This window comes from Berghia stephanieae, chromosome 7 (assembly GCF_034508935.2).
Source record: "Berghia stephanieae isolate SIO BIC M18660-M18661 chromosome 7, UCSD_Bste_1.3, whole genome shotgun sequence".
Lineage (NCBI taxonomy): Eukaryota > Metazoa > Mollusca > Gastropoda > Nudibranchia > Aeolidiidae > Berghia > Berghia stephanieae.
In genome coordinates this window covers 23,216,991-23,289,079 of record NC_088366.1, presented here as the reverse complement: position 1 = coordinate 23,289,079, position 72,089 = coordinate 23,216,991, and the positions used below count along the sequence as shown (strand labels likewise).

The window sequence follows — 72,089 nt, the reverse complement described above, 5'->3', positions numbered from 1 at the left end:
CTCGGGTCTTTGTTATTGTTTTTTGCCATCCATGTTTATGAGTAATTCTCACTGAACTGTATTAAAACTACATAGACTATAGATAGTATGTGCTTGGCTTAGAAGTCCACAACATTGCCATCCGGAAGTATAACGGACCAATACACAAAACTGTGTGTAACCATGAATGTTTATAGGAGCTTAATACATAACATAACATATGGCATAGGGCGAAATAGGATAAAATCCCTTGAATGCCTTAATATTAATAGTAATGCTAGAAATCTATTGATTGAAAGATTACTATAATGAAACACGTGGTAAAGATAGTATATCAACTTAAATGTACGCATTTATGTGTGATGGACAAACATATATCTTTAACCGTGACATGCAAAGCACACACACACACGCACACACACACACACACACACACACACACACACATACATCCATACATATAGAAGATAACCATAATAAGGAAACAATGTATAATATTTACATACAAGATTGAAAGCCATGTCAACAGCAGTGCAAACAAGTATTATTCGTCAATATAAATCTCCCATCATATATGAAATAATCTATAGATTTTGCATTCTTTGTTTCAAATTTCAAATTGTTCCATTTCTTGACAATACAAATACCGAACCAGTTTTATCTTATGTTTTGCATCTAGAGACAAAAATCGTAAACTTGTCCCCTCTAGTAAAAGTAACATTATAAAAAAATCAGAAAAGTCTATCCTATCCAGACCATGTACCAATCTATAAACCTGAATTAAATCCCCACGAATTCTTCTATATTTCAAACTTGGTAAGTCAAGAAATTCTAACATTTCCTTATAAGATAAATACTGTATGGCATAAATCTTTTTGGTAGCTCTCCTCTGTACACTTTCAATACTAATAGATTGTCTTTTATATAATGGGCTCCAGATGCAATTTCCGTATTCTAGATTTGGTCGAACGAGTGATTTATACAAATACAAAAATATGGTTTTATCAAGACCTATAAAGGTTCTATATATTATTCCCATCATTCTGTTTGCACGGCCTACACAATTGGATTCAATAGTCTGATGTCATGTCGCCCAGCAACGGCGGCCATCATGGTTCTAAACAAAGAAAATCGGCACTTTTTATTCTTCATGCTGGCTAGAACTTTTCATATGTCTTGTGATCAGAATGTATAAAAGTCAAAACAAGATCATATTTATAATGGGGTTTTTTTCTCTGGATACACTTTTATGCTCGTCGGAGAAATATTTCATAAGGGCGTCCGCCATTGTTCCGATAGTTTAGAGCCCGTTACTAAGTTACCATGCGTCATTACGACTGTTGAAGCGTATTATCAATATGTACATCAAAATTCAAAAATGAATCAAAAGTAACTCCCACATCCTTTTCATAAAGCACAACGGAAAGTAGATTTGATATAGAAGCATCGGTAAAATAATTATGACATGGATTTTTTTTTTCCTATATGTGACACTTTACATTTCGAAACATTTACAGTTTAGTGAGAATTACTCATAAATGCGGATGGCAAAAAACAATAACAAAGACCTGTGTGACGTCATCTTCGAACTATCTATAGATAGTATGCGCTTGGCTAAGAAGCTCACAACATTGCCATCCGGAAGTATAACGGACCAACACACAAAACTATGCGTAATCATGACCTTTTATAGTCCTGATAATACAGTTTAGTGAGAATTACTCATAAACGCGGATGACAAACAGCAATAACAAAGACCAGAGTGACGTCATCCTCGTTCTATCTATATACTGATTTCATATTTACAGGTGATATTTTAACGGATTTGTTGTTGTTATTGTTGTTGTTGTTGTTGTTGATGTCATTGTTGTAATGCGCACATTAGCCCTCTGTACACCAGGAGACCATGGCGCAAATAGAAAAGGTCACAATTTTTGTTATTATTATTTTCATTATTATTATTGTCATTACTATAATTAATATTATCATCGCCATCATCATCATCATCATCATCATCATCACCCTCATCATTATCATTATTACTATCATACTACTTAATTTTTATTATTTTTTTCATCATCACTATCAGTATCATCATGATTTAACAAGTATCATCCTACTTCATTGAGTATTATTCAATGCTAGACAAAAGCAAAAATTACACCAATTCTAAGATATTAAAGTGGGCCTATAGATAGAACGAAGTTGACGTCACTCCGATCTTTGGTATAGTTTTTTTGCCATCCATGTTTATGAATAATTCTCACTTAACTGTATTATCCAAACTATAAAAGTTCATGGTTACACATAGTTTTGTGTGTTGGTGCGTTATACTTCCGGATGTCAATGTTGTGAGCATCTAAGCCAAGCGCATACTATCTATAGTTGTGTAGATCAATTGTCAAACTGGTTGATGTGAGCGGCACGTCTTTCTATTTTTTTTTTTCATTGTTTTGTCCGGCTTGATTTGGGGTTTGTTTGTTTTTTGTGGGGTTTCTTTGTTGGGTTTTTTTTGTTTTTTTTGGGTGGGGGGGGAGTTTTATGTCTTTCTGTTTTTGTTTATTTTTGTTTTGCTTTTGTTTTGTTTTTTATTGTTTTGTTTGTCTTTTTTTTTGGGGGGTGGGTTTCTTTTTAAGGGGGGAGAGTTTGTTGTTTGTGTTGTTTTTTTGTTTGTTTGTGTTTTGCGTTCTCCCCCTCCCCCCCCCCTTCCCTCTCTCTCCTCTCTCTCTCTCTCTCTCTCTCTCTTCTCTCTCTCTCTCCTCTCCCCCCCCCTCTCTCCACTATCTTCATCTCTCTGTCTCTCTCTCTCTCTCTCTCTCTCATTCACTCACACACACACACACACACACACACACTGATGTCGTTGGCATTCAGAATGGGATTGCCCGTTAATAATTGAATATCCTACACGACTAACTAGCCTGTCAGGGGAGAATTGCTGCCAAAACAAGGGGGATGAGCCCAAAGAAGTGGAGTCATATTTCGACATTACAGTATACCTACAACTCCCTCGTATGATATTGGTAAAAATAGTCATTCAGAGTCATTAGGCACAAGGAGGGCAGCATGGCTCAGCGATACGGTCTTTGCTTCGAACCCGAAAAGTACTGAGCTCGATCACCCGCCGCTCTGCTGTGTAGCCTTGAGCAAGCCACCTCGCCTTAGCTCAAATTGCGGCGCTGCACTGCGGCTGACACCTGGGTTATTCCAATCTTCCCTTGGAATAGACCCTTGAGACAAATTTCCCCTATGGGATGAATAAAGGGAATTTTTTAAAATCCCGTGGTAGCGTTAGACGGACAATAAAAATTGCTTGCTACACTTTGGAAAGACGCTAGACTATCGTAAAGTACTTTCCGATAGATCGAACAGAACCAGCTGCACATTTAGCACTGCCTTGACAGCTGGAGGGGGGGGGGGTCAGAAAGTATATCGAGTGCATCCAGGATTGATCTCGGTCCATTCGCATGAGAAGGGAGTGCCCTACCAACTGACCTACCCGTTTACAGTTGAATATCCTACGCGACTTCTTCTTCTTTCAGCTTATCCCGCATTTTGCAGGGTTGTCATAATGAATGCCGCATCTCCATGCATCTCAGTTCACTTCCTCGAGGCCCAGTTCCTTCATATCGTCCTTTACGTTATCCAACCATCTAGTCTTTGGGCGTCCCTTTTTCCTCTTCCCCACTAATTGTGTCCAATACTTTCCTTCCCACGTACTCCCTCTCTCTCTCTCGTCTCTGTACATATCCGAACCATTTCAATCTATCTTCTCTCGTCTTTATTCATACATTCTTCACTTCTGTAAACCTTCGAATTCGTTCATTTTTCACTTTATAATATTATCCTACGTGACTAACTCGTCCTTATGGAGACCAATTGATGCCAAAACAAGGGGATGAGCCCAAAGAAGTGACGTCAAATCTCGACATTACAACAAACGTAAAACCCCTGTATGAGTTTGGTAAAAGTAGTCATTCAGAGCCACTAGGCCCATAGAGCCGAAGTTTATCCCGTGCTATTTCTTGCTACACTTTGGAAAGGACACTAGGCTATCGCAAAGCATTTTCCGTAAGATTTGACAAAAGACTCAGCTATAGATAGTATGCGCTTGGCTAAGAATCTCACAACATTGCCATCCGGAAGTATAACGGACCAACACACAAAACTCTGTAATCTTGAATATTTATAGTCTGGTTAATACAGTCTCGTGAGAATTACTCATAAACGCGGATGGCAAAAAAAAAACAATAACAGAGACCTGAGTGACGTCAATTTCAAACCATCTATACAATTGCTTCTTTGTGACAAGGATAGGGTCAGAAAAATAAATTTTGACTTTACCCTAGATCGAACTTGGTCCCTATACGTCAGGTGCGAGTGCTCTACCAGCTGAACTATCCGGACCGTCAATTAATAATTGAATATCCAACAAGACTTACTAGCCAGTAAGGGAAAATTGCTGCCAAAACAAGGGGGATGAGCCCAAAGAAGTGGCGTCAGAATTCGACATTACATCATAGCTAAAATTCCCATGTATGGTTTTGCTAATCAAATGGATTGTTCTAGGGAGCCAGTGAGAGAATGAGTGAGTGACTGAAGTGAGCGCGCTCGGGTGGGAGATGGGTGATGGAGGTGGAAAGGGAAGGAGGGCAGGGGGAGGGAAAGGGGATGGGGAGGGGAAGGTCATTGTGTTTCGTTAAGGTATTGATTTGTTATGTAATCATGGAGTAATTTGGTAAATTGGTGGTGGATGTGAGGAAAGTGGGGCTGGGGAGGGGGGGGTTGGGGGGGGGGTAGAGGTTGATGGGTAGATGGGTGATCTTTGACAATGGGAACTGGGGGAGATGGAGATGAAGATAATATTATGGATTGTGTGAGAGAAAGAAAAGCGAGAGAGAGAGAGAGAGAGAGAGAGAGAGAGAGAGAGAGAGAGAGAGAGAGAGAGAGTTATTTTGTTTTGTTTCGTTTTTCCTGATGTTGATGTTGATTAATGTTTGCGTTCTTTTGCTTTTTTTTTTTTTTTTTTTTTTTTTTGCTTTTTATTTTAATTATAATTTTGTTGGTTTTGTGGGGTGGTTGTTGTTGTTGTGTCTTTTTTTTTTGGTTGGGTTTTTTTTTTTTTTTTTTGGTAAAATGATTATATATGTGTCTATATTACAGCGATATTAATATTTTATAAGGCAGGATAACTTTTTTGTAATGAATCACCAATAGGACATCTTGTCAGTTGATGATTTGAATCTGCATATTCCATAGCACCAGGGACGCCACCGATTTGATGTTTTTCAATCAATGGCTTCTGTGTCCCCGTCCCATCAATGTCCATAGCACCACAAACGTTCAATAAATCATCACCAATTGATCGACTTGTGAGTTAATGTTAGTCTTCATAGACTGCACATTCCATAGCACCAGGAAAGCTCATGGATCCATCACTAAACGGGACGTCTTATTAGTTAATGTTAGTTTTTATAGACTGCACATTCCATAGCATCAGGAAAGCTCATGGATCCATCACTAAACGGGACGTCTTATTAGTTAATGTTAGTTTTTATAGACTGCACATTCCATAGCATCAGGAAAGCTCATGGATGTAACATCACTAAGCTGGACGTCTTGTTAGTTAATGTCAGCTTTTATAGACTGCACATTCCATAGCATCAGGAAAGCTCATGGATGTGACATCACTAAGCTGGACGTCTTGTTAGTTAATGGTGTTGTCCAGAGACTACTCGTTCCACTGCACCATAAAAATGGTCATTGATGTAACACCTGTAACAAGACCATCACCAATTGGACGCCATTTCAGTTAATGGCTGGTTTCCAGAGCCTACACACTCCATAACACCGATTACATCACCAATAGGAAGTCGTGTCATCATCTAATGGTTGCTGTCCACAGACTACATATTCCACTGCATCAGAAACATGGTCATTGATGTACCATCACCAATAGGACGTCGTGTCATCTAATGGTTGTTGTCCACAGACTACATATTCCACTGCATCAGAAAAATGGTCATTGATATACCATCACCAATAGGACGTCGTGTCATCTAATGGTTGATGTCCACAGACTACATGTTCCACTGCATTAGGAAAATTGTCATTGATGTACCGTCACCAATTGGACGTCTTATCATTGAATGGTTGGTACCCAAAGACTGTACATTCCAAATCCATAGTCCCAAGAACGGTCATTGATGTAATTAAACGTCTTGTTAGTTAATGGTTGGTGTCCACAAACTACGTATTCTACTGCATCAGAAAAATGGTCATCACGAATTGGACGTTCTATTATTGTTATTATTATTGTTATTATTAATATTATTATTATTATTATCATTATTATCATTATTATTATATTATTCTTATTATTATTATTATTATTATTATTATTAATATTATTATTATTTTTATTATTATTATTATTATTATTATTTATTATTATTATTATTATTATTATTATTATTATATATTATTATTATTATTATATTATTATTATTATTATTATTATTATTATTATTATTATCATTATTATTATATTATCATTATTATTATATTATTATTATTATATTATTATTATTATTATTATTATTATTATTATTATTATTATCATTATTATTATTATTATCATTATTATTATTATTATTATCATTATTTTTTATTATTATTATTATTATTATTATTATTATTATTATTATCATTATTATTATTATTAATATTATTATTATTATTATTATTATTATCATTATTATTATTATTATTATTATTATTATTATTATTATTATTATTATTATTATTATTATTATTATTATTATTATCGACATCATCATTGGCGTTGTTGATATAATTTGTTCAGAAAATAATGATGGTTATAGGCAAGGAAAGTTCTAAATGGAATCTTGAACCATGAACCTATTAGTTAATGGTTGTTGTCAACAGCAGCAAACATTATATATCACCAAGGACGATCATTGATGTAGCATCATCAATTAAACAACTGGTCAGCTCTGGGTTGGTGTCCACAACATTCATAATATCCCACCGGTACCAGATACCAAGGCCGGTCATTGATGTAACCTTACCAATTGGACCCAATATTATGTTTATACTGAGATTGCGGAGTCGTATGGCCTGCTGTTGTTGGTTTCTAATGTCGCTGGAGGGCACCGACTCGTTATCGATCGGTATTTTTTTTTGTTTTAGTTCTTGTGTAAATATTCGATACTTTATTGGGAAAACGGTACAAGTATGTGACGAATTGATTTTTGTAACTCGATTCACACCGAAGGGTGCATTAGAATTGCCGCCTATCACTACGCTATTTCACTGGTACAATATTAACCAGTTTACTGTCGTACTCTGTTAAAACCACGTATGTAAAATTTGGCCATAAAACCCGTCCTTCAAATATCGATCGATTTAAATGACCCTTATCTTGGCAAAAACTCTCAAACCCGGAACTTCGCAAGTCCTAGATTTCAGAGTCTTTGCCGAGATGAGGATCTTTTAAATCGATCGATATTTGAAGGGCGAGTTTTCGGTGTGTCTTTTTTACGAAACCCGCCGAAACCCGCCGAAACCCTGCGAAACCCGCCGAAACCCGACGAAACCCGACGAATCCCGACAAAGTTATGGGAAGTAGGTGGCTGTGGGGAGTGAACCTAGAACTCAGGGAAGTGTACACCATTGGGGAGTGAACCTGGGACTGGGTTTCGGCGGGTTTCGTAAAAAAGAACCAGTGCTTTTTTACGAAACCCGCCGAAACCCGCCGAAACCCGGCGAAACCCGACAATATCCAGCAAAGTTATGGGAAGTAGACAACTGTGGGGAGTGAACCCGATACTCAGGGAAGTGTACACCAGTCGGGAGTGAACCTGAGACTAAGGTTATCGGCCGGTTTCGGCGGGTTTCGTAAAAAAGAATTAGTGCTTTATTACGAAACCCGCCGAAACCCGCCGAAACCCACCGAAACCCGACAATATCCGGCAAAGTTATGGGAGTTTGGCAACAGGGGGGGGTGATCCTGGGAGTCAGGGAATTGCACACCAGTGGGGAGTTAACCTGGGACTGTGTAAAAAGGATATCAGTGGGAAATAAACCTGGGACTAAAGGGAGATGGATACCATTGAAAGTTGAAGCCGGATATGGGAGTTGAGTACCAGAGGAGAATGAACCTGACACTATAGAAGGTGGGCGCCAGTGGGGAGTGAACCTGGACTCAGGGAATTTCACACCAGTCAGGAGTTAAACCTGGGACTCTGTAAAAAGGATATCAGTGGAAATAAACCTGGGACTAAAGGGAGATGGATACCATTGAAAGTTGAAGCCGGATATGAGAGTTTGGTACCAGAGGAGAATGAACCTGACACTATAGGAGGTGGGCGCCAGTGAGGAGTGAACCTGGGACTATGTAAACAGGATATCAGTGGGAAATAAACCTGGGATTAAAGGGAGGTGGATACCATTGGGAGTTGAAGCCGGATTGGGAGTTGGTACCAGAGGAGAGAGAACCTGACACTATAGGAGGTGGGCGCCAGTGGGGAGTGAACCTGGGACTATGTAAAAAGGATATCAGTGAGAAATAAACCTGGGACTAAAGGGAGATGAATACCATTGAAAGTTGAAGCCGGATATGAAGTTTGGTACCAGAGGAGAATGAACCTGACACTATAGGAGGTGGGCGCCAGTGGGGAGTGAACTGGACTATGTAAACAGGATATCAGTGGAAATAATCCTGGGACTAAAGGGAGATGGATACAATTGAAAGTTGAAGTCGGATATGATAGCTTGGTACCAGAGGAGAATGAACCTGAACTATAGGGGATGGCGCCAATGGGAGTGAACCTGGGACTATGTAAACAGGATATCAGTGGAAATAAACCTTGGACTAAAGGGACATGGATACCATTGAAAGTTGAAACCGGATATGAAAGTTTGGTACCAGGGAGAATGAACCTGACACAATAGGAGGTGGGCGCCAGTGGAGAGTGAACCTGGGACTCAGGAAATTGCACACCAGTGGGGAGTTAACTGGGATATTGTATAAAGGATATCATAGGAAATAAATCTGGGACTAAAGGGAGATGGATACCATTGGAGTTGAAGCCGGATTTATTTCCCACTGATATCCTTTTTTAGATATTTACAGGTTAACTCCCCACTGGTGTGCAATTCCCTGACTCCCAGGTTCACTCCCACTGGTGCCCACCTTTATAGTGTCAGGTTCATTCTCCTCTGGTACCAACTCCTTAGTTCGGCTCGATAACCACAGTTATCCATCTCCACAGTCCCAGGTTATACTTCCAAATTGTGTCATAGTCCAGGTTCACTCCCACTGGCGCCCACCTCCTATAGTGTCAGGTTCATTCTCCTCTGGTACTCAACTCCATATACTTCAACTTTCAATGGTTCATCTCCCTTTAGTCCAGGTTTATTTCCTATAGTTCAGGTTCTCTCCATCCTTGGTACTCACAACTCCCAAATCCGGCTTCAACTCCCAATGGTATCCACCTCCCTTTATCCCAGGTTATTTCCACTGATATCCTGTTACATAGTCCCAGGTTCACTCCTCACTGGCGCCCACCTCCTATAGTGTCAGGTTCATTCTCCTCTGGTACCAAACTCTCATATCCGGCTTCAACTTTCAATGGTATCCATCTCCCTTTAGTCCCAGGTTTATTTCCCACTGATATCCTGTTTACATAGTCCCAGGTTCACTCCCCACTGGCGCCACCTCCTATAGTGTCAGGTTCATTCTCCTCTGGTACCAAACTCTCATATCCGGCTTCAACTTTCAATGGTATTCATCTCCCTTTAGTCCCAGGTTTATTTCCCACTGATATCCTTTTTACATAGTCCCAGGTTCTCTCCCCACTGGCGCCCACCTCCTATAGTGTCAGGTTTCTCTCTCCTCTGGTACCCAACTCACAAATCCGGCTTCAACTCCCAATTGTATCCACCTCCCTTTAATCCCAGGTTATTTCCCACTGATATCCTGTTTACATAGTCCCAGGTTCACTCCTCACTGGCGCCCACCTCCTATAGTGTCAGGTTCATTCTCCTCTGGTACCAAACTCTCATATCCGGCTTCAACTTTCAATGGTATCCATCTCCCTTTAGTCCCAGGTTTATTTCCCACTGATATCCTGTTTACATAGTCCCAGGTTCACTCCCCACTGGCGCCCACCTCCTATAGTGTCAGGTTCATTCTCCTCTGGTACCAAACTCTCATATCCGGCTTCAACTTTCAATGGTATTCATCTCCCTTTAGTCCCAGGTTTATTTCCCACTGATATCCTTTTTACATAGTCCCAGGTTCTCTCCCCACTGGCGCCCACCTCCTATAGTGTCAGGTTTCTCTCTCCTCTGGTACCCAACTCCCAAATCCGGCTTCAACTCCCAATGGTATCCACCTCCCTTTAATCCCAGGTTATTTCCCACTGATATCCTGTTTACATAGTCCCAGGTTCACTCCTCACTGGCGCCCACCTCCTATAGTGTCAGGTTCATTCTCCTCTGGTACCAAACTCTCATATCCGGCTTCAACTTTCAATGGTATCCATCTCCCTTTAGTCCCAGGTTTATTTCCCACTGATATCCTTTTTACAGAGCCCCAGGTTAACTCCCGACTGGTGTGAAAGTCCCTGAGTCCCAGGTTCACTCCCCACTGGCGCCCACCTTCTATAGTGTCAGGTTCATTCTCCTCTGGTACCAAACTCTCATATCCGGCTTCAACTTTCAATGGTATCCATCTCCCTTTAGTCCCAGGTTTATTTCCCACTGATATCCTGTTTACATAGTCCCAGGTTCACTCCCCACTGGCGCCCACCTCCTATAGTGTCAGGTTCATTCTCCTCTGGTACCAAACTCTCATATCCGGCTTCAACTTTCAATGGTATTCATCTCCCTTTAGTCCCAGGTTTATTTCCCACTGATATCCTGTTTACATAGTCCCAGGTTCACTCCCCACTGGCGCCCACCTCCTATAGTGTCAGGTTTCTCTCTCCTCTGGTACCCAACTCCCAAATCCGGCTTCAACCCCCAATGGTATCCACCTCCCTTTAGTCCCAGGTTATTTCCCACTGATATCCTGTTTACATAGTCCAGGTTCACTCCTCACTGGCGCCCACCTCCTATAGTGTCAGGTTCATTCTCCTCTGGTACCAAACTCTCATATCCGGCTTCAACTTTCAATGGTATCCATCTCCCTTTAGTCCCAGGTTTATTTCCCACTGATATCCTTTTTACAGAGCCCCAGGTTAACTCCCGACTGGTGTGAAATTCCCTGAGTCCCAGGTTCACTCCCCACTGGCGCCCACCTTCTATAGTGTCAGGTTCATTCTCCTCTGGTACTCAACTCCCATATCCGGCTTCAACTTTCAATGGTATCCATCTCCCTTTAGTCCCAGGTTTATTTCCCACTGATATCCTTTTTACACAGTCCCAGGTTAACTCCCCACTGGTGTGCAATTCCCTGACTCCCAGGATCACCCCCCACTGTTGCCAAACTCCCATAACTTTGCCGGATATTGTCGGGTTTCGGCGGGTTTCGGCGGGTTTCGTAATAAAGCACTAATTCTTTTTTACGAAACCCGCCGAAACCGGCCGATAACCTTAGTCTCAGGTTCACTCCCGACTGGTGTACACTTCCCTGAGTATCGGGTTCACTCCCCACAGTTGTCTACTTCCCATAACTTTGCTGGATATTGTCGGGTTTCGCCGGGTTTCGGCGGGTTTCGGCGGGTTTCGTAAAAAAGCACTGGTTCTTTTTTACGAAACCCGCCGAAACCCAGTCCCAGGTTCACTCCCCAATGGTGTACACTTCCCTGAGTTCTAGGTTCACTCCCCACAGCCACCTACTTCCCATAACTTTGTCGGGATTCGTCGGGTATCGTCGGGTTTCGGCGGGTTTCGGCGGGTTTCGCAGGGTTTCGGCGGGTTTCGGCGGGTTTCGTAAAAAAGACACACCCCGAGTTTTCTGGCCAAATTTTTAAATACGCGGTTGTCCAAAGTACGGGATTTAACTGGTTAAACTAAGCGACCATCCTATGCTGTATAATGGCAAAATGTGACCCATCGCCTCAATCCGGTATTTTGTCGGGGTGAAATAAAATAAATGTTTAAGGGACTTTCAAGTCTATATTATGAAATGTATAAACAATTCATAGGCCATACTAAGAGGGGGGAGGGAGGAGTAGTTTCTCAAACTACGTAAGTCTGAAAATTGTGAAATTCTTACCAATTTTACTTTAAATTCAATTTTCGTAATTTGGCGCAGCCCGACATAGTACGGTTTGAGGCGGTTGGTCACAAAAACGTTTCTTTAAATTTGACAACAACAAAAAATTAAAACTAAAAAAAATAAAAAGATTTTTGATTCATATAACAAGAGGATGAAGGTGTCCCACCAAAAAGTTGTATTTTTTGTGGGGTTTTTTTTTGTTGTTTTTTTTTTAATTTTGGGGTTTTTGTTTTTGTTTTTTGTTTTTGTTTGTTTTGTTTTTGTTTTGTTTTGTTTTTGTTTTTTTGTTTTTTTTTGTTTTTTTTTTTGGGGGGGGGGTGTTGGTTTTTTTGCGGTGGTTGTTGTTATAAAATCTTTTTTTTTTCTTTTCTTTTTCTTTTGTTATGGTTTTTTTTTTTTTTTCTGGTTCTTTGTATTGTTTTCTTTTTCTTTGTTTTTTTTGTTGTTTTTTTTTTCGTGGAGGGGGAGAGGTATCTAACTAGGGACACCCTCGCCATCAACCAAGGACATTTCTCCTCCGTCCCATTATGTTTGGTGAATCAAACATGTGTTCCATCAAGCAATACATCATTTCTCACACCGATTGTAATGCTCGTTAATAATAAAACAACTGATTTCATTCCTTCATCGATTTTGCCATTTCCCGATCGATTCAACACTGAGTTGGTTAAATGGATGATAACAACAAAGAATGAAGTGAGGCAGAAGACAATAGAGAATTTAAAAAATTAAAAAACTTCGCGGCGATGGGGGGGGGGGGGGGGGGGGGGGCTCGAACCCACGACCTTACTGGTATGACAACTCCACCTGACTGGGGAGAGGGTAGAGCTACTGTCAGAGATACCCGCCACTCCAAAAACAAAAAAAAAGTGGTATCAAACTCTGTGTCTATCTTGAATCGCTCTCCCGACTTCTTGAGGTCATGGGTTCAACACACAAACCCCGCGAAGTTTGTAGCCACCGTTTAAGCTTAATAGCCATAATATTCTCAACACAAAATGGTTAAATGGAGCTTTGTCGTCTAGAGTGGTATGACACTTGCTCGACTTGTGACCTTCAAGTCCATGATTCGAGTCCCACTGTGGACCGCGGAAAGTTAAGTTCTTGGAAAAGGCTCATTGCTCAAATTTTCTCATTACACTCAGGTGTAAAACGAGTACCTCGCCGGAAAAAGCGTAGTCTCTGTCCAAAAAAAATTTTTTTAATAGCGGTTTCCAGCTGTTATGTTTCCTACATGTTAAGAGTTGCTGTTGGCTTGGGATTCTTTTGTAAATCAAATTGAGCACATTTCGTGGATAATGCACGATTTAAACGCTCAAGATTTTTCGTTTGTTCGATTGTTGTTGTTTTTTAACCAAAAGAAATATTGTGCATCGATTCTAATTTGGACACGTCTAAATCGAATGTCTAATCACGCATCTAATATTGATAGATCTCGTGCCCCACAATTGAAGCACACAAGAGTCTGGTAGAAGTGGTGGTCGCCATCAATAATCTCTCTCTCTCTCTCTCTCTCTCTCTCTCTCTCTCTCTCTCTCTCTCTCTCTCTCTCTCTCTCTCTCTCTTTATCTCTCTCTGTCTCTATATCTACCTCTCTCTCTCTCTCTCTCTCTCTCTCTCTCTATCTATCTATCTATCTATCTCTATCTCTCTCTCTCTCTCTCTTTCTCTTTATCTCTCTCTGTCTCTTTATCTCTATCCCTCTCTCTCTCTCTCTCTCTCTCTCTCTCTCTCTCTCTCTCTCTCTCTCTCTCTCTCTCTTTCTCCTTCATTTACATCAAACCGAAAATACATGCAGTGAGTGGTGATTGTTTTAAGTGTTGGGTGTCTATGGCGGCACCAGTCGTCTCATCCTCCTTCATTGCCACCTTCTTCTTCTCCTACCAACCTCTTACTACGGCTATTTCTAGTCTTACTCTTTCTCCTTTTATTTCTACTCAATCTCCTCTTTCTCGACAACCTAGATAATTGGATTTTAACAGCCTGCGTTGCCCATATAATTTTGAACTTACATACCGTTTGAATCCCTTTTTTCTTCCTGCTTTGTCTGACACTATCTTATATACACCTTTTTCATACTTCTTATCTTCTTACACCAGTGTCTGCTTTAAAACTTTTCTCTTTAAAAAAAAAAAGAAATTAAAATCTCATCTTACAAGAAGCTCACTAGATTAAATAAAACATCCTTTTAATAAGATATAAATTTGTTACATCAAAATTCTCATGACATAATATTGTAATCTCCCTTCATCCGCCATTATTGTTAAATGTCCTGATATGATTTTTATTTAATAATTCATGTTAATAGATATTTTTCGTCTCTGTATGCATATGCACGTTTTGGTGAATGTGTGTCTTTGTGAGGGTGTGTATGTGTGTATGTGTGTACGCGCGCTTGTATGAATGGATGTGTGTACAAAAAAAAATGTTTTTTAATGATGTTTTACAATTTTGTGCGCAAATAAACTTTATTATAAGGGACAGCGTGGCTCAACGGTACTGTCTTTGCTTCGTACCCGAAAGGTACCAAGTTCGATCACCCGCCGCTGTGTTGCGTGGCCTTGAGCAAGTCACCTCGCCCTAGCCCAATTTGCGGCGCTGTACTGCGGCTGGCTGACACCTGGGTTATTCCAGTCTTTCCTTGGAATAGACCCTAGAGACAAATTTCCCCTATGGGATTAATAAAGGGAATTTAATTTAATTCAATTTATTTTAAGATGTACATGGGATGTTTTTCTTTACTCAAACCTTCTTTTTGGTAATATAATTATTGACAAAAATGAATATGACAGTTTTGGTAATATGATTTTTGACAAAAATTAATATGACAGTTTTGGTAATATAATTATTGACAAAAATTAATATGACAGTTTTGGTAATATAATTATTGACAAAAATTAATATGACAGTTTTGGTAATATAATTATTGACAAAAATTAATATGACAGTTTTGGTAATATAATTATTGACAAAAATTAATATGACAGTTTTGGTAATATAATTATTGACAAAAATTAATATGACAGTTTTGGTAATATAATTATTGACAAAAATTAATTTGACAGTTTCAACAACAACAACAAAAATAAAGAACAAAATATTTGACACCGAAAATTTCTTCGGGCTCAAAACCCTTCTTCAGTCGTGTTTGGTAAGATTCATGTCATAAAGCAAATGCAAGAATGATGGTTTTATCGGGATGATCTTTCCTGTCTTTATTGTTATATTAAAATGCTTTGTTGTCCATTTTTTCCATTATTATTAAAACAGCCGTGCACTTATTTGCAGGTCTGATTGATATAGGCTCATTGTTGTAATGGAAATCTCCACACAAAAAAAAACAAAAAAACCACGCAAAATATTGTCCATTACAACAATGTTAAACTAGGCCCATAAGTGGGTTCAGATGTCAAATCTGAAGATAGGTATACGTCAATTAAAACCTATTGTTTTGAGGTTTTTAGAACACATGATTAATATTATTGATGAATGTCGTAAAACTGAGTGGTTGCTTGTTGTTTTAGGAGAAATATCCTTGATATCTGTAACTGTCTATTGACCTCAAACAAAACGGCGACCAGGTGGAAATGTGTGTCGTAGACCAAGAATTAAAAAAAAAAAAGGAAGAAAGAATAGGAGTCATTCAATCTTTCGATATTCAGCCCGTTCGTCATGGGCACGGCTGGGCGGTTTCTTTAATTCTGTTTCTGACATCTGTCTTCACGGAAACCACAACTTTAATTTATGAATCAATACAATCACAAAAATCGAACGAGTTTAACAAGATTTCTGAATGTTATTACTACGCCTGCGGCTTTTGACCGCGGATTTATGAACGTACCGCGTTGAACTCGTAAATGTTCTATTGATCTGGGTCAAAAAATCAATAAATCAATTCGCGGTCTTTGATTGGCCTTTCAGCTATCTAGTTGTTGATAAATAAGCTAAGAATACAGGAAAATGCCAGGGGTATTGTTTGATAATAGGATGTGGAAGTTATTAGAGGCCCTCTCTCTCTCACACACACACACTTTCTTCTATATGTGTGTATGTGTGTGTGTGTGTGTGTGTCTGTCTGTCTGTCTGTCTCTCTGTATAACTCTACAAGATCATTTTATATCTTCTTTCTCCCTCTGTGTGTGTGTGTGTATGTGTGTGTGTGTGTCTTTCATATATATATATATATATATATATATATATATATATATATATATATAGAGAGAGAGAGAGAGAGAGAGAGAGAGAGAGAGTGATACACATAATGTATGTTTGTTTCTTTCTCACTCTTCTCCGTTTCCCTCTTTTCTATATTTATCTCTCAAGCTCTATTGTATTGTTTTCTCTCTTTTTTCACTCCCTCATCATTTTTTTCCACTACTCCCCCCCCCCCCCCCCCTCCCCCTTCCTCTCTCTCTCTCTCTCTCTCTCTCTCTCTCTCTCTCTCTCTCTCTGTGTGTTTCTCTCTCTTTCTCTCTATCTATATACCAATCCGTTTCTCTTTCCCATTTGTCTCCCTCTCTCTCTCTCTCTCTTTCTCTCTCTCTCTCTCTCTCTCTCTCTCTCTCTCTCTCTCTCTCTTTTTTTTTCTTTGTTTCTTTCTTTCTATCTTATCTATCTATCTATCTATTTATCTATCTATCTATTATTGTTTCTACTTCTACTTCTCTCTCTCTTCCTCGCAAATCTATCTGTAAAACAAACTTTGAATGCAAGATAGGAGTAGGTTTACAAGGCACTTTGTCTACACAATGAGGGTATTAAATTGGAGACTGTATGAGAAGAAAGTCTATCAAATGTGTGATAGTCTCATAAAAAAATACACAATGAGGGTATTAAATTGGAGGATGTAAGAGAAGAAAGTCTATCAAATGTGTGATAGTCTCATAAAAAAGTACACAATGAGGGTATTAAATTGGAGGCTGTAAGAGAAGAAAGTCTATCAAATGTGTGATAGTCTCATAAAAAAGTACACAATGAGGGTATTAAATTGGAGGTGTAAGAGAAGAAAGTCTATCAAATGTGTGATAGTCTCATAAAAAGTACACAATCAGGGTATTAAATTGGAGACTGTCTATCAAATATGGATAGTCTCATAAAAAGTACACAATGAGGGTATCAAATTGGAGGCTGTAAGAGAAGAAAGTCTATCAAATGTGTGATAGTCTCATAAAAAATATCGAATGTCGCGCTGACTGTTTTCGAGATACGAGCAAAAAATTGTTAAAGATATTTTTTTCTCCTGTCTTCAACTAAAATGGATTGAAACACTTCATTATGTCCATAATTAATTAAGACATTTTGAAAAAATTAACTTTGCATTTTACTTAGAAAAATATTTATTCTGTACAGTACCAATAATAACCAGAGATTTTTTTCACATTGTGGCGCATGTTCTCAGGTCACTACACAAATACCAATAGACGGATGATATTGAGCTTGACTTGCTATCTATAGTTTCTATCTATATTGCAGAGGCTCCTCAGCCGGTTGGCTGAGAATCTCTCTTTTCTTAACCTTTCTCCTCTTTCGTTTTCTTTGTTTCTCTCTCTCTCTCTCTCTCTCTCTCTCTCTCTCTCTCTCTCTCTCTCTCTCTCTCTCTCTTTCTTTCTTTCTTTCTTTCTCTCTCTCTCTTTTTTCTCATTGTCTGTCTATCTATCTACCATCTATCTATCTATCTATCTATCTATCTATCTATCTATCTATCTATCTATCTATCTCCCCCTCCCCTCCCTATCTCTCTCTCTCTCTCTCTCTCTCTCTCTCTCTCTCTCTCTCTCTACATATATAATATATATATATATATATATATATATATATATATATATATATATGTGGTGGAAGTCGTTGCTGTTGCTATTGTGGCAATAGCAGCAGCAGTTGTAGTAATGATATGTGTAGTAGTAGTAGTAGTATTAGTAGTAGTAGTAGTAGTAGTAGTAGTAGTAGTAGTAGTAGTAGTAGTAGTAGTAGTAGTAGTAGTAGTAGTAGTAGTAGTAGTAGTATCATGAATCATGAATCATGTGATAGTGTGGATGAGCTGAATGACTGTGTGAGTGAGTATTTAAAATTCTGTGAACAGCTAGTGTCTTGTAAAAAAGAAATAAAATATTATCCTAACAACAAGCCTTGGATAACAAAAGATCTAAAACTTTTATTGAACCAAAAGAAAACTCTCTATACTAGTGGAAACAAAAAAGATCTGAAAACAAAACAAAAAGAGATAAAGAGGGTAATATCTAGTTGTAGAGATAAGTACAAAAATAAAATTGAAAAATGCTTTTCTTCTGGGGATATACGGGACACGTGGCGGGGGCTTAAAACTGCTGTGAACTATAATCCAAAGCCCACGATTATATCAGAAGATATCGAAATTGAAACTTTAAATAAATTTTATTCACGTTTCGACACAGCAAACACATTTGATATTGAAAATGAAAAACATAAATTAGACAGGGCTTTGGAAGATGAAATGACTATTGAGGTCAGTGAAGAGGAAACGAGATTCGTATTTTCGAAACTAAACGAGAGGAAGGCTGCTGGGCCGGATGGATTGAAAGGAAAACTATTAAAAGAATGTGCCTACCAGCTTTCCCCCATTTATACACATATTTTTAACTGGTCCCTCCAATGCGTTTCGATCCCTGAAATTTGGAAAACTTCAAAAATTATTCCTGTTCCAAAAAAAGAAAAACTTGAAACTATGAACGATCTCAGACCTGTTGCACTGACTTCAATAGTCATGAAATCTTTAGAAAAACTTGTTCTTGTTAAAATTAGGAATCAGTTTATACCATTGAGTGATAGTCATCAATTTGCTTACAAACCAGGACGTGGCGTAGAGGATGCCATTTTGCTGTTTACAAACAACATCTACAGGCATCTAGATCACGCTAGGAGCTATTGCAGATTGCTTTTTGCAGATTTTTCTTCAGCGTTCAATACAATGCAACCTCAGTTGGTTGTTCAAAAATTGACTAGTCTGAATTTAAACAAGTATATAATTGCTTGGGTGCTCGAATTTCTTACGGAGAGAGCACAATATGTTCAATTAGGACAAAACAAATCTTCCTGTATAACTACAAATACTGGTGCTCCTCAGGGTTGTGTATTGTCCCCTGTATTATTCACAATATACACGAATGACTGTAGAAGTCAAAACCTGAGTGTACCTTTAATAAAGTTTGCAGATGACACCGCTCTTCAAGGCCTCATAACAAATGGCAACGAAGTGGCTTATAGGCAAGAAATTGATAGATTTGTGTCTTGGTGTGATGCCCACCTAGAGCTTAACATAAGCAAGACAAAGGAGCTAGTGATTGACTTTAGGAGAGTGAAGGAACCGATAGAACCGTTAAAATTAAAGGACCAATTCGTCCAGCGAGTTCCTCACTACAAATACCTTGGTGTAACGATTGATGACAGGCTCAAGTGGGATGAACACTTGAAAATAATTAGGCATAAGATGTGCAGACGTACATATTTTTTATCAAAACTCTCTCAGTTTACAATAGATAAAACCCTCTGCACATTATTTTATAGAGCAGTAATCGAAAGTGTTTTGTCATTTTGTATAACAGCTTGGGGAGGCAATTGCTTAGCAGTGGAAAGGAACAAAATAAATTCAAATATTAAAAAATCCATTAAACGCTATATAAATGATGTTGACGATGTAGATCTTTTATACGAGAAATTTTGTATAAATAAAATAACTAAAATATTACATGACCAGTATCATCCACTAAGACCATCAATTATTATGTCAGAAAGAAGTGGTCGTCCTTTCTCTATTTCAACGAAAACAGAGAGACACCGAAAATCTTTTCTGCCGTCCAGTATTAGGCTTTATAACAACAAGCAATAATCATTTTATATAATTATTTCTCATTTTTACTTTTTAAAAATATAAATATTAATTTATTAATTTATTTGTTTTGCAATCTTTTCAATTTTCAATTTATAGTGACAGTTTTAACTATTTTACAGTGTTTGAAATTATTCATATTATAAAGCGCAGCTCTGGTTATAGAGCTGCTCCTTTTTTATATATATACATCCTATTTCCATTGTATTTTATCTTATGTGTAAATTATAACACGTCTGTACAAAAAATTTCCTTTTTGGGATGCAATAAAGTATTATTATTATTATTATTATTATTATTATTAGTAGCAGTAGTAGTAGTAGTAGTAGTAGTAGTAGTTGTAGTATTAGTTGTTGTTGTAGTAGTAGTGGTGGTGGTGGTGGTGGTAGTAGTAGTAGTAGTAGTAGTAGTAGTAGTAGTAGTAGTAGTAGTAGTAGTAGTAGTAGCAGTAGTAGTAGTTGTTGTTGTAGTAGTACTACTAGTAGTAGTAGTAGTAGTAGTAGTAGTAGTAGTAGTAGTAGTAGTAGTAGCAGTAGTAGTAGTAGTAGTAGTAGTAGTAGTAGTAGTAGTAGTAGTAGTAGTAGTAGTAGTAGTAGTAGTAGTAGTAGTAGTTAGTAGTAGTAGTAGTAGTAGTAGTAGTAGTAGTATGTAGTAGGAGTTAGTAGTAGTAGTAGTAGTAGTAGTAGTAGTAGTAGTAGTAGTAGTAGTAGTAGTAGTAGTAGTAGTAGTTAGTAGTAGTAGTAGTAGTAGTAGTAGTAGTAGTAGTGTAGTAGTAGTAGTAGTAGTGAGTAGTAGTAGTAGTAGTAGTAGTTAGTAGTAGTAGTAGTAGTAGTAGTAGTAGTAGTATGTTGTAGTAGTGTAATGGCCTCCTCGTTGGTCATAACATTTCGATGCTAGTCATGTGGCGTTCCATTCAGAAAACCAATTTCATTCCACTTCTCTCGTGTGCAAGATGAAAGATGAGTTGGGTGAGCAGAAGATCGATTATTGTGGCCATGAAAAAAAGGATAATATCGATTCCTTAAGTGGCTTCCATCTCTTTCATCCTTTGTCGCTTGGTTTGTTCCTTCATTCATGATAAATGAACGAGTACGATTCCATGACGATGAAGGATAGATCCGATCACATACAGGTTGATCTTTTTCATCCCCATTATTGTCCCGTGGTCTCAACAAAGACAAACTGGGGGCGGTAGCTCAGGGGAGGGGGTAAACAATAGATTTAGAACTAAAGATGTGCATGGCACTTGGGTTTTATTCTTTATAATTCTCTATTGTGACAATGCTATACGTTTCTTCTGTCCTTTTTTTATAAGATACATATTCCTTAATTTTATCGAATTAAGAGTTATCAAATTGTCTTACAAATACTAATGGCAAAGTACTTTTGATAAGCAAAAAATAAAAAATAAAAAATAAAAAGTTACCATCATAGTCAAGTTAGTGAGTTTCATGTTATCATGTAAACATAGTGATGATCGGAAATGTGGCTCTGGTCTGCGGTTTGTGGTCTAGTAGTTATGACATTTGGCTTCTGTGGTTCGAGTCCCGGTGTAGGCAGCGCAAAGTTGATTCCTCGTAAGAGGCTCTTTACTCACATTCTCATAATTCTGTGAACCTTCTACTCCTACACTGAGTACAAGACAAATGAGGACTCCAGGGAAGAGGCGGACTGTCATACTATAGATAGTGTGCGCTTGGCGAAAAAGCTCACAACATTGCCATCCGGAAGTATAACGGACCAACACACAAAACTAAGTGTAACCATGAACTTTTATACTCTGGTTCATACAGTTAAGTGAGGATATCCATAAACGTGGAAGGCAAAAAACAATAACAAAGACCTGAGTGACGTCATCTTCGTTCTATCTATAGAAAACACCTATGTTATTGGACTCAATTGAGAAGAATGGATGCAGTTCCTCAAACTACTGGAGTCTCATGTCAATTTTTAATTCAATTATTTAAAATATGGATCATATCAACATAATACTCAATTAAGACAGTAGGTTATTCACAGTTTGCTAGGAGCAGTCGCTTCACACGCAATGGGACCGAGATCGATCCAGGATGCAGGCGAATTTTTTTTTTTTCTGACCTCCCTGTCCAACCAGTTGTGATTGGGTGGCTGGATCTGATAGATCTGGCGGAAAGTACTTTGTGATAGACTATCATCCTATCAAAAGGATAGCAATCAATTGCTAATGTATGTTTAACGCTATAGAAAGCTGGGAAAATTCCGGCTCCTTAGGCTTAATGGCTCTGAAGGACTACTTACTCATAGTAGTGAATAATAATAATGAATGTGTCGATGGAAAAGGAAACCATCCGGCGGGAATCCCACGATGGATTTTGGTGACTCTTTTTTAATAAAAGAAATATTCTAAAAAATTAAAATGAGCTTTTATATAGCGCAATATCCACTAAATGTTCTCAAAGCGCTTTACTAGGGGTCCCTGGCCAACAGCAACATTTAACATTTAGGACGGGACATGACGCCTGTTAGGCGATGTTACAATTCGGACAGAGACAACGCTGTCAACGGCCAGATACTCGTTTTACACCCGAGTATGGTGAGAGAATGTGAGTAAAGAGCCTTCTCCAAGGACTCAAATATGCGCCGAGCGAGGCTCGAACCCAGGACCTTCCGATCCGAAAGCGAGTGTCATACCACTAGACCACATAGCCGCAGTAGTTGTCTCGAGCTCGACACTCAGTAGATTGCTGCTGCTGAACGGACCTCTTCGTTTTTTCTATTGAAATACGTACGACCATGTAATGATATAAACTAAAACTTGAGCTTTTATATAGCGCTATATCCACTTAATGTGCTCAAAACGCTTTACAAGGGGTCCCTGACCAACAGCAACACGTGATATGTAGGCGTTATTACATTTTTTTCCGAGAAACAATGCTGTTAACGGACTGGTACTGGTACTCATTTTACACCTGAGTCTTTTCCATGGACTCAACTATGCGCTGAGCGAGGCTCGAACCCAGGACCTTCCGATCCGAAAGTGAGTGTCATACCACAAGACCACATAGCCGCACAATGATATGGAGTAATAATTTCCCTGGGTGTTCTCGAGTGTATTTTCTAAAACACACAATGACTGAAATGGTCATAGTTATTGTATGTACTTTGTTTTGATTTCCAATGGAAATAACGGGTTCTACATAGACGTCTAATCTAAATAAAAGGGGGGGGGGGGGGGGGGGGGGGAAGGGAGCAGAAAAAAAGCATATACTATTAAACAGTGCTCTTGATAAGCAAGGGGAGCAATCCAATAAATTATATCAAGTTCGTACTGTTTTCAGGATTTAGAGAAGGGTTGTACCCCTTGAACTTGAATTCTCCTTTAACCGTCGAATTGCCATGGAGTAATATTGACAATCCGATTCAGTCCCAGTGACACGAGACCACTCATATACTCATATAGAAGGAACGATTTTGACGTCACTCATAACTTTGTTGTTTTTAGCCAGACATTTTAATGAGTAGTTGTCGCTAATTTGTATTAATCACTTTAAATTTAAACGTTGAAGGTTAGTTCAATTCAATTCAATTCAAAGATCTATTTATTGTCGGCATTTAAAAAATGTTTCATAGTTTAATGTAGTCAGGCTAATAGTAATAGAAGCCTTTTGTGTGTTGGGACGTTATATCCGGTTTGCGGATGTTATAAAACTAAACGCATAGCATCAACATGGCGTGTATCTGTTTTGTGGTTAATTGCTGAGTACGCGATGTGTGATCTACTTGAAGTTTTGTTCACTCGTTGAAATCACGAAGCCCTTTCAAAAATGTCCATGCGTTTTCCTCATACATGTTCATTGTGTTGGACAAAACCTATGCTTCCCATCCAGACAGACCCATTCATGTTTATAATTTTTTTTAAAATGAAAACAGTAATACATCACAAGAGAGAGAGAGAGAGAGAGAGAGAGAGAGAGAGAGAGAGAGAGAGAGAGAGAGAGAGAGAGAGAGAGAGAGAGAGAGAGAGAGAGAGAGAGAGAGAGAGAGAGAGAGATAGAAGAGTCCGTTTTTGTTTTTAAGGGTTTTAGGGCGCTTGCAACACATTAGGCAGGTCATATCAGCGCCAGTAAAAAGAGAGAAAATGGGAGAGTTAAAAGTTCAAGAATTACGATTAAAGGACCCAAGAAAAGGTAAGACAAAGGGGAATTGGTTTAATTAGGAAACAGATGTAGATTCCAAGAGCACACTATCAAAGTAGTTTGAGATCACCTAAGTCTCATCCAGACACAAGCACAGGTCCCAACTAAGAGGTATACACTCAAATGTCTACAAATCATATATGTAAATATAACTATAGTGCATGACAGAGAGATGATTTACAAGGGAAAAAAAATATCATCTCCCAACGACCAGGCCTGGACAAAACCAAGTAATCTCATTCCAAGACAAAGACAAAAAGCATGTTGGAAAACAGATATATGGGGATAGAAGACAAAGTGCCTCTACTATGGGAGGTAACGAAGGAAGGAAGGAGAGAGAGAGGGGGAGACAGAGAGAGAGAGAGAGAGAGAGAGAGAGAGAGAGAGAGAGAGAGATAAAGAGAGAGAGATAGAAAGATACAAAATAATTGATAACGTTGACGTTTTGGATCGCACAATTTCAGATCATAACCTGATTGCTTTAAATCTAAAAATCGAATGCAAAACAACCGTCAAGAAAACGATCACATACCGGAAAACAAAATCACTAAATAAAGAAACATTTCAAGAATCCATCAGGTCTTTGGATTTACTCGCCTCTGTTAAGAGTTGTGATAATGTTCACGATATGGTAAACACATATAATAATTCATTGAAAACTGTGTTCGATGAGCTGTGTCCATCGGTCACGAAAGAAATTATTCTTCGACCAAACCCCGAGTGGTATTGCAACGAGTTACAAACACTAAAACATCAACTCAGATCTGCCGAACGGATTTGGCGTCGATCCAAATTAGAAATTCATAATCAAATTTATTTAAGACTAAAACACAAACGGAACAAATTAATTCTATCATGTAAAAAAACATACATTCAAAATAAAATAACAAGTGCCAAACGAAACTCACGTGAACTGTTCGCCACCCTGAACAAACTGATGAAGGATCATCCTTCAAATAATTTCGAGGACCCTATTGCTACCGCAAATACTTTCTCTCTACATTTTAGAGATAAAATATCAGGTATTCGGAATAATTTGGACAAAGAAGAGACAATGAAAGCACAAATAAATGAAACTAATGCACTTCCAGCCGGAGCAGCATTCGACGAATTTGAACCCGCCACTGAAACAGAAGTACTGTCTGCGCTGAAACAATGCTCCAAAACAACCAGCCCAATAGATCCCATTCCTTCATGGCTTGTTCTTTCTTGTGCTAATATTTTGGTTCCCGTTCTTACTCATATTGTAAATGCTAGTTTGTTTATTGGTGAGGTATCTAATAATCTTAAACATGCTATTGTCACTCCCATATTAAAGAAATCTAGCCTTGACAAAGAAGACCCAAATAATTATCGACCAGTCTCGAATCTCACCCTCATGTCTAAACTAATTGAGAAAATTGTTGCTTTTAGGCTTAACACGTTTTTGAATGAACACAATTTGTTCTCTAAATTTCAGTCTGCTTATCGCCCCTTTCACAGCACTGAAACTGCTCTTATTAAAATCCATAATGATATCATAAATCATTTATGTCGGAAAAATGATGATGTTATTATCATACTACTCGACCTTAGTGCTGCTTTTGACACAATAGACCATACTCTTTTAATTGACAGACTTAAGACACTATACGGATTTGGGGGTACTGTCCTTGACTGGTTTTCTTCTTACCTCTCTGACAGAATTCAATCAGTGTCTGTAAATCGACATGACTTCTCTTCTCCTTGTCCCCTATCTTTTGGTGTACCACAGGGTTCAGTTCTGGGACCCTCTTTATTCACCCTCTATATCAGACCATTAGGTGACATCATCTCAAAATATTTTATTAAGTACCATTTTTACGCAGACGACACCCAATTACTGTTTCCCATTAATATCGACAATCATCTCAATGTTATAACGGACATAGAAAATTGTATCTCTGAGATTAGTGACTGGATGTGTTGCAACAAACTCAGGTTAAATGAAAATAAAACAGAGGTGTTGCAAATTACAAGACGGGGCCTCGTGGACCTTTCCACGCTTAACCTGAATCTTTCTGATTGTGTAATTCCCATCACTAAAGAACCTGTGAGAAACTTAGGAGTTTTATTAGATACCAAATTAAACATGTCTGCCCATGTCACTAATGTAACTAGATCCTGCAATCTTTACCTTAGATCTATTGGTGCTATTAGAAGGCTTCTTGATATTGATACTACTAAACTTCTTGTGGTCTCTTTGATTCTTACCCGCCTTGATTATTGCAATAGCTTGCTCTATGGTTGTGATAATAATGTCATTAATCGACTCCAAAAGATACAGAACAAAGCAGCTCGATTGGTAACGTTATCTAAAAAGCGCGAGCATATAACACCGATTTTGGAGGACCTACACTGGCTACCTGTAAAGTTTAGGATTGAATTTAAAATACTCACCCATGTTTTCAATTGCTTAAACAATTCCGCTCCTGTTTACCTTCAGGAACTTATCCACCTTTATGAACCCAGTCGAAATTTAAGATCTGCCAATTTAAATATCCTAAGGGAACCCCCAAAATCGTTAGTTTTTCATGAGAAATCCTTTGACCACCATGCCCCCCGACTGTGGAACTCCATCAATATTGAAACTAAAAATAGTGAAAATCCACTTATCTTTAGAAAACGGTTAAAAACTGAGCTTTTCTGTAGGGCATATAATTTGGACTCTTAGTATGTATTTTATTATAATATATTATGTTATCATCGAATTTGTGTGGTTTTAACATGCCAGTTCTATATTTGTATATCATACATGATGTGTTGATGTAAAGCGCCAGTGAGCAATTCCAAATTGGAACTAGGCGCTATATAAGTTCATTATATTATATTATATTATATTAAAGAGAGAGTTCACATTGAAAAAAAAAAAAAAAAAAACTATCCTCCGAAAACTAATACAAAACATTTGACTGTTTCCCATTCAAATCCCAGGACAATCCAAGTAAGCCCATTCCCAGCCAAAGACAGAAAGCAACAAGGGAAAAATATATAAATATATATAGGGAGATAGCACAACGAGAGCAGTGTTGCCAGGTGCCTTTGCAAAAATATACCCTACTTCACCTGCGATATTTGCCAAAAAACCGCCATTTGATTTAAAATACTTTCTTATGGTCAATATTAGTGTATTGTCTCAGAATAAAAAATGGCTCGATAAAAAATAACGTTACTAAACGCTACTCGTCTATTTACAACTGTTTCCTTTTTAAAGGCAAAAAGATTCAGAGTTTCGATTTTGTTTGAATTAGACTGTTGGATATTGTTTTCACCTTTGTTTAATCTGAACTAGGTTGTGTAATATAGATCTAGGCTACCGTACACTCACAATAGGTCCTCATAAATTTCACTTCAGGGGGCGGGGGAAGAGAAGGAATAATTAGACTTGATTGCTACACTTTAACTTTTTTTTAACAGGTATATAAATCATTAAAAATCCGTGTGATGTTAAAATTCCGCAAATTTGGCGGAAAATCCGCCAACCTGGCAACACTGAACGAGCGTGACCCATCTGCACACCAAGGGAGGTCTAAGTCAAAAGACCCAATCAAGGAATAAAAAGAAAAAAATAAAGAAAACTGGTGGAAAACATACCATAACATTAACATCTTGTTTATTTACAAAAAAATCAATCATTGAATACAAACTGGTCTTCAAAAGACCAAAAACATGACGACAACATAAAACATGACGACAGCATCATACATATGGATGGAATGATCTCTCAATTCATCGCAATTTATCACACATTATAATATACCATACTTAGCTAGTCCCCAATCGAAAAATATAATAATAAAAGGAAAGAAAAGAAATTTTAAAAAGAACCTACAATGAAATACCATGGTCAGTACAAGTCCCGTAACTTTAATAATAACAATATCGAGTATGACTGGCAGAATAATCATAGCAACGGAGACAAAGTGATTAAATGAATATTGGAATTCCACGACAAAACAGTACACAGGGTTGCCAATATTCAGGGGGCAAAAATTTACTGAACTTTTACGCAAACACATAAACCGACCCTTTTCAGGGTATTGAAATCCAGTTAAAAGACAATATGTTCTTACTTTTTTCCGTCTAGCAGGTGATTGTTGAGGGTTTGTAAAATACTGAATTCCGTAAACATACGGAAAATTGGCAACCTTGAGTACAGTACTCAATGGATTCTAGCACGCTGAATTCCAGCACACTCTGCAATACAGCATGCTGAAGCTGGGTGAACGTTGTTACCTCCCATGAGCAATGGCTTTCTGCCCGTTCAGATTCTAACGTACTTTTTGGCTTTTCACAAGAGTGTGCTTTTGGCTTTAATCCAAAGAGAACTGTTTCGAAAAATTTAACTTAGTAAAAATAAAACAAACAAACAAACAAACAAAAAATTCAAAGGGTTTCTTTTGACTATATGTTTTCCAGTTCTTCAAAATTTGATTTCATGATTAGTTCATGACGTGCTCTGCAATTTTTTCCTTCATCAACTTTTGACCCAATGCTATCCATACTGCCGTTATTTTTAAAAACACAGGAGATACAATGTTAACCAAATAGCACATACTGTGTTCTTTAATAAAACGGCAGAAAAGAAGATACACTATACCCAAATGTTTGATGTGAACCATTCAAGGCATCGAAGATCAAATTCAGTCACATATAAAGGATAATAAAACCTCACTATAACCATATAAGAATAATTAGGTAATTTGGTCTAATTTTGCACAGATCATCTTCCTAACCAGTGGGAAGCAAGAAATGGTTACTCTAAGTGAAACAGAAACTGGGATAAACACAACTCACTGTGTCAACTAATGGAAAATGTATTTGCAGCCACCACTACTTGTATCGAAAGATTATAAATTGATTAGCTTTACTTTGTTTTGTTTTTTTTTCCAAAATAATTAAAGTCAACAATATTTCAAGACCAAGGAACTTTAAGCCAGTAGACATTGCTTTGCTTTTGACCTATTTTTATGATCAAACCTTTAAAATGTATAAATCAAAACATCTAATTCATAATGGCATGGATTATAATCAGACCTGCCAACTCTTCACATTCTAAAAGTGGAATCATAACATCAGAAAATAGGAATTTAAGACCAAAATAAAAGGAATCTTATTAATGGATAATTATGTATCAAAGTGACCACCAACTTTGCCACCAAACACATAACAGTATTCTCTCAATTCAGATATGTTAGGTTATGGAAAGGGGAAGGGGTAAAGAGGTGCAATTAATTTTCCTACTCAGCTGTCCTTTGGCAATCATTTTTTAAAATATCACCTTTTTAACATATCCCCCCCCCCCTTTTTTTTTTCTTCTTCTTCTTACCATTATCATCATTTTTTAAAATCGTAATGTTAGAGACAATGGCAGAATAGCGGAAAGGAAGAGTGAAAATAGGAATGATTCCGCCAAAAGTGGAAGGGTTGGCAGGTATGTATAATGCATGACTCAATGTAAGGGAATCTTGGATACCGAAACTACAACTACGAGGTTGGAAGAACTTAACTGAGAATTATTTTCTTACAGTCAAGGATTTTTTTTTTTTTTATGCAAAGAGTCATTTTAATTCTATAATAATAGTGATGAGTAAAAATGATATCGTGGATTTTTATTTTTCCTCAATGATTTTAATAGCTAGTTTAACATGAGAGTCACAGCAATTGTAAGCATCTCATTCTTGCAGGCTGTTGTCAATCGACACTGGACTCGAGCAAGTCAAGACTTCATTATAATTTTGACTCAAGCGTGCAAATTTACTCAGACTGAATTTTTTGTAATACCATAAGATTTCAAATAGGACCTGCATGGTCCATTCGATTTCAATCATGTTAAAATTCCAGCCATAGTGCTGTTAAATTAACAACTGCCCATTCTCAAGACTGCCATTATTAAAAGTAACCCATTTCTTCACAAAGATCAATAGAACATGATTGTTTTCTTCCTCATTTTTAGTACATTTACGTTTTTTAAACTTGATTTTACTTTCCATAATAAACTTATAAGCATACTTCACTCTCCTATCAACAACTTTTCTGGAGTCCAGCTTCGACTTTATAGCCTATTCCACTATTCCAACATAAGTGCCTGCTCCACTCACTTTTCTGAATTAAAAATTCACCCCATACACCGGAGCATACTCAATGTTTCAATCGTTTCTATGTTATATGTTTGTGATGGGAATATTGGCTATTAAGCTTAACTGCTGGTCAAAATTGCTTCGCGATGGTGGTGAACGAATCGGCGATCTCAAGAAGTGGGTGAGAGAGGGATCTAGAAATGACTTTGGGTTTGAAACGAATATTTTTGTGTTCGTGGATAGCTCACACGGTAGAGCCACGCTCTCACCTGCCAGGCGGAGTGTCGTACCAATAAGGTCGCAGGTTCAAACCCCACCATCGCCGCGAAAAAAAATTTTTATTCTCTACTGTCTTCTGGCACTTTTCTACTCACTTCATATCTTGTTGTTGCCAACATAAGTGCCTGCTCCACTCACTTTTCTGAATTAAAAATTCACCCCATACACCGGAGCATACTCAATGTCTCAATCGTTTCTATGTTATATGTTTGTGATGGGAATATTGGCTATTAAGCTTAACTGCTGGTCAAAATTGCTTCGCGATGGTGGTGAACGAATCGGCGATCTCAAGAAGTGGGTGAGAGAGGGATCTAGAAATGACTTTGGGTTTGAAACGAATATTTTTGTGTTCGTGGATAGCTCACACGGTAGAGCCACGCTCTCACCTGCCAGGCGGAGTTGTCGTACCAATAAGGTCGCAGGTTCAAACCCCACCACCGCCGCGGAAAAAAAATTTTTATTCTCTATTGTCTTCTGGCACTTTTCTACTCACTTCATATCTTGTTGTTGCCAACATAAGTGCCTGCTCCACTCACTTTTCTGAATTAATAACTATATATATGCCACTCTGCAATAGGAGTTGATCCACAATTTTTTATTTTTTTTAATACAGTAAAATTCGAAAAAAACATGTTCTTGTTTCAGTTTTCTCGTTTTCAGCTTTATGGAATTTTCTTTCTTTACTTTACTATCTTCACATCAAACATTAATCAAATCAGTTCACACAGGAGATCAACATGGTTCTAACAAAAGAGAATGACTTATGACCTCGCTGCCATGTTATCCTTTAATCTCTAATTACGTGCATGATACAATTAGTTAGATAAATGCTGCAAAGCAATATGCTTATCTAAATAAGCAACTGTGTACTAGTACTAGTAAATTATTGTCACCTGAAAAACAGATAATTAGAATACAAGTGTAATCATGATTAGCACAAAATAGAACCTTCGGTTAGAACTTTGCTGAACTCTGTTTCGGCATACAGCAATAGCTTGCACAATGGATTGATTGCACATTGAACTTTTGGTTTGTAGACAAAACATATAAACCTTTATCTTCAAGTCCTGTTTGTGGAAACAGTGGATGAATGAAGATGGTTTAAAACAAAATACCGTGTAGCTCAGACACATTCATCGATACTGACCTGAAAAGATAGGGGGGGAAAAAAGAGAAAAAATTCCTAATATCGGTACCAAATGGTTCTTATGATGATGAAAAAAAATATATAAGTAAAAGAAATTCATTCCTTATAAGAATATGAAAGACAGATTGCGCAGAGAGTAGGCGGGGAGAGAGAGAGAGAGAGAGAGAGAGAGAGAGAGAGAGAGAGAGAGAGAGAGAGAGAGAGAGAGAGAGAGAGAGAGAGAGAGAGAGAAAGGAGGAAGAGAGAGGGAGTGTTTGTAAGCGTGTATGTGAAAGTTTCATCCTATATGCCAAATCACAAACGGAGGTCAAACGAATTGACATTTTTTTTCTTTCTGTAAAATACTTTTAACAAAATTTTATTTACAATTAAGAGAACAAAAAAAGGCGAATTTAAGAATTAATTCAAAAGTCTTGAAATTAAATGGTTAAGTCTACAGATTCTTAAATCATTTATTCATCTACATATATGGCTTAGTCAACCAGTACCACTTTTTGTCAAAACTTCAAACTTCTCATATGAGGCTGTGCCACACAGTCATTTTCCAAACATTCACCGCATATAGACATCAAAATTTATTCATCTTGAAAACATTTGGAAAAGCTTTCTTTATATCTGTTTCTCTAGGTTAAAGAATGACAAATAATCCAAAAACTGAGTCTAGCTACAAAATAATAGAAGTAATAGCTCCCAAAGGTTCAAAAAAAAAATTAGGATTTGACAATTTATAAAACTAATTCTGCTTTAATATTGATGACAATTCCTCGACTTTTTTTCATTATTTAATTTTAAAATCTTTACATATAATTTCAAAATAAATCTAAAATATTGCCTTTTTTTAAAAAGTCCAATGTTATGATAATGTCTCCATGGCACTAGTATTGATATGGAAATTCACAAAAACAGGGTATGCTTGACAATACTGAAAATTTTTAGGAAGGAAGGTTAGGAACTTTAAGCAATGAGCAAACGTGAGAGTACGCTTATGAAAATGCATAGAACTAAAATATTGCTCCCTTTCATTTTTTGCACCACAAAAGAGACAAAATCACCCAAAGGGTAAGAATTTTATCAGTCTCTCCAAGAAGGCCAAAGGCCAAAACGTTGTTTGTTTTGTGTTGTTTCCTTATATAGCAGTGACATTTACTCACTTTATCTTTCCAAATAATTTTCTTCATGATAATTTAATTCGGGACATTTTGATCCTTTTATAATAATAGTTTGTTTTTGTTTTCTAAACAATTTAAAACTTCATTTATATCTACTTTAAAACACATCAGAAATAGCGAGAACGCATGAGAACTGTCTGAAACCTGTGCTTCTTGATCACCTATTTGATCCACCATCATGTGTGCGTGAAATATTATTTGTTTTAGATTTAAGCATACACTAATGTCTATATAATCATTCATACCAACAACAGCAAATCACTTCAGCACTGCCACACCATTTTTTTTTTCAGTCTGTCCATTGATTGATATCATTTCCCTACATTCTTAAAATTGTTTATTTTTGGACATTTCCCATATATTCCTAGATCTAGATTGATAAACTGGAAATAAACAGATAAATTAAGTGAGAGAATATGGCTTTTATGTTAAATTTTTACAATACTAATACTAATACTTAATGTATAAATCCAATTAAAAATTTTATTCAATTTATTTATGAAGAACATTATGAAAATTGTAAAATACAATTAAATGACAAAGAGTGTATTATTACATTCCGAGTCTTTACATAAAGTTAAAGAGATTACTTTTTCTTACAGCTGGAGTTTTCATGTTAACCAAAAATCTACTGAGAAGTGGAGAAAAGAAAAAAAATGCAACAGTATGATTAAAAATTTCTCAAATTTGTCAATACAAGATGAAAAGATATATTTTTAAGATAGCACACATTTAAAAACATCAGCTAAATTTCAACATTTGGGGTAAGGGGTTATAACCTTATGTTGAGTTTCCAACCTTGTGGCTCGGTCTCGTCCACCTAAAAAAAAATACAATGATGATTAGACCAACATTTTTCAACGAGATGAGATATAACATTACACATTACAGGCAACAAAACACAATACATAATGGATAAATTTCAAAATACAAACCCCACCCAACACAAAATAATAATTTCGTGCCCGTGTAAGCTATGGAAACACATATGACTCTTTTCTGGTTAACTTGGTCAGGCATGCCAACGATTCATTCATTCATTCATTCATCACATCATACCTCCATTTAATTCTCTTAAAATTAAAATCTGCTTTATGTCACGTACCAAAACTTTCAGAATCTTATAGCCACAGAACAAAGTGTGTCAAACTGAAAACTATGCTCAGTTAACAAAGTCTCAATAAAAAAAACCCCAAGAACATTGCTGTCTTTTAACCAATCAAAATCATTATGTTGAAGACAAATCTTAATCCAATGTCTTTAATGTGACCTACTGTCTCCAAACGTATCATGTCGGCATGAACAAGATGAAGAAAAATGAATTTTAAGTTTCAATTATGAACTTTGTGTGATATTCAACTGACTGATTTTATTTTTAAATGAATGTCATTTTGTGAATTACAAAAGGCTAAAATCATGTGATTCTAATTTTGACGTTTTATTCATTTCCAAGCATATAGTCCATTCTGCCATAATACTGTTTTGAGATGGCAAGTCACAAATGTGTAGAAAAGGAGACATTTATCAAAAAAATATTTCACACAACAATTACTACATTTGGTCCATTTTACAATGTATAATCATAAGAGATTAAAGTTTTGATTAAAGAAATCATTCCTCGACAATAAAAATAAAAATGAAATGCATCAATTTTAAAATGTGAACCTGGTCATGTCGGTGTCATTTGATTTGATTATTACAGGTTATGTGGTTCAAGTTTTCATGCTACCCATCAGCATGTATCATCATCATCATCACCATCAACAACACTCAGGTTAAGCAACTACATCTTGATGTCCATGTTGGATGAGGCACTTCACTGATTGAGGAATAGAAACAAACAAAATTCATCCAGAACATGATTTATTTTTTAAAACAACATATTTTCAGAGAATAATCAAAAAGCAGAAAATTTAAACTATGAAATGTCACTTCTGATACACATGAAAATCATAAAATAATATATATAAAAAAATAAATAGTATAGCTCATAAGCACACTTTCCAATAATTCTTTTTTAAAAAGTACTCTCACAAATTCTGTTATTAATATTCGTGTTAATTAAGAGACTACAATGTACATTAAATAATTCAAAAGTAAGCTTTTTTTTTCACTTTTTTTTATCAATATTAATTAATAATGCGAGGAAATAATTGGAAAATTCTGCAGGTGAAATCCTGGCTATGGCAGTCAGACATGAAGTATCAAATCCTCTCTTCATTCAAAACAACTTAATTGACTATTACTGTTCATGATATCGCTAGGTCACGGGTTTGAGAGTTTTTGCTAAGATGAGGGTCATTTACATCAATCGATATTTGAATGACCAGTTTTCTAGTCAAATTTTTAACTACACGTTTTTTTTTGCTGAGTATGGCAGTTAGCTGGTTAAATTGAAAATCAAAATGCAATTTTTTTCATGATGCAACAATGATTTGAGAAAATATACTATTTCTTTAAAATCATAATAGGTAAATTTGATTATTTTCAGACAACTAATTTTTTCTTTTCTTTCTTTGCTTTCAAACATTCCATCCTCTTCGAAAACTTATTTCTATCACTGCATCAGGTTCAAACATATCTCACACTACATTCGTTAATGAGTCATGACATTCATAAATTGGAGGAGATGACAAAAACCATCTCAGAACCAAGTGTAACTTTAAATCTTCTCAGTAATGAATGGATGAGTGAGAGCCTGGTTGATGGGAATCCTCTTGGACGGGTCCAGGGCCAATAGCTTATCCAGCATGTCCTTCAACTGGGTCACCTTCCTCATTTGGTCTTCTGGCAGACGTTGGTAGGGAACCATCTCAGCTAGCATGTCTTTGGTTGCATTGATGGACGTTAGACATGTGATCTTTTCCTGTGTGAAAGGAAATAAATAAAATTATCTGTTTTGGACAGGATTTCTGATTTTTTTTAAAACAACAAATCTTACTTTATTTCAAACTATAACATTTCCGAATTTATCAATTAGGTTATAACTGCAGATCATATTATTTTAACCAGAAAACAGCAGTAAAAGAAATGAGATTTTGCCAATGAAGCTGCCACCTTTACAATTCTGGTATTCAAGATAAATGTAAGGTTTTAAGACACATTGACATTATTATGTTACAAATAGTTATTACAAATAGTCACGTATAATTTTTAATTCAGAGTGACTTCAATAATACCTTTATGGTTACATGCTGCTCAATTTCTTTTTATAAGTTTTTGACTTTTATTGATGAGATTTGTTTTTGATCATCAGCAAGCTACAGTTTCATAATCAATGTTTAGTCATATATTGCCTCTCAGAACTGCTTTTGTTCTAATCCATTTGTATGCAAATTTTATACATACATAACATGAATTTTAATCATGATAAATATAGTAAAAATTATTGTACATTTTGAAGAAGATTCTGTGTATTTTATGACGCCACTTTATCTTAAGAGAGGAAAAAGGACTGATGAAGTTCTTACCCTTTGGGTGATTTTATCTGTTTCGTGGTGCAAGAAATTAAAGGATCCGTCAAAATGCTGATCTCTGAACATGCCCTTACGTATCATCTTATTGGGGATGCGGCCTTTGAAATCCATGATGGTCTTCAGCATGTCATTGTTAGATGTGCCAGGGAACAGTATCTTGCCAGTGTACAACTCATACAATGTACAGCCCACTGACCAGGTGTCGATGTTGTGGTCATAACCCAGACCCAGAACTGGTGAGGAGAATACAAAGGACAAAAAAGAAGGGGGGGGGGGGGGGGGAATGTGGAAAAGAATGAGGTGGGGGAGTTGTAAGAATAAGATGGTGGATGGGGTAAGTAATAGAGAATTTTTAATGAGATAGAAAGATTTTGTCACAGCGCCAAATATGAATGGGGATATAGATAAATTAGGAAAGTGGATGGTAGAACAAGTAGAGGATGGGGGAGATAAAAAAAAAAAAAAGAAATGAATAATTGATAGTATTTATGATGATTGGAGCATAACTGTCATAACAAGATAAAATATTAAATTTTGAAAAAACATCTCCCATTATTCTAAACTTCATATGATTTATACATATAATATCCAAACTGGCTACAAACTGAAAAATCTGTATTTTCTTTGGAAAAAAAAATCTAAGCTGAAAGACTTCAAACCCTGTTAAAAAATCATAACTTTAAAAATAATCTATAAAATATTAAATTTTGAAAAAACATCTCCCATTATTCTAAACTTCATATGATTTATACATATAATATCCAAACTGGCTACAAACTGAAAAATCTGTATTTTCTTTGGAAAAAAAAATCTAAGCTGAAAGACTTCAAACCCTGTTAAAAAATCATAACTTTAAAAATAATCTAGAGAAATAATTATAATCTAGAAATATTCCTGATATATTAAACAATACATTTATAAAGCGCCACTTTCTACCCACGGTGTTCAATGGTGCTTTACAAGACACAATTTTACATTATTATTATTACATTACATTATTACACAAATTGCAATTGCTTTCAATATATGAATTGATTCGATAGTCATGAGACGAAATAGAGGAGTAAGGATCAAAGGGATTGAGATAAATGGTCTAAATGCAAAATTGAAACAGCAAGTGCCAAACAAAAACTGTTCCCTTCCTTCGCAAAGCAAACGACAGACAGAATCAGATAGTTATGATTGTGAATGTTTGAAACAAATCTAGCACTGCATCATGATGATGATGATGAAAGGAAATTACTGGCTAATTATGTGTAATAGCAACGAATCATATACATTTAGTTACAGGAGGGATGGAACCACACATTTGTATTTCTATGAACTTTTTCATAGTATTAGGCAAACCTCCATTACAAGTACAAGTATCTCAGAATTTGAAGTAAAATTATGAAGTTTGCCAAATTTAGCAGATAAAGAAATTTGGAAGAATAGATTTTAATTGTACAATAGATAGATCTGGTGTAAAACTTTCCTTCATAACAAAAAAAAAGCAGTGATCTCAAGAACAATACTTACTGATTTCAGGTGCCCTATAAAATCGACTCACAAGATAGGGGGTGATGTCATTCTCAGACACATGGGACGCTGACCCAAAATCACAAAGCTTTAGCACCATCTTAGACTCGTTGACCTGCAGATTGAGAAGGAGTAGAAATCTCAATAAATTACCAATATCTGAATCTAGAAGCTGTCGTAAATTCTGTAGCCTTGGATTACATTGACATAAATGGCAGACCAGAAACATTGTTAGGTTATGTTTTTTAAGAGTTTTATAACAATTGCAATTCTTTCATGCCTTTCAGCACCAAAAGGGATAGGATGAAGTAAAATCAAACCTGCCTTAGCAGCCACTTCTATAATGACTGCCTCTGTTGACACCTGTGAGTTTTTTCTCTCTTTATTTTACCTCTACATAGCGAACACCTGTCCAACACTACCACCACAACCACTAAAATCTGTGACTGTTTTAAACAATCACCTGCTGAGAAATTGACTAACATTCAATCATTTTCTGAATTCTTCAAAATTACTTAATGTCTTTTTCTTGTATGTCCAATGTCACCAAAAAATATATATATATATTTTTTTTAATGAGCCATTTGGTCACAAACTCAACAAAATCATTTTTAAAAAACCTTACCAAGATATTATCAGGCTTGATATCAGCATGTAAAATACTACATTTCCTGAGCAATTTGAGAGCCAATAGTAGTTGTTGACAGTAAGACCTTACAGCCTTAATGTGGAGACCAATGTCTTTTCCGTACTTCTTCAGGACTTCACGCAAGTTCATACTGTGAAAAGAAAATATTGATTACAAGTACTAAATCATGAAACGAAAATTAATGAGCCTGGGAAAATATGAGAAATATTCTGAAAGATGTAAGACATCAATGTGTCAAATATTTTCTCATCTTTATTTTGCTTTTGGTTCAAAAGACAATGATGATGATGATGATGATGATGATGATGGAGATAAGGACTATAAAGAAACATACCTAAGAGACTCAAAGACGAGACAAAGATGCTGTTTGTGGTAGAAGGACCTATATAGACGTAGGCAGTGAAACTTGTCATCAGGATCAGCATCATTTAATTTTCGTAGAAACTCCAATTCTTTCATTCCAGTCTTTAACCTGTAGATTTAATCACCAAATCAAGTAAGATTTAATGTTAAAACATTAAAAATTATTGCTGTCATTATTTGGGAGGCCTTACCTTTTAGGGGACAGTGACCGACTAGGTGAAGAAATTTGTACTATAAAGTAGAGCTGCATACCTGCCTACTTGAAAATTTCAAATTCAGTAAGAAATACAAAATTCATCAAAACATCAAAAACATCAGTAATTAATGGTCAAATTTCAGTAATACTAAAGCAAACAAAAATAATGATAGATACACCCTTTTATATATGTAAAATAAACTTACCATGTTATATAGGCCTACTACTTATGCGGGTCAAGCTTCAAAGTCCATTTTCCACAGCATGGCAAAATATTCATAAGAAATCAAGTCCAGTGAATAAGTAAAAACTACATCTGCTACAAATTCTACACATTATATATATTAACACCATTTACAGGTCTTCAAACAAAATATTTATAGACACTATATTAATAAATAAATTATTATTTTTTAATTTAACGTTGCGACCATTTGTATCAGTAATATTTCTTCTATTTCCGTAAGTTCGTAATTGTCCTTACACTTCCATAACAATTACGGACGTTCCGTAATGATATGCAGGTATGGAGCTGTGATGGGAATTGGTTTATAAAGATATTGTGAAAAAAGGAATATTTCTTATTGAGGACTTCAAATCCCAAACAGTTTGGTTCAGCCTTGATACAAAATAGACCATGTGTCTCATAATTTAATAGGCGTTTGTGTGTGCATGTGAGTTAGTACAGTAAACCAATTCAAAGACCACTTGCCAATCACAAAGAAAAGAAAAGAAAAAAGAAGGAAAGAAAATAGCAATATGGAGAGTAAAGTAAGTGAGATTAGATCTTATGTTAACCTAACATCAGATCTTACTTTTTTCATCTAAAGACAAGTAAAAGCAATGCGATTATATCTTAACTGAAGTCCCAAGTTGCATTACTATTACTGCTCTCTTGGTGGAAACAGTGTACTCTGCATTTAAAAACCATAGAAGTAAAGGGAAACTATTATCTGAGGAAAAAAAATCAGTCTCGCTGGTTACAATAGATGTACAAGATACACACCATATTGCAACCTCAGAGACAACAAAATCACAATTGTCTTCATATTATCTTTAATTTCCCCCGCACACATTCCCATATTCATGTGTCTCTATCATCAAGTCACCTAATTAAATTCTACTGTTCTTTTCAAACGAAGAAGACCTCAAGTAGCATATGAGTGCTATTAAATATAGTAAAATTAGAAATGAGATAATAAGTGGATGAATGATGCAAAGTGGTACACAGCATCCAGAACAGTGTCATAAACCATTTTTCCGTTCAGCATTACCCATTTTTAGGTTTAATTGTGGGGGTACTACAATTAATTTTAGGCAAACCAAACAATTTAAATGTTAACAATTTTCTAGACTTAATTTAATTGTTTACTATTGAGTAAGTATCAGTTCAATTCAATAATTGATGTATTGATATTAAAATTATGTGTCTCAAATATCAAACTGTTCCAGTGTCTCATTACAGCTCTAAGACATGGCTTCAAGCTCCACTTCCTCTTGAAGTATCTTTTTTATTTCTCCTTTTTCGCCATCATAATTCCAGACCAGACATGCTGGAAACATCTCTCCCCTCTATCTGGATTTAATGTAATGCATTAACGGTCTGTTTTTCATACCGACTGACCCCAAAACATTTTTTGTCTAGTATTTTGTTCTTTTTGAAGCTGTTATATTCATTTTTGTACATTACTCTTGAAAGCAACTGAATACTCACATCATTTCATTGTTCCTAATGACTTTGATGGCCACATCCGTGTTCCCCCTGGCAGCATCTCTAGCTCTGACCACATTACTGAACATACCCTGACCCATGTAGGCATAGACAGAGTATCTCTTGTCTAAAGCCTCTCCAATGCGGACACCTGCATAGAGAAGAAAAAAAAAGAACAAGTAAGTTTAATTCATGTGTATTAATGCGCTCAGAGAAATTTACAAGGAGTCCCAAACTTACAGGAACATTTATAAAGACTCCTTTGTTTTTAAATGTTTCACAATGCTGGCAACACTGACTTTTAGGTCAAATCAACACGCTTAAAGGTAAGATAAAGGGGACAAGTTCAAATTGGGAATAGAAGTAGATTCCAAGAGCAAACTATTAATTAATTAGTTTGAGATCACCTCAAAGACCCACCCAGGCACGAGCACAGGATCCCATTAAGAACAATACATTCCAATATTATATTAAAAACATTATCAGTACAAAACAAAGATGATTTACAAAGTAAAAAATGTCATCTCTCAAAACTAATAATATACCTTTATGACTATATCCCTCCCTGCCTAGCAGTTGGACCAGTACAAAAATAAAATCAAGTAATCTCATTCCAAGAAGATACCACAAGAATGACTTCCCTGCCCATGGATGTTCAAAAAACCCCACCCAGATATACTATTTTACACCAGAGTACAGCAAGAGATTGTACATTATGGGTACTTTCCGAGGACTCAACTATACACACTGCTCACACTGGGACTCGATTGTGGGACCTACAGATCATCACAAGCTAAGTGTCATACCACAAGACAACAAAGCTACACAATTTAGTTTTTAGTTCCAAAGTTAAATAAACCACCCTTGCATCACTCTTATTTTTGTTTGTTTGTTGCTTTAGGTCTCTTCCAACACAATTGAGGTTATATGAGAGACCGCTGAAACAAAAAAACAAGCAATCTAACAAAAATAGTACAAATGTAAATCAAAATCATAACCTAAAGATATCATAAGCTAAATTATAAATAACCAAGAACAAACAGGCAGAAGATTTACAGAAAAAAATATATCCCCTGTCAAAAATACAATCACAAACCAAAGAAGCAGGATAGGCTAGTAAAGAGAAGAAGAAACGACATCACCATCGGATCGTACACCCATGCGAACATCATAGGTATATGATTCAAGGGTGATGCTCCCATCCAACCACCCGCTTGCATCACTCTTAGATTACATAAGTAACTAACAAAAGGAAGATGGTACACATCTCATAAGGACAATTTGACAGATTTCAAGTTCAGTGTCAGTTACAATCTTGGGACGATTGTCAAAAAAATATGTAATCAACACATTACAACTTTTTAAATTCATAAGAGTCCATGTCAGAAATTCTATTAAACGTGAAACTTCTGATTCAATAGGCTCTCCTATTTAGAAAAGGCCAATAAATAAAAAAAGAGAGACAGCCAGAGCACCAAACTTACGATAATATCCTTCTGCATCGTCCCAATTATCTGTTAGGTTAGGGTTTTCTGCTACACCCATCAGGCCTTTCTGTAATCCAGGACTCTGGAGAGACAGAAATGGCAGGAAATAAAAGATGAATTAACTGTAATAATAAAATACATACCGATCTGGGAAAATACAAAAAATCTCGAGCAGAAGTGTGAAAATAAACAAATTCTTTTAAAATAGAACAAGAAATGAGTATAAATATTGTTAGTCTATAAGACCCATAAAGTCCACAGAGAGCTGTTTATCTCAGTTTCTGTATACTTAATCAAAATCTAGCAATTGCTTGCTATCTTCTGGGTATATTTCTATTCTTTCACAGATTATTATCCACTGAGTCTGACAGACCAATATCACTACTGGATGTAAAAGAGGATTTTTTAAAAAACTGTGACTGTGCCCAGAAATAATACCAGCCTGTTTTCTTATGAGGCAAGAGCTCTATTAACTGAGCTATAGAGACCAGTGCTGCCAACCCAACATGTAAATGTGTACAATGGAGAGCCAAGATGAGTAATATTTAGAAAAAATGTGTGTAGCCCTTAAAAACTATAATTAGCCCTAAATCTGATAATGGGTAATTGGACAGTACCGGCAATATCATGATCTAATAAATAAACTTTCTTTATGGACTATATAAAATAGAATCGACTAACAGAATCCAGGTATAAATCTCATATGACTCAGCCAGATAAAATTATATCTAACTCCCCGTATGAACTTCTGGGTCAACAAATAGATTAAATTGTTTAAGTACACTAAAAGAGTGCATGCTTGTTAAAATGCTTAAATAATAGAAATATAATATTGCTTACAATCCTCAGCAAAATACGTACAATGAACTAAAATGGGTAAGAATATGCATTTTTACGTAAGGCAGACCTGTAAATGGTTGGTGAAAAAATTGTCGGGAACTTTTTGAATATGCGAAAATAGACACAACAGGACAAAAATATGGATTAATTACACAACACAGATATGACACGTCAATTGACTAGTCAAATCATGTCACTTTCCCCAAATTATTTATAATGAGGTCCTTATTTTATGGTACCAACAAAAAAATCCCAATTATTTGAGGGCCCTGGTCTGAGTTAGTTGTAAAATGAAAGGAAGAGAACAATTCCTACCCTTTTGAAGGATGTGTGTATCTCGTGCTTGACACGGGAAGCTGCGTATCTTCGCTCCTGTTTGTTTGTGTTAAATGTTTACGTTGATTCTTTCGTTTATTTGGATTAATTCTTATAGAGGAAGAAGAAGAAGAAGAAGAAGAAGAAGAAGAAGAAGAAGAAGAAGAAGAAGAAGAAGAAGAAGAAGAAGAAGAAGAAGAAGAAGAAGAAGAAGAAGAAGAAGAAGAAGAAGAAGAGGAGGAGGTGGTGGTGCAGTCGTGTGAGAGCTTTCGAAGAAAAATAATTATTTCGCATTATTTTCTTTCCGTTTCACATCCGGACGGAAACAATAAATTATAGAGAAAACGATATGAGAACCGGAGAAATGCATGTGTGTCGGTAGTAAAATAGAGAGATATCTTCCGCTAGGTTTCGACTCACTTCTGTGAGTGCGTTATTTACTGACTAGGTGTGTGTTCGACGACTCGCACGAACTTCGCGACCGACCCTCTCTCACTGGCTGTGGCACAGTAGCCAGGCAGTGAATACATCCACGTCTAGCGGAGTGTGTAGGTGGCATGATAATATTATAGCTGAAAGACGTTTTGTTTTGTCTTTGATGCGACAAATAATTTTTTTTTTTTTTTTTTTTTTACGTCGGCATTTGAAACGGAATCAAATCTGATTTTTTCGAGGAGTGAAATAAAAGTCTTTTATTTTCTTTTTTATTGGTTCTGTTCTTTGACGTTACAAATTTTATTTTTACTATTAATTTTTTAAAAAATATTAGCACTTATAGAGCAAAATCGTACTGTCGGAAATCCGACAATAGACGGAAGATTTACAGGCCTGGTAAGGTTGGCACCAAAGAGAGACCATAACTGAGTACAAGCACAGGCCATTTAATTGGACAAATGCTGTTCAATTAACATCCCTCAAGTTAAATGGAACAAACTGTGTCTGCCTAACAAAACAAGGATAACGCATTTAAAAAGAGCGATTAAAAAGGGGGGAAAAAATTTTCCCCACAATTAAAAAGTTATTTAAGCTGTTCAAACTGCAGATTCAGCAAAAGCCCATTGACCCACACCAAACAGGAGTTTTAAATGATGCGGCCAAAAACAAAACAAAAAACAAGATTGTATTTATATAGCACTTATCCATGGTAAACGTCAAATTCCAAGCACTTAAATTAATTTTTTAAACTCCTGATGGTGGATAAGCCATGCAGCCTGATAAGTACTAGTAAATCTTAAGACATCCAAATATTTCAATTGGACAAGGCAAATGTGTGCAAAATGCTTTACTAAGGACATACTATGGCAGTGTAGTGTCTAATCCTCAATTCAAAACCCTCTGACCAAATCTATGTTGTGTCGTGAGTCTAGAATCGAACCAATACAACACAGTAATACCAAAGGTGATATAAAAATACAGAGGAGAAAAGAAGCATCCTTTTTTAAAATCTGCAATCTCCCACTGTGCCATACACAACATTCAAAATGATTCTCTTGCAACAGTGTGCGCTATCCTATTAATTGTATCTCTGTCAATCTACTACCCACTACCCAAATAGCATAGTTATAAGTACACTTTACATCACCACTTACACTGTAGTTCTCACTAAACATATCCTCTGTGTCAGCAAACATGTCCACTCCTCCCCTCCTTGAGCCTTGCTTGGAAGAATCTATAAAAAAATAAAAGCATTTTTTATTTGAAAATCCCTTGCAAACACTTTAAGGTAGTTTTAGCACCACCGGGGAAAAAAGAGAGCAAATAATGCAGGAGTCAAAAAATTTTAAAGTTTATCTGCACTAAAAAGTGTCCAAGAAGAAGCAAAAGCTTCTTTGAACTTGTCTGCAAAATTCCATCCATTTCCTGGAAAGATAAAACGATGTAAAATATATCTGCCTTTAGCTGAATCCATTTCCAAGTTTCAAAGGAGACGACACCCAAAGCTTAGACTGTAGGAAGCATCTTAAATGCTTTAGCATTACTTTTGACTGAGATAATATTCATGTTCACAAAATAAAAAAAGAGAACAAGAAAATAAATAACAATGTAGAGATGATTTACATGCATTCTGCTTATAAAGACCCCAGATAGAGCCAAATGCTCAGATTTTAAAACTAGGATACTAATTTACATGGAGAATACAAATAGTATAGTATATACATAGCAAGGTTGTCAACCATTGTAAAGCCCACAAGCCCAGAAAGATCAATGTTCCCTCACTGTAAGGCAAATTCCATTCACCATCATGTCATCTGAGTTCATTCTTTGCATGATTTAGAATTTAAAAGTCTAATAGACTCATTAAATGTATTATAAGTAGTATGAGGACAAAGCAAACAAACAAACCTTCTTCTGTCTTATCAACTCCATCTCCAGAGTGTTGTTCTTGATCTTCCTTCTTCCTGTCTTCCCTGTCAGACTTGGCACTCTCATCACCGCTGGAGCTACATGGGGGGAAAAACAATTGCATTTAATACAAAAATCTTCAATCTTGCTTCAAAGATCACCTAAATTTATCTTCGAGCAACTATAAGTCTATTTTTATAAAAATCTTAATTTTCATGACATGACTAAACCAACCCTTGGAGATTACTTTGATTTTGCAAACTTAAAACTAACAAAATAAAAGAAAATCGTCAATTTTAATGGAATAGCCAAAATCTGAATTACAAGAGAACTTAACTCAATGTTATTTCATAACGATGTGCAAGGTTTTCTCTGCTTGCTCAACAAATCACAAAATGAGACGACCTTATCTTTACCTGCTACTGCCACTTGAGCTGCTGCTTGCACTATCACTACGACCTCTTCTCCTACGATGGTCCCTTTCCCCATCCTGACTTCTACTTCGCTTCCTGTCCCGACTGCTGTCACTTGACACGGACCTATCTCTTGAATTTCTGTCCCGACTCCTTGACCTTCTTTGATTGTCATTCCTTCTCCCTACACTGGAACTACTGGCACGACTTAAGCTGCGACGACTGCGAGAATCAGGACTTGCACTCTTGTCCCTGAAAATTTTAAAAAGTAAAAATGTCAATTCAAAATAAAATCTTATTCACTTTGAAAATGCAAGAGGGACGTTTAAAACTTGCCAAATATTCAAGGTCATTAGATATCATGACTATTTGATCTCAAAATCATCATAAGGATTTTTTTTAACAACTAAAACTGTCACTTCTCTTGTTAATCCCTCATAAAAAAAATTTATAATTAAAAAAACAAAACAAAAACAATGTGCTGTATGTCAAACAGAACCGAAATAAAGGACTTAAGAAAGAAGACCCAATCCTGGCTTGACAGCATGAAAAAAGGTGTGTGATGAAATAATTCACTACTTGAAAAAAATAAAAAAATCAAGTTCAAACTTGATAAAAAAAAAAAAGTAACATCACTTCAATAAAAAGAAGTCAGCTGGTTCACTTGGATGGGGTGGATTGATCCATTTCCATGACAAGAATTTTTCTATAAGACACCCGTATTCGATTCATCATGAATTTATAATTTACAACAACAACAAAAATAAAAATAATAATCATTAAATACCTGTTATATTCTTTGCCATTGATGACTGCACCACGGCTATCATAGTCTTCCCCATACAAATCAATCATTTCCTCACGTTGCCTCTTCAAGACCTCGGCCTTCTCTGGATCCATCTCCTCAGCTACATCTTCTACCTGTTGATGTGCCGGCTGTTGATCTTGGCTTTCCTCCCCTTGGACTCCAGGAGAAGGCATTGCTATTGATTGGAGCTCTGTCATTTTTTCTACTTCTGTTGGATTAGTCTGTTGTAAATTCTGACAACATAAAAAAGAATTATTGTTTCTATCAATTTTTAAAGAAAAAAAGATGAGATAAAAATCTGGAAAGCTTGCATAATACACATAATCAAGGGGGAAAAAAAAAAAGGAGAAAAATGCAGGAAAAAATTATGCACCCTGTTAATGTCAGAGTTGTATTTTGCATCAGCGCCTGCTCCCTGCTTATATTTTGTCACTCAACCCAAAACAATGGCATAAGGTCAGTAGTACCTTACAAACCGAGTTAAACATAAAATGATAGAAAATTGCAGTTTAATATTTGATACAAAGTAAGCCTATTGTTAAGACTCGCCTTCCTATATATTATTTCATGAAAATTGGGAAGCTATCAAGTCTCACACAAACATCAGGATGAAATCTATATTGAAAAAGGAGACACTCGCTAGGAAAAGAGATTTACATGAAAAAGCCACATTAAAATAGGCTACCTGCAATAACAATTGTCTTTCTTTTCGTCTTCTTTCAATGATTGCATCAGCATCTTCATCATCTGACATTTCCAGATCCAACCTGAAGAGGAATAGAAAAAAAATTTCTATTCAAAGACAAGTGGTTAGCTACAAATAAAAAAGGAGACAGAATTGGAAGAAAGAAACATATCGGACAAATATGACCTGAAATTTCAACTTTGTCAACATATCTTAGAATTTTGTCATCCTCAATTATTTTTTTAAAAGTAATGGTGATAAACTATTATAACCAAATTAAAATTCTGTAAAAGTAAAGAGTAACAAACCCACAACAGCGGATGTGTATGCCAGATTTTGACCATAACAAAACTAGAGATATTGATTCACATTTTTAACTTGTCATAAAACTGAACGCTGTATAAATAAAATGACAACCCATTGTTTACCATCAGACTAGAGGATTCACCTCTTTCATTCAAAATCATCCCTCTAATGCTACAAATATAGATCAGCTACTGACACCGAGCCTGAGGGCAACAGCGCCAATTTTACACAAATTTTGACGTCAAATTAGAGAACGATAAATGAAATAACGATACTGCAATGGCATAAATTTAAATTATCTAATGTAATAAACTAAGTCACATTTATGTATTGAAAATAAATAAATATTTACAAATTACACAGACTGCTTGTGCAGTTTAGTTGGACACTGAAATAAGAACAATTACTTACTCTTCATCATCAGACTCTTCAGCATTCAAAGCCAGACCCTCCGACAGACTACCCTTAAATTTGTCCTCAGGTTCCTTGGACTCATCCTCCTTGCCTCTCCTATCTCTGTCTGATGACCTGTCTCTGCGACCTCTATCTCTGTCGAATTCTCTTTGTCTATTAAATTAATGGATAGAATTTCAAAAACTTTTTTTTTAATCCAAAAGAGGTAAATTATCAGTCTGGAACTAGTAACCTGACAAAAACACTATGACATGGATAATGGCATAAAATCGTATATTCCAAAACACATAAACAACATATTTTTCTGTTTTTAAAAACGCACTGAAAGATAATTTAATTTATTTTTATTAAATACTTGCTGACTATCTGAAAACAATTCATAAATCTTATTTTCAAAATTATGACAAAAAAGTTTACATATCTTTAATCACGAGAAAACAGTGATGGGTAAGTTTAGAGAGAGAGAAAGAGATAGAGAGAGAAAGAGAGAGAGAACGAGAGAGAGAGAGAGAGAGAGAGAGAGAAAGAGAGAGAGAGAGAGAGAGAGAGAGAGAGAGAGAGAGAGAGACTAAACCCAATTACTTATTCTAAAAACTTCTTTAGCATTTACCTTCTTGCAACAAAAGGACTAGGTGTTCTTCTCCTCCCTCCTCTAGGATCCTCCCGCATGCCTCCTCCTCTCCTGTTGTCCTCCCTTCCTCTTTCAGCTGGTCTTCCATCATCCCTGTCCATCCTCCTCACGTCTTCCCTTCCCCTTCCTCTATCAACAGGCCGACCCTCTTCCCTTCTACCTCTCTCCAAAGATCTCCATTCCCTTTCCCTTTCAATATCTCTAATCCGTTCATCCCTGCGATTTCGCCTCGCCTCTTCTTCTCTCTTTTCATCTTCTCGTCTCCTCATCTCATCTTCTCTCCTTCTGTCTTCAACACTTGGGACACGCCTCCTATCATCTTCGTTATTTCGTATGCTTTCTGACCGATAACTCTCACTGTCCCGCTTCTTTCTCCCATCATCGCGAGTGATATATAAATCCTTCTCCTTACTTGGTGTCCTTTTAGACCTGGCAGAATTGATAAATGAGCAACCAATCAATAAAATGCAAAGATTAATTATGACAGTAAAAAATCAAGAAACATGAGTGATGCATAAAAAAAAAAATATATAGTTTGACTGATAATTTAATCATAAAAACATCACCCTATGCCATATAAAGTAACATGTAGCAAATATCTGGAAACGAAATCTGCTTGTTTGAACCCTTCATATAGAAAAATTAATCCTTGTATACTTTCACCATATTAAGATCCAGCATCCCAGTCACTGATAGTAGGAAAGGGGGGAGGGGTCACGGAAAAAAAAAAATATATCATGTTTCTCTATTATCATAATTAATTTATCTCAACGGTTTATCCCTTCACCAAATGATAATTTGCCAATGAAATGTGAAAAAAATTTAAAAATTATGAAAGAGATGTAAGGATTAGTATTGATAATGTCCAAAACTTAAGATAAACTAATTGTGTGCACAATTATAGTAACTTGCCATTATAAAATCAGAACTTCTTTGTCTTTGAAGAATCCTCTTCATTAGAGAATACAAACTAAAGTTCACAATTTCATAAATAAACCCACACACTCCGAACTGAGAAAATAAGTGTTGAAAACTTATCCAAATTCAATTTTTTTCTGTAATGGTTTTGACCATAGTATCCCATCTTATGCAGTGCTGCGAACCCTAGCCCATATAAATGTGTGCAACGGAGAGTCAAAATGAGTACGATTTTGAAAAAATGCGTTTAAAAAAATTCTGCAAAAACGATAATCAGCACTAAATCTGAAAATGGGCAATTAGACCATACTTACAATAATATAAATGATATTTAAATTAATGAATAAGCTTATACTTTATAGATGATAAATGGTATCAACTTCCAGATCCATGTATAAATCAGACGGATCAAGAAACGGATATAGTGTTTAAGGACACAAAAAAAAGTGTATGAATGCTAAAAATGTTTAAATAATAGAAATTTAAGTATGCGTACAATCCTCAGCAAAATGTGCACAATGAATGAAAATGCGAAATAAATGTGGTTTTTTTACGTAAGGTTGGCACCACTGCTGATGAAATCATTGCTAAGGAAGAAAATGAATCAGATTTAAAGACAAAGAAGAATTTAGAATATTTATGTCCAATGAATGACACATTTTTGGGGTTCAACTTCTGGCACAGAGTGAAATGTGGATTTCAAAATTTCAAATAAAAATATGAATGCCTTTTTCATTTCTCTTTCCCATAAATATTACAATAACCATCCTCACCTTTTCTTGTCTTTCACTCTAGACTTCTTGTCAAGAGATGGAAGACCGTGTGATTTCTCTTCCACTATCGTGACATCTGGATCCTCCCGTTTTCTCCTTGAAGAGGACTTTGACTGTTTTTCTTTACTCCTCCGATGCAAAGAAGAATTCATCTTGTCATAAACATCGTCATCATCTATGCTAATGACTTCCACATCTGGTGCTGGTATTACCTGACCATCTTCTTGATCACTGTCTATAATTTCAAACACTCGATTTTCTTTATTATTTTCATTACTTCTTCTCTTTTCCTGACTACTACTACCAACACCACCACTAGACTTAACCATATCGTATTCTAACTTGTCTGCTCTCCTCCTCCTTTCTTCCATCAGTCTGACATCTTTATCATCCCCCCGTTTTCTCTCGTCCATATATTTCACACTACTCGATTCAGCCACACTATTCACCCTCAGCCTGTCCCTCTCTTTCGATACAGTTCTTCTTTTATTGCCATCCACCTCTGGGCCGAGTCGAGCAGCTAAAGATGGGGTTAATTTTGCTGTTGTTGATGTGTGAACATCAACTTTGTCTAAAAGTTCTAAGCCTTCATCTAAGATATCCTGACTTCCTGTGGCTTCTCGACGTTGCACGATGCCCACCTCATGACCATGTATTCTTTCACGACCCATTCCATTTTGATGTATCTCTTTAGCATAAAGTTTCTTTTCATGAGCAGCTCTCACCCTAAGATTTTCATGTTCTACCTCGCCTTCTTCTTCTGAATCACTGATATAACCCTGTGAAGCAAAAAAAATTTTTAAAAGGATTAAAATCAAAGGGAAGAAACTCAATGTATGCCACAAAGTTTCAAATAACTTACAAGGTTGAAAATCCAAAAAGTCTGCAGATTTCAGACTAAAACTTGTGCCCTCAGTCAAACCTAAACATTATCAAATGGAATGTTTGCAACACCTCATTGCTTCAATTATCCCTAATGCAGGTCATATGGAACTTATGTTATTCTCCTAGTTTTCTACTCGCCCTCTCAAAATATCTGTTTCTGTCTTAAGAAGCATATAAACTGATTAAAGTGGGGTATTATACGTAATATAACATAATCCAGGGACAGGAAGTATGATCTCTTACACATTTTATTAATGCAGCTCAATATATAGCAATAGGAGACTCGGCACCATCCAGTCAGTATACTACTAACAATAACCTGAAAAGGAAATATGATGTACATAAAAAAAAAAAAAAAATTTTAAGTACCATACAACCAACAGACAAAGCACTTTTTTTTTCCTTTTGGCCACACATTTACACTTCAAATATCAATTACCTTGTTGTCACATAACAATGATTCACCTTTATTTTATTAAAGTTTTATTTTAGTAATACAAATATTAGAACAGAGTTCATCTCACCCCAGTTATAATAATAATAATAATAATATATAATAATAATAATAATAATAATAATAATAATAATAATAATAATAATAATAATAATAATAATAATAATAATAATAATATATACTTTATTCATCCAAAAAAATGGAAATTCGTTTACAGACGTGGCATGCATAAAAGTGATTCAAAAATGACCTTATATATTAATTCAATAAGAGGTAGGTTTAGAAAAACGTTACTAATATTAGATAATCTTTCCTTTCATAGGCTTTTCTTTGAATTTATTTCAAATTAGTGACGACTTTTAGTTCAACCTTTTGTCAAGTAGCCACTTATTATAAAAGCTGATTGATTTAATCTTCATTACTCATTTCTCTCAAAAACTTATGTCTGATGGCCACACTATTTTTCTTCTCTTATTATCTTTATTTTCAAGATTTATATCTTACTCTTGGCACTTTGTCGATCACTTCACTAATTTTGATTTCCGCTGTCAAGATGCCGGAGCTTCCTTTATCACCTTTGACAGTTGAAGTACTGTCAAGAATTCATCGAGCCCGGGTCGTGATGGAAAAGCATTGCAAGTGGTCTCAGACTGGAAGTGGAAACCCACAAGTCTGTATGCAATATCTAATATTATCATCATCTCAGCAAGATCGCATAAGTTACATAATATTATCATATTCTCATTTGTAACTGTGATCATATCAGCTAGAACAACTCGTCATTTGTTCTTTTTTAAAGTAACTAGTAAATTCTAGGGGCCTTATTTACCACATCTATATTTTATCAATGTAGTCGAGTTAGCTCATGAGCGCTCATCAGACCATGACATTTGGAGGGGATACCCTTATGGAGTTCCACTTCCAGTCTGAAAGTACTTGCATTGCTTTTCCGTCACGACCAGGGCTTGATGAATTATTGACAGTACTTCAACTGACAAAGGTGATAAAGGAAGCTCTGGCATCTTGATGTCGGAAATCAAAATTAGTGAAGTTATAAAGTGCCAAGAGTAAAATATAAATCTCGAAAATAAAGATAATGTGAGAAGTGGAATAGTGTGGCCATCAGGCATAAGTTCTTGAGAGAAGTGAGTAAAGAAGATTATATCAAAATTAGTGAAGTGATCCACAAAGTCCTGAGAGTAAGAAGATATAAATCTTGAAATTTGAAAATATAGATAATATGAGGAGTGGAAGAGTGTGGCCGTCAGGCATAAGTTCTTGAGAGAAGTGAGTATTAAAAGAAAAGTATTCAATAATTTGAAATAAATTCAAAGAGAAGGCTATTAAAGGAATGATAATCTAATATTAGAAAGTTTTTCTAAGTCTACCGAAATGTAACTTGAGTGAGATGAACTCCATTCTCATGTTTGGTTTATTAAAATAAAACTTTAATAAAATAAAGGCAAATCATTGTTATGTGACACTTGTCACTTCTTTGATGTCTCAGTTTTGATCTTTATGACAAGTTAAAATTACCTTGGCAATGAGATCAATAGCTCCAAAAGTAGCTCCTCCAGGGTGACCACTCAGTGCAGCTTTCAGTGCATTTCGAGCTGCTTCCAGTTGCATCAGCTCTGGGTCTACAATTTCACTTCTTGATTTCTTGGGGTCACTGATCAGCTCTATGTCGCTGTCTGATGATGATCGTTTACGCTTCTTGTGTTTGTGAGACTTCTCCCCATGCTTGTGCTTGCTCTTATGTTTATGTTTGTGTTTGTGCTTGTGTTTCTTTTTATCCTTTTTGTGAGATTTTTCATCATTCCTGAGAGAAAATCATAATAAATATTACTTTTCAAAACCCTCATATAGCAGTTTAACAAAAAAAAAGTAATGCCCTTTGATTTTGAATACTGTTATCAAATTTAAAAAGAAAGTCTTTGATCAATACAATGCAAATAAAGAGTAAATTCATTGCAGAGGTAAGACCATTAAAAAATCTATAATTGCCAATTTTGCAGATGGGCGATTTGAATTCATAATTCATGACAGTGGTGGTATAGGGACTGTCGTATTAAGCAGAATGATACAGAAAAAAAAAGAATCATGTCAAGTAATTTTAAATGATCAGAAACCGTTTATAGTAATTTCAGTAAGAATTATTACAGTCCACAGTCTCATATTCCTAATAAATTCAATTTCATGATTTAAATCATCACCCAAAAATACCTGTTTGAGGCAATGGGTCATATTCGGTCCAGCACCGTGCTGCAGATTAATTAATTGTGTAGCGATGTCATCCTGTGGTATGACACTTGCCTTCGGATTAGATGGTCTGGGGATAGAGTCCCACTCTCAGAAGCGCATTGATGAGTCCTTGGAAAAGGCTCTTTACTCATTCTCTCATCCTACCCAGGTCTAACATAAGTACCTGAGTGGGAGACCTTCCATAAGCTACTACATCCCAAGTCTTCTTCCGATTTGTATTTTCACCGTTGATCTTTTGTCATGTGTTTATTTATTCAATTTGTCATCATATAGAAGCATTTTAAAGTCTATAGTCTCTCTCTCTCTCTCTCTCTCTCTCTCTCTCTCTCTCTCTCTCTCTCTCTTCTCTCTCTCTCTCTCTCTCTCTCTCTTCTCTCTCTCTCTCTCTCTCTCTCTCTCTCTCTCTTGGTTCCTTTCTATTTTCTAGCAAATTGTCATATTCGTACCCACTCCAATCTCAAAAAGTGTCTAAAAAGAATAAATAATTAAAAAGCAAACAAACAGAAATATTCAGAGAGCGACCAATTGGTCAGATAGAGGAGAAAAAAACAAACAATAATATTTTTTTTTATAAAAACAATTTTAAGATTTAAGAAATTCATGCTCAGAAACGGAACAAAAGGCCAAACAAAAAGAAGAAAAGAATAGACTTGCACAAAAAAAAAAAAGAGGTGGGGGGGAGGATGGATGGGAAATTTATCCCTTGCAGCGTTCTGTAAAAAGAAGACGGAATTTTAAAAAAATTAAAAAAAAAAAAAAAGTGGCGGAACCAGGATTCGAACCCACAACATCGATTCTGGTAAAACTTCCAGGGCAGACGAGACTAAACCATTCGGCCATGACACCCACTTCGACTCGACGCATATTGTGTATATGTAGACGTCGAGTAACAACTGATTTAATGTTGGTTAATTTTATGTTTTTATATAGATATTTTACTTTCCTTATTTCTATGTGCATTTGGAAACATAATTCATAATAATTGGATAATTCTTTAAAAGTGAAAGAGCGGAGTTTCAAATATGTGTCTGGGGATAACGAATTTTCATTATCCCCAGACAGGTGTCTGGGGATAACCACAGCGAATTGAATACGAGTACGAGTCTCGCAATCCAGGAAAACAAACGAATTGACAAAAAATGAGGACCAGGAACTGATCGTTATGATTGAACTCGAACAGCGAGACTGGATCATAATTTATCTCTGGTTGAGACAGCAGACCTTGTCATTTTCACTTAGAGACCAATGACAGTCACTCAACTCAACTCGAGAATCATATTTGAATTTGCAATGGGACACTGGACTGGACTGGGCTGAAAATGAGAGAAGTTGCATAGTGATGTGATAGTGATAGTGGATACTGATGAACTGCATTGCTTTCTTGAATTTGAAAATGTCACACTATTCTAAAATCGAACCCCTCGTATGAAAAGAGCTTTGTACAAAGTACAAATGTTGTAGTGTCGTATGAATAATTGAAATAATTGGGTATCAGTACCTTGATTTCATTTTGACAGCGTCGTGTTCATAACGACTGAGTCGGTCGTAGTCATCCATCTTGGATTCAATTCTCCTTCGGCAATTAATCGACAAACAGGAAAGGTATATATCGATATTGGGAGTGTCTCGAGAGTGATTGCTGAGAAAATATGGCATGCCCTCGGCGTGCTCAAAGTATACTTCGCCCCTCCCTCCTCCCTTACCCCTTCGCAAAAACCAAACCTAATGCACACGAATAAGACAAAGATAAATGTGTGTGCATTAAGAATTCCCTCCCCAGATATAAACCACAAGCGCCACTTTTGTATTTTACATTCTTAGATAAGCCGTCACTGTGTAAAGTCCTACTCATTTGGGTGTGGTAATGTGTGTACTAAAGTGTCTTGGCCGCGGACACAACACTAAGGCCAGAGTTTTGAAATCATTGTTACTAACCAGGTTACTGATCGTAATCGACATTTCTTTTTTCTTTTGTCTTTACTATATGGGACAACTGATGTGCACATATTTACATTGATAACCTAAATTGTTATGGGCTCTTTGTTTCAACGGAAGTACTCTCAAACCAACGCAAAAGGTTGTCCATTACAACAATGTTAAATCAATCTCTCATCTTGCGTTCGATTATTAGACCTGAAAGTATGAGCACATCGGGGACAACGTATCCCTTGGACCTATGTTCTTATGATGTGACACTCGCCCTCGCCTTTAGATCCTGTTCGTATCTCTCTTTGCCTTAGGGAAGGCCCACATGTCGGCTTGGGATCCCATGTAAAGCGCTTTGAGCGATTAAAAGCTCAAAACCTCAAGTTAGCCATCGGTGCCATGTATAATTTGTCGTCTTATATGCGTTATAAATAGACCGAAGACGAAAGAATCACTTTATATATTAAGTCATTTAGATGTTATCTCATTGATCCTGAGTTTATCCATATTTCTGTAGCGGTTAACAAACAATAATGACAACTTGTTAACCTTTGGTTATGACACTAGTCTAAGGATACTTACAACTAATCTTCCAAAGGAAAATACTTTATTCACAATTACTTACTTATCTTCTTTGCGCTTCCTGAGCATATAAGGACGACACAATAGATCTCCTACCATCATGGTCTGCTGCTGCCATCTTTGACATCTGTCCCTACGTCGACTTCTGACCCTTCTTCATATTTACGCTCCGGTGTCCCACTCCACTCCAAGAGAAGAAGGTGGAAGTGGACTGGCCGTGTCCTCAGGATGAACGTGATGCTATACCAAGGAACGCCCTCTGATGGACCCCATCTTGCAAAAACGTTGCAAGATGGGGTCCATCAGAGGGCGTTCCTTGGTTTAGCATCACGTTCATCCTGAGGACACGGCCAGTCCACTTCCATCTTCTTCTCTTAACAAGAAGAGATACAGACTCTAGCCCAGTTCTTTTCAATAAGTCACTATTTGAGATAGTGTTTGGCCAGAATATCCTCGGTATTTTCCTCAAGCATTTGTTTTAGAAAGTGTCAAGCCTTTTAAATATGCCTTTTTTTTTTCAGCCTCAATGTTTTAGCACCATATTATAACAACAGAGGATCGTGATTCGTGGAGACAGCTGGCCGGCAACGTGCTCAAGAGTACAAGCCACGATGGATGATGATGAACACCACAGAGAGATTGTGTGATTTGAAAACACGAATCTTTGTTTTGGTCTGTTTCCTATTTTACTTCAAAAAACGTCCAAGAGACCCAAAGCCCCCGGGACTTTAGGGAGCCTCTCTACAATTTCAGCCTCTGAATTTCCATTTTTAGCGTTCTTGCTTGTGTGTGTGTGTGTGTGTGTGTGTGTGTGTATGTGTGTGTGTTTTGTTTTTAAAAAATATTTGTTGCTTTGTTTGTTTCGGGTTTTTTTTTTTCATTTCCGTTTGTTTGTTTCTGCTTTTGTTTTGTTTGTTTGGTTTGGTTTGTTTTTGCTTTTTTAAAATAGTTTTTAAAATGTTTATTTGGAGGGGGGGGGGTATTTTTTGTTTTGTTTTGTTTTCTTACGTTTTTAAAAATTATCCGTTGCGCATCGAGAGAAATAAGTATGGAATACGCAATCGGACTACTGTAGCCTAGGATCAGAGAACGTTAGCTGCTAGGACTGAATCATTTAATTAGTTTTTGAAGAAAGAATTCTTGAAGATAAGGAGGAGCAGCAAGACGAGAAAGACGATATATCGTGCTATATCGATATTGATAATTAGTAAATCGCTCTACACGAAAAACCATATTGAAGTTCCACGTAAATTTGAATACAAAATGCTTATTTTTCCAATGCTCAAGAAATTAAATAAAAATTTTTTAAAATAATAATAAATAAATGAGGTGAAAACAACGATGGTAGCCATGAATGAATAAGTCAAAACCATTGATTTCTATACAAACAAAAGATGACACTGTAATCTGAAAAAAAATGTCAATGGTAGTGATATAACTTTTTCAGACGAAACATTGAAAGATATATATAAGAAATGGTCAAAAGAAAACTCCTGAGTTTTTTTTTTGGGGGGGGGGTTGTTGTTGGTTTTGTTGGGGGGGGTTTTTTGGTGGGGGGGGGGGGGGAACTGTTTGTTTATAAGGATACTACGGTGCTTACCACACTTTTGTCCTAATGCAACTGTTGCTGCTCTAATGAATAAATATTGACGTCTTTAGTGTTTCATTTCATCGTGTGTTGTTGACAAAGGAGAAACCCGAAACGTTCATATCAGCTGTCTTCGTTTATTAAATTGAAGCTACCATTCTTTTTGTCTATTACAATTTATTTCAGGGTCAGTTTAAAAAATAAACTCTCAAAGATTCCCTCACCTGACCGTGTCCCTCCCAGCAAAAGACTCAAGGCAGTTCCCATCACAAACAAGGAGCAGACCGGAAAACAGCCACTTTTTATTGGCTAATCGCCACTATCGTATTTAAGATGTAAGCAGTTATCGGATGAATCGAGAATAGAGAGAGACTGACGATATACGGGGTTTCCAGAAAACTGGCCGCGTAAAATGATAATATGAGAAAACAGTAAACATTGGCATTTCGGGGACAGAACGGACGCGTTGTTAGCAAACATTACATAAAAATAAATAAACAAAATGCTGTGAGGGTGTGATGAAAGTGTGTGAACTTCATGGTCGATCAACTTGGTCATCAATCCATCCAACTATCAATCTATTACACTTCTTCTTCTACTACTACTGCTACTACTACTACTACTACTACTACTACTACTACTACTACTACTACTACTACTTCTACTACTACCACCGCCACCACTACTACTACTACTACTACTACTACTACTACTACTATACTACTACACTACTAACTATACTACTAACTACTAACTCACTACTATCTACTACTACTACTACAACTACTACTACTACTACTACTACTACTACTCTACTACTACTATACTATACATACTACTACTACTACTACTACTACTACTAACTACTACTACTACACTATACTACTACTAACTACTACACATACTACTACTACACTAACTACACTACATACTACTACAACTAACTTCTACTACCACTACTTCTTCTATTACCACTACTATGACGACGACTACACCGATGAGAGAGAGAGAGAGAGAGAGAGAGAGAGAAAGAGAAAGAGAGAGAGAGAGAGAAGAGGGGGGGGGTAATTTTCTTTTTATATAAATTTTTTAACAAAAACATCCTACAGATGTCACAATGTAACTTTCGCCATATCCAAATACAGAAACACAATATCGCTAATGAAATTGGGTGGAATGCGCATGCGTGACGGAGGTGTATAAAAACGATCCGTTAAGATCCACCGTCAACGGAAGTGCATAAAAACACTACGTTTTCTGTTGCCCTCTCACCATAAATGACATAGAATTGTCTACATTGTTAGATCAAACGGATGGATGCCGCAATTTCGCACGTTCTTCCCATTTCACACATAATATCTACTATTACTAGGTATGTGTCATCATCAGTTAGAGAGACTGATCAGCAAGTTCAAAGAGGTGAGTTTCACTCTTTGTGTCTTCTCATTAATATGTGGAATGTCGGTTGATAGTTGTGTAGCATCAAATGTTGATCGTCTCCACAGAATTCACCAAAAATCAACGTAGGAGGAGTGTACCTACTGTTATTAGGCCGATTCCCGGTTGCTGGACAATACGATTTGTCATTTTATCAGCTAATATGCCTCAACAGTCGTAACGTCACTTCCCTCGTAATGACGCATGGTAACTTAATAACTGGCTCTAAACTATCGGAACAATGGTGGAGATTAAATATTTCTCCGACGAGCATAAAAACGTATCCAGAGGGGAAAAAACCCCATTATAAATCTGATCATGTTTTAACTTTTACACAATCTGATCACAAGATACATGAAAAGTTCTAGCCAGCATGAAGAATAAAAAGTACAGATTTTCTTTGTTTAGAACCACGATGGCCGCCGTTGCTGGGCGACGTGACATCAGACTATTGAATCCAATTGGGAGGGGCATAGAAAATATGGTCAATTGTAATTGGTTGATTGAAGAGTGTGTAGAGAGAGGGTATTTGTCAGGGGGGGGGGGGGGGGGGGGGGGGGGGGGGGGGGGGAATTAAAATGCTAGAAAAGAAGATGGGTACAAGTCACCAAGAAAGCATAATTATTTGCTCCTATACCATCAATGCCTATCGCCAGATATTTATTCACACCGACGACGGTTAGGGTTAATTTGTTCAAATGTGTTATAAAAAGATACTATCTTTGTGAGTTCCCAATCATTGTCACTAATTCTGTCGTTGACCACACTTAATACTGCTTGAGATAGAGATGAGAGTGAGAGAGGAAGATATATATATATATATATATATATATATATATATATATATATATATATATATATATATATATATATATATTGTGCTACACAATATTTGAATAATGACTTCACTACGTGTTGGCATGGTACTGTCATTGTTTGAAATCAACGGGTCCGAAATGTTGAAAGGAATTCCCACGTTCTCCTCACTTTTAATCCATTCCTCCTAATAACACCATTGTGTCATAAAACAGGTAGGGTACATGTCAAGAACAAGCAAGTCCGAATAGCAGGTTCAAAGAGACGAGTACGACTCATTAACTCACTCAACCCTAACACCGACTATATCCGTAGTATACCCGGGCTTACTTTTACCCCGTGCCTATTTATTACATTTTTCTGAGACAAAGTATAGACGTAGTATCAAAGCTAATGTTTTTAGTTTTTACATGTTAATGGTAGTTGAATGAAAATATTTATGTACATGCTCATTTTTTACACATTTTTTTTTTCAATTTTGAAGAGTGGCAAAAATCTCTAGGATTGAGTGAGTTAATATGCGTAGAGTCGATTAAAGGCGGTGTAAAATCAAAGAATTGTATGAACCGCTGTCGGTCCAGGGATGGTAAATTTAATTGGACACATGTCATAAATAATCGGCGTGGAAGGGGCTTAGATAGACAGATAGATAGATAGGTAGATAGATAGATAGATAGATATATAGATAGATAGATAGATAGATAGATCCAAGTAAACAAGTCCCTCTCTCTTTTGTATATTTATTGCCGATGTATGTTTGATTTCTATTTCTACCAGTGTTATTAATATAAACAAAACCAAATTTATTTTTTTCAATTCAGCTTTATATAGAGCAATATCCACTAAATGTGCTCAAAGCGCTTTACAAGGGGTCCCTGGTCAACAGCAACATTTAACATGTAGGACATTTTTATAGTTTTTTGTTTTTTTTTTTATTAATATAAACCCGTTCAATGGAGCCAAGCCTAAAATGTACAAGTAAAAGTGTAGTTTAATATTTCTAATTTAGTTTATCATCATTAACCTGACCTTTTTTTCTATCTTCCGTCAACAAATCAAGGTTAATCGAGCTCAATCAAAGTCATTATTATAGAGATTAAATCGCACAGCGTCCCTGGTTGCATTAAAAAAAAAAAAAAAATGGCGGCGCTCGACCTCTAACATGCCAGTTTTGATGACGTTTCCCCCCCCCCCCTTCCTGCGTTGTCATATCTGATCCTGTGTAATCTGTGGTCGGGAACCCCACCAAGTGCCCACTATGGAAAATCGGAAACCCCACCCAAGGTTTTACGACAGTTGCGACACACTTAGGTCAGCGCCAGTAAAAATACTGCGCTTGCAACATGCGCCAATAAAAGGAAGATAATGTGACAGTAAAAAGTTCTAGAATTACAATTAAAGCGCCCAATAAAAGGTAAGACAAAGGGCAATTGGTTCAAATAGGAAACATGTAGATTCCAAGAGCACACTATCAAAGTACTTAGTTTGAGATCACTAAAAGTCTTATTCAGACACAAGCACACGTCCCCACTAAGAGAAATGTTTAACAAATCATATATACGTAATAATATAAAGAAAACATAATGCAGTGCATAACAGAGAGATGATTTACAGGGGAAAAAATATCATCTCCCAAAACTAACATTTGACTGTTTCCCTCTCAGCCAGGACCAGGACAAAACCAAGTAAACCCATTCCAAGACAAAGACAGAAAGCAAGTTGGAAAACAGATATAGGGGGATAGATGACGCAGTATGTACCACCCTGCCCACAATGGGAGACAAAGATAATGGGACAGCAAAAAAATGATAGAATTACAATTAAATGTTGTTATTGTTAAGGGTTTTACGGCGCTTGCAACGCATTAAGGTCATATCAACGCCAGTAAAAAGGAAGAAAATGGGAGAGTAAAAGGTTCTAGAATTACAATTAAAGTACCCAAGAAAAAGTAAGACATAGGGGAATTAGCTCAAATAGGGAACAGATGTAGATTCCAAGAGCATACCATCTATGCACTTAGTTTGAGATCACCTGAAAGCCTTATCTGTACGCCAGAACAGGACCCCACTCAAATGTTTGCAAGATAAGTTCAAAACAAAAATATAATTATCATAACAGGACAGAGAGATGATTTACAATTTTTAAAAAATATATCATCTCCTAAATCTAGTACTATGCATTTGACTGTTCTCCCACAAGTAAGGACTCCGGCAAGGACCAGGACAAAACCAAGTAATCCCATTTCATTCCAAGACAAGGTCAGAAAGAAACTCAGAAAACATATAGGGTGATAGAAGAAATAGCAAGTGACCTCTTGCCCACTATGGGCAGTCAGATGACCCCACCCAGTAGTAGGTCATATTAGTGGAGTACCCGTTAAAAGATTATTGATATGCAGTTTAAAACACACATGAACACCCCCCCCCCCCCCCCCAAATATCAATATAACTGCATTGTCTGGGACCACCTCAAAAACAAGCGAACGATCCCGTCAAGAGGACTACACAAATGAATACAAAACGATATACCCTGTAGCACAAAAACTATTAAGATGTAACGGCTTGAAACATAATATAGTTTCTCTTAACAGGAATCACACTTTTTCCGTCTGGGCCAAGGATCTCAATCAGGACCAGGGAAAAACCTAATTGAAACCTCGTTCCAGGAGAAGGACAGAAAGCAATATGTAAAGACAAACCGGCATGAGGGTGATAGGAATTACATCTTCAGTCCATTTCGGGCCGTCAAAAGCCCCCCTCATCTCGAACGAGAAGATACATCCGCCCATCTGACCTGCCCTGCCAAGAAATCCAAAATGGCTCGATTTCAGTACAGATAAACAAAGCTTTTCGGAATGGTACAAAAGACAGAAAGCGGAGAGGGAGTAAGAAATCAGAGAGAATGATTGTCTTTGTTTTTAAGGGTTTTACGGCGCTTGCAACACATTTAGGTTATATCAGCGCCAGTAAAAAGGAAGAAAATAGGATAGTAAAAAGTTATAGAATTACAATTAAAGCAGCCAAGAGAAAGTAAGACAAAGGGGAACTGGAAACAAATAGGGATCAGATGTACATTCCAAGAGCACACTATCAGTGTACTTAGTTTGAATCACCTAAAAGTCTCATCCAGAGACAAGCACAGGTCCCCACTAAGAGGAATACACTCAAATGTTTACAAATAATATATATATATAATACATAAACAAAACATAATACAGTGCATAACAGAGAGATGATTTACAAGGAAAAAAAATATCATCTCCCAAAACTAACTATACATTTGACTGTTTCCCTCCCAGCCAGGACAAAACCAAGTAATCTCATTCCAAGACAAAGACAGAAAGCGTGTTGGAAAACAGACATAGGGGGATAAAAGACACAGTATGTACCTCCCTGCCCACTATGGGAGGTCAGGAACCCCACCCAGAAAGAGAATGACCTCTCCATCCCATAAGGGAAGTTAAGTTCTTCCATCCGTTTCAGTTATCCAGTTGTGTACAACTCACCAACAATTGAGGAGGTTTTGTTTTTGTTTTTAAGGGTTTTACGGCGCTTGCAACACATTTAGGTTATATCAGCGCCAGTAAAAAGGAAGAAAATGGGATAGTAAAAAGTTCTAGAATTACAATTAAAGCACCCAAGAAAAAGTAAGACATAGGGGAACTGGGAACAAATAGGGATCAGATGTAGATTGCAAGAGCATACCACCAATGTACTGAGTTTGAAATCTCATCCGGACACAAGCACAAAACCCAACAAAGAGGAATACACTCAAATGCGTACATTATACATTGAAAATAACAAATATAAAAATACACAACAGAGAGATGATTTACAAGGAAAAAAATATCATCTCCCAAAACAATAACTATGCATTTGACTGTTTCCCTCCCAGCCAAGACTCCAGCAGGGCCAGGATAAAACCAAGTAACCTCATTCCAAGACAAAGACAGAAAGCATGTTGGAAAACAGATATAAGGGGATAGAGGACAAAGTATGGACCTCCCTGCCCGCTATGGGAGGTCAGGATCCCCACCCAGCAATTGAGGAGGGAGGGGTGGGGGGGAAATGAAAAAAAATAAAATAAAATAAAAACAAACAAACAATGCATATTTTTCATTTTTATTTCATTTGTATTTTTTTTTCCATTTTTTTTTTTCGGATTACATTTTCAAAATCTATTTCCTTTGTTTTCCCCATCATTTTCATACTTACTAATTACATTAGACATTTTTTTTCTATCTTTTTTTTTTTCATTTTTATATAATTCATAATAATCATTATTTGGAGAAAAAAAAATCAAAAACATCAAACAAACGTAATTCAGTCTCAGATTTGGTTTGTCATTCAATTTATAGTTTGCATCCTTCAATCGTGGTAAATACACTCAAACTCAAAAAACGTTGATAGTTGATAGCATAAAATAAACGGACTCAAAATGGTTCGTTTGATTATTCTAAAATTGTCACAAATTAACAATTAAACAAAAAAACAAAACAAAAAAAAAAGGAAGAAAAAGAATAAGAAAAAAAAAAAAAGGAAAGAAAGAGGTAAAAAAAAAAGAAGAAAAGGTATTAAAAGAAAGAGAGAAGAAAAAAAGAAAAAAAGAGTGAAAAAGAAAAGAAAGGTGAGAAGAAAAGGAAAAGAAAGAAACGGGGATCAAACATAGGCTTATCGAATACAAGTTAATGTCAATCATTTATATACAAATCACGCGTTTTTGAGTGTGTACCTTTAAATACTTATCATTGCAAAATATGACATAGTGTTATCATTATTATTACTACTGCAATTCCTTTAAGATAAAATCCTCTGGGACCATCAAAAACAAATATATTTCGAGGCTGAATCTTATAAAGATAAGATTTCTTACATTTTAGAAAAAAAGGGAGAGGGTGGTCGTTATAGTATTTAAATCTTAAACAAGAGTTCATTTATTATAAAGGAGGTGGCTAATCTTAAGCGAATTGCAGTGTAATGATTTGATTTCATATTTTAAAATGCATGCATACATACGTACATAAATACTAATATACACACATACATACACAAACACATGTTAATAAGATACAATAAATACATCATCTTTTCTTCTCACATCCATACAAATTATGCAGCACGGTTCTCAACATATTGATAGTAACAGTACATGAATTATGAATTCATTGCTGGTAGGTATAGGGTATAAAGTCACTGACTTTTTAGAGAGAATTTAAGATCAAATTATCCTGGCAAACTCCAAATCAACCAAAATCATAATTTTTCATTCTTTATGGACATTTTTACAAAATCTTACGTACGAGTAACAGTAAAACAATACTCCCCCCCCCCCCCCAAAAAAAAAAAAAAAAAAAAAAAAATTAAAAAAATTAAAACACCAACAAAAGAAAAAATACTAACATAACAAAACATCACCCAAAAGATTCTAGTATGTAAATAAGATGAATTTAAAAAAGACAAGAAGAAAACATGTTGATCTCTTTTTTAGTTTTTTAGAATATATATTGTTTTGTTAATGAGAAACCCCATTAGTTTTATATATCATTATTAATGTTATACATGTCGTTTTACTATTTTTCTTTCTTTTAAAAATTTTTATTACATGGTGGTGAAAATCCCGTGGATAGAAAGTACCAGAAAGCAAATTAGATCGTAGCATTTATGTTAAATAATTTGAATAAAAACAAAACAGAAACAAAAAATAAATGAAAATGCTGACTGAAAAATAAAGAATACTGGGGAAAAAGAGGGAGAAAAGGACGAGGGTTGATATTTACAAAGCAGTATCAAAACCAAATAATGCGAGAGACGAGACATGACCAGATCAATAAATGAATAGTTCAACAGTGTTTACAACACTGTAAATTACAAAGGCTTAGGAAAGAAATACGAGGGGAACGATTTGAGCATTTCAGAGCATTTGACATTTTGTAATGTTCAATGGAGTGAAGAATGGAAAATAAAATTTTAGTCAAACAAGTAAATAAAAATCTTCAGTATTGCTAAATATACATAGCCACTGCAAAAGATATGTGTATTCTGGAGACCACGAGTGTAATCAGTTCATTGGATCGCCACTTAATTGAAACAATTCCTAGGTAATGGCTTGCAATGTACCATTTGGACCATTGTTGTTTTTGTTTTTAAGGGTTTTAGGGCGCTTGCAACAAATTTGAGTCATACCAGCGCCAGTAAAAAGGAAGAAAATTGGATAGTAAAAACATTCTCGAAGTACAATTAAAGCGCCTAAGAGAAGGTAAGACAAAGAGGAACTGGGAACAAGTAGGGATCAGATGTAGATTCCAAGAGCATACCACCAAAGTACTTAGTTTGAGATCACCTTTCAGTCTCATCCGGATACAAGCACAAGATCCAACAAAGAGGAATACACTCAAATGCTTGCATTATACTTTCAAAATAACAAATATAATAATGCATAACAGAGAGATGATTTACAAGGAAAAAAATATCCTCTCCCAAAACAATAACTATGCATTTGATTGTTTCCCTCCCAACTAGGACTCAAGTCAGGGCCAGGACAAAACCAAGTAATCTAATTCCAAGACAAAGACAGAAAGCATGTTGGAAAACAGGTACAGGGGGGATAGAAGACACAGCAAGTACCTCCCTGCCCACCAGGGGAGGTAGGGAACCCCACCCAGACATTTGTACTAGATGCCAGTCCCCCACAAAGAGCTCTCAGCCGGTTATAACAGAGCCACTATCCAGTTACTGCTGCATGGACAGACTGGTCAAAGACAAGTTTTCGATTCAACTTCTAGGAGCTTAGTATTCACAGAAATAATTATCAAGCTCAAAGGAAGAAAATGAGTAGCCAAAGACAAGGCACTCATTATTAAGAATCCAATAGAGTGTCCAAGCTTGTGAGAACTTTAAAAAAAACAAACAAACAGAATACAGACCAAAATGTTGAATTACACATGCTGTTAGTAAGGGGGTTGGAGAGGGGAAGAAGAGGGGCAAAACAATCAAAGAAAAAGTGAAGCTATTCCCCCCTCCTTCCCCAATACCCACAAACACACACAAAAAATATTAAGTTCATTTATTCTATATATCACAAACACATTACTCTCTATCTTTAATCAAACCCTAAGGTCAGGATTGTTGAGTCCAGTTGAAGAATATAAGTGGTATTTCTTTCTTTCTTCCTTTTTTATTTATTTTTTTTTTTTTAACAACTAATTTAATTCAGCTTGACATTCCCAGTTAAATATCGCCAACGACCTTCCAGTCTATCCTCCCCTACAACCATGGAGATGATTATTTTTTAAAAAGAAAAAAATCTGGAACGTGACAAATCCAGTACTGAAAGGGGTCAAATTGGACGTTGGGAAAAGACATGTGTTGTATATCACATTTAACAAACCTGCTTTCTCACATCACTTTATCAAAGCTTTAAGTTATATAAATCAATTTATAAAATGTTAAAAACATAAACAAAAAACAAACTAAAAAACAAGAAACAAAACAAAACAAAAAAATACTGTGACCTTAGTTTAAAACAAAAGACCAAAAAAAATAATGTCATAAATGAAACCTTAAATCATAACACAGTACTGAAATGAGCAGGAGATTCTATAAATCACAGATGGAAAAAAAAATATTAACAATGTGAAAATCGGTCTCCATTCGACAACACAGAATAATATCCTTTACAATCTTAATCAAAATAGCAAGTTTCACAACATTCACAATCTACAGTTTCACAACATTCGATCATAAACTGAGTTTAAAAAAACATTTTTTTGCATTACTCTTTTCCCAAACCAATATATGTTCTTATCATAAATCAAAATATATTCTTAAAACTTACAATTTAAATAAACATAGTGGTTTGAATGAGAAAACAAACATCACAATTAAATAACTAGGTGAGAATATATTTTGTCTTCTGATAATTTGTACCACAATACTTTCAATTTTTGTTAGTTAAAAAAAAATATTATTGTAATCTTTTAAATATTTTGATTATTTATTTATTTATTCAGTAATACATTGGTTGCTGATGTAAGATTTATGAATGACACAATAATAAAATTTAAAAAAACACACAACTTATTTAAAATGACACATTTCTTTCTTTGAATTTTAAAAAGTTAATTTTATGCAGTGAGTAAATTCTACCAAGACAAAAAATCGAACTTTGATTTAAACAAATAACGTGAAGTCTGATTAAAATGTACATTTCCATTTAAAGTGACGAAATCATTTTTAAAAATCTAATTTGTTTTTGTTTGTTTAAAGGGATTTACGGCGCTGGCAAATATTAGTGCCAATAAAAAGGAAGAAAATTTGATAAGAAAAACATTCTAGATGTACAATTAAAAGGACTTGAGGAAAAAGTAAGACAAAGGGGAATGGTTCAAATAGAGAACAGATGTAGCTTCCAAGAGCACACTATCAGTGTACTTAGTTTGAGATTACCTAATAGTCTCACCTAGACACCAGCACAATCCCACTATGAGGAATACACTTAAATTTTACAAATCAAATGATAAAAGTAAAAAATAACAGTACATAACAGAGAGATGATTTACAAGGAAAAAAATATCATCTCCCAAAATTATAACCATACATTTGACTGTTTCCCTCCCAGCCAAGGACTCCGACCAGGGTCAGGACAAAACTAAGTAATCCCATTCCAAGACAAAGACAGAAAGCAATTGGAAAACAGATATAATAGGGGTATAAAAGACACTGCAAGTATCTCCTTGCCCACTATGGGAGGCCGGGAACCCCACCCCATTTATCTGATTAATTTAAATGAATAGTCTATTTGTTATTCTATTCTTTTTCCTCTTTTATTATAACCGAAGAGCGCTTAATTTGATAAAACTAACAATGAGGGAATGTGATTATTTATATGTTTCAGACACCTTACCTTAGAATGGTTAATAAAAACGACCTATGCACATATGACTATTTAACCAACAGTGTACTTTATTCCTTGAGGACGTGTAAGATATGTGAGATACACTGAGCTCTTGGAAAAGCAAAGACATTGGATAAGCTTGCCAAATAAACTGGTGTGAATGGAAAAATTAAAGGACTCAAGTCATTGCTAAACTCCCTCAGGTTTATATGAATGGAAAATAATAAAAAAAAAAATTTGTTTAATTTTTAATCATGGTAGACTTGATATGAGTTAATATATTCTCTCCGTTTGAATCCTCTAAATTACATTAAAATCATTTTGCGTTATCTTATGAAATGAGAAATTTATTTTATAAAATACATTCACTCAAACTTATAATAAAACAAAAACTTTAAAAATAAACTTCCCTGCTTCATCTCCAATGTTGAATAATGTAATTGTCTTATTTGAAGGGAAGACAGACATGACAGAGGCATCAGTTGCGTTGCTCCACATCAAAATGACCAAGGATGAGATGACTTTCCAAGGTCACACAGCATATCAGTTGTATTCCCTTCTGTTACAAAAAGCCGACCACAGACTACTAACATGAGATGTACATAAACACATTTCAGATATCATTTGGAGGAAGAAAAAAAAAAACAAAATCAAAATCCATATCTTTTTGGACTTACTTTTTTTTTTAAAACCCATCCACAAAAATTCTTCCAACATTGCAATATTTTCTTTCTCTCTCTCATTTGGCATATTTCAAAAGACCAATTTGTACATCAAGAACATATTCATATATGCAACAAAAAGTAATGTACAGGTTTTAAAAAAAAAAAACAAGGAAGAGGCTGTCAACATGAATTAAGATTATGGCGGCATTTCAAACAGATGAACATTTTATCATTTCAGTGTATTAAAATAATTGTTATTTACATTCTTACATAGCGGCTAACTTATTAAAGAGATAAATTGGGACATGATAACGCACAATACTGCCATGACCCAAAAAAAACAGTAGCATGTTTGGAATATTATAATATAATTTAATCTAGATGTAGAGCCTTTTCTGTACCTTGTTTTAACAAGCATATAATCCCGGGGCATGCAAGGGTCATTTTCATACATGTGAACAGTCCGTTTTTTAAACTCTTCTTTTCAAAAAATAATTTCCTCCAGGTTGCCAAATCAGAATAGTCCCGTTTTATCAGGACAGTTGGCCGCCATGTCTTTATTCTCATTCATCCTAAAATACTCTTTCAATATTTCAAATGTATGCAAAATTTAATAACAAAGCAACATTTTTATGAATAAATTGAAAACAAAAACACTATTTTTTGCATGTTGAAAAGGAATTAATTGTTCATGGAACATTTGACTGTCATAGAAGAAATGAAAGACTTTGATTCAACTACACACTTGATGGCAAATGCAAAGTGGAAATAGAGCACATCTTTAGATGAGGGGTTATGAACAAATGAATTGCAAACAAATTCGGTTCAGTGGTAAGTAAGAATCTTTCATCATGAGAGTAACAAGGTTGAACCGTCAAGAGGAATGGAAGTATTAAGAGGCAGGCTGTGACCATTGCATACAAAAGCTCAGGACCAATGCAGCTGTCTGCTACAGCAAGTACTGGCAACTTGAGACATTAAAAAAAAAATTATTTTTTTTAAATCCCCAAAAAGCCAAGAATTTTAAAATCAATTTAATCCAGATGAGTCTTTTGATGAAATACTTTGGACCAGAATATGTTATAACTTAATACTTGGAAAAAAATCTCACCATCTCTTCACGTATAATAATATAAAAATACAATCCATTTGTAAAATTGTTACAGTATGCGTAATTATTTTTTACAATACTAAAATCCCTAATAATGGTGAATACTGATCCTTCAGTCAAAATGATTTTTAAAAAATGATAATATCAAGGTTTCCAATTCAGAAATACTTAAATGAATAACCACCATCTATGAATGAGGCTGGACGATCGGTTGGTAGAGATGGAAATCAAAGCTGATTGTTGCAAACAAAGGTTTCAAACCAGTTTCCATACAACAGACCAAGGAGCAGTTGAAAGGAAATAATATGCTTCTCCAGAATAATGAAGAAACTCAATTCTAAGCAATGAATTCATACCATAATTTGAATGAGTTCTAGTTCATTTAAGTCTAATATCTTGCAATAACTGTGTGATCCAAATATCTGAATATTGTTGTAGGTCAATTAAACCTCGACATGAGAGGAATGTGCATCAACATTACAGAGAGAGAAATATCTTGAGATATAATCCTGAGATATACTGCAGGTGTTGCCAGTTAGAATTTTGATGAACAATTAAGAACTCTTACCAAATTGGAATCTCTCAATTGTGATAATTTTTTTTTTCTAACAATCCAATCTCTTGTCAAATATAGTAAAAATGTTAATTCCATTTTAGCGATAAA

At 35.9% G+C, this 72,089-nt stretch overlaps 1 protein-coding gene across 2 annotated transcripts; it reads right to left on the bottom strand.

The window, feature by feature from the left end:
• Positions 1-27,879: 27,879 nt before the first annotated feature.
• On the bottom strand, positions 27,880-56,007 carry LOC144976906 (uncharacterized). 2 transcript variants are annotated; one of them, XM_078921505.1, is made up of 19 exons: positions 55,907-56,007; positions 53,680-53,965; positions 50,805-51,583; positions 49,093-49,542; positions 48,480-48,635; positions 47,763-47,844; positions 47,057-47,310; positions 46,273-46,521; positions 45,857-45,954; positions 45,103-45,182; positions 42,356-42,440; positions 40,875-41,022; positions 38,936-39,073; positions 38,578-38,731; positions 37,953-38,067; positions 36,429-36,667; positions 34,624-35,824; positions 33,738-33,778; positions 31,258-31,789 (listed from the first exon to the last, which is right to left on the bottom strand). In XM_078921505.1, the coding sequence occupies exons 1-17, from the start codon at positions 55,963-55,965 to the stop codon at positions 35,621-35,623; spliced, it is 3,576 nt and encodes a 1,191-aa protein (XP_078777631.1). In that variant the 5' UTR covers positions 55,966-56,007; the 3' UTR covers positions 31,258-31,789; positions 33,738-33,778; positions 34,624-35,620. The 2 variants fall into 2 exon arrangements, with proteins under 2 accessions (XP_078777630.1, XP_078777631.1); XM_078921504.1 differs by having other exon boundaries at positions 27,880-31,789; positions 33,738-35,824.
• Between the last annotated feature and the right edge of the window lie 16,082 nt (positions 56,008-72,089).

Excerpts from the sequence above, each read along its gene's own strand:
- LOC144976906 (XM_078921504.1), bottom strand. The coding sequence starts at position 55,965 with ATGGATGACTACGACCGACTCAGTCGTTATGAACACGACGCTGTCAAA. Across the intron at positions 46,522-47,056 it reads AATGGCAAAGAATATAACAG|GGACAAGAGTGCAAGTCCTG; the intron begins GTATTTAATGAT and ends TAAAATTTTCAG. Across the intron at positions 42,441-45,102 it reads TGTTTAGTGAGAACTACAGT|AGTCCTGGATTACAGAAAGG; the intron begins GTAAGTGGTGAT and ends CTGTCTCTCCAG.